Source organism: Haemaphysalis longicornis, unplaced genomic scaffold, assembly GCF_048455015.1.
Source record: "Haemaphysalis longicornis isolate Haplotype H1 unplaced genomic scaffold, Haemaphysalis longicornis Haplotype H1 scaffold_14, whole genome shotgun sequence".
NCBI lineage: Eukaryota > Metazoa > Arthropoda > Arachnida > Ixodida > Ixodidae > Haemaphysalis > Haemaphysalis longicornis.
In genome coordinates, this window is record NW_027526245.1 from 47788987 (window position 1) to 47861075 (window position 72089).

General features: G+C 45.4%; 1 protein-coding gene across 1 annotated transcript; it reads left to right on the forward strand.

The window, feature by feature from the left end:
* The first annotated feature begins 11617 nt into the window (after positions 1-11617).
* Positions 11618-43370, forward strand: LOC144164887 (pyrimidine-specific ribonucleoside hydrolase RihA-like). Its single transcript, XM_077695129.1, has 3 exons — positions 11618-11979; positions 12374-12674; positions 43315-43370. The coding sequence occupies exons 1-3, from the start codon at positions 11713-11715 to the stop codon at positions 43368-43370; spliced, it is 624 nt and encodes a 207-aa protein (XP_077551255.1). The 5' UTR covers positions 11618-11712.
* Positions 43371-72089: the final 28719 nt, after the last annotated feature.

Here is a 72089-nt window from a genome sequence, read left to right on the forward strand (position 1 = left end):
AAATAGTAACCTAAGCTGCTTGCAATGCTAAAATAAATAAAAACGTAAACTGGTTATATATTATATAGCACATATTTCCAACGCCGGCAGCGCTGGCCCGTGATGTTTCTGAGAAAGCAGAGATATGGCTTTCTACATACTGTGGTGCAAGTGCGACTACGTCATGTTGACCCGCCGCGGTGTCTCAGTGGCTAAGGCGTTACGCTGCTGAGCACGAGGTCGCGGGTGCGAACACCTGCCGCGGCGGCCGCTTTTTTGATGGAGGTGAAAAGGAAAAACGCCCGCGTGTTCGAGATTTCGGCGCACGTTAAAGATCCCCAGGTGTTCAAAATTAATCCGGAGCCCTCCACTACGGCGCGCCTCATCGCCTGCATTGCGTCGGTGCGTTAAACACCATATTCAATCAATCGATCAACCGACTATGTCATGGTATACCCGATCATGTAGTTTCAACTTGTGAAATCCGGTTTGTACGCGTGCGTGGGTTCTTGCGTGGAGTCGTGGATGCTTTGAAGATTTTGACGGTTAGGTTTTCCTGGGTATATTCGAGTAGTGTACCACGGAAGTGTTTGCACCAAGATATGATTGATATGTGTCTACCTGTTCCCGTTTATCGTCAGTTGTATGCAGCAGGTTCAGGAAAAGATGTTCTAAAAAGATTGAAACGAATGGCAGTACGTTCATCCGTTAAATCTTTCTTCTTCAAACTTCATAGCAGCACGTTACCGGTAAAAGCCTGGCTGCAGGAAAAAAGATATGTGCACCCATGGACACTTAACGGTCGATTATGCAAAAAACGTGAAACAATTGATCATGTTGTTAGTAATTTTTGCTAAGAAAACGCTGATGACAGTGTACTCTAGCTTCGCCTGTCATCTGTTATTCATTTTGTTGTTACTGTGCGGCGATGTTGAGACACACCCTGGCCCAATGAACGAAGCGGAAAACGAAGCGTTTGATTGCGCTTTGGCAGGCATTCGCAAGCTCGAAACAGGACTTGTTTCAGCTTGGGCCGACGTAAAGACGCCTAAGCACACCCAGGAAACGATTAGAAACAATATCAAGAGCATTTCTTGAAGAGTTTTGTACCTGGAATCAAGCCCCGTCCCTTTCGGCACTTCTATGATATATCAAAATAGAACAACGATCGATATTGCCGATGAACTACAAAAAATTACGTCAAGTTGTGAGGACTCCGAAAATAGTCTACGGCGTTCTCACTTACTGTTTTAGAGACTTGAAAATTATAAAAATTATGATTCGACTGCTCCCGAAAAGAAAGTAATCGAGTTTCGTGCAGACAAACTTAAGGTTGCCGTCACTGGAGAGCAGTTTCAGCGTGTGCGCAGAATTGGTCGGCTCCACGCGGATACGAATAGGCACATCATTGCTAAAATAACTTTTTTCAAAGACAAACAAACCATTCTTTCCTCAGTACGTAAATTCAAGGGGAGAACCTTCTCTATCAGTGAAGACTTTTCCCTGCCAACTAGACAAGCAAGGAAAAAATTGCTTGAATTCAGCAAGTCGCTAACAAAATCGTGGAAACTGTCCGTCGACAAGCTGCGTGTAGATAACGAAACATACATTTATGATAGCGCACAGATTCTGTTGTCACCTTAGCTGTTACTTCCGTTACACCACCTGCCAGTACACTGTTTCAACCCCTCCCTCCAATCGTCACGCCACCTGTCACTTTACCTCCGGCATAGCTAAATCGAGACTCGTCACACCATACGTGGCAGACAGATACACCTTGTCTGACCGCACCGTTGATTGTTGATTACGCTTGCAAACACTAACATCCGTAGCCTACTGCCAAAACGCCACCATGTCAGATCGTTCTTACAAGACCGTTGCACCGACATTCTCGTGCACACGAAAACTTGGCTCTGCCCGGACGTCCTTGACTCAGAAATTCTGATTGATTAAACTACATACAACATATATCGCAAAGACAGCGCTAACCGAAAAGGAGGCGGTGTTTTGCTGGCTATAAGGAACAGTCTTGCATCTAATGCCGTCCATTTTGATTAGCGGCTAGAGATAGTTCGGGCCACATGCTACACACGTTGAGGCAAGATACTGATAGGAGTTTGCTATCACCCACCCGACTGTAACCATTCCTTCGTAGATAACCTTAGGATACCCAAGCAAATCAGCTGTGTTCCTGAGATTTCATTTACCTTCTCGATGATTTTAATTTTCCGGACAATAACTGGACTACACTATCATCCTGCTCCCAAACTTCTATCAAATTCCACAACCTTTCTCTAGATTTCAACTTTTCCCAAATTGTCCAAAAACCTACCCGCAGACCAAACCTATTAGATCGAACATGTTTAGGAGAAGACAGCGCGGTTTACACACGGACACCGGGAAGAGTACTTGACATACACGAGCGCTCGTGTGTGTCAAGTACTCTTCCCTGTGTCCGTGTGTAAACCGCGCTGTCTTCTCCTAATCATGTTAAACCAACACGCCCAGATAGCCACGCTAGTGCATTTCATTTATGGCGCCATGGGCTCTTTTTCGTGTTTTCCTATGGATCTTTATGCCACTGTTTCCATCATCGCCTTGACGGCATGCCGCTCCCGAGTGTTCTCCTTCTGCTTGAGGGCAAAGCACCGGCCAGTGGAAGTCACTGCGGTCTTCGGTGGTGTTTCCCCATCAGCGGGCAACGGAAGCAAAATCTTTTTAATTCTCAGGGCCGAGTGGAGACGTCGAGCACGCATGTACAGGGACCTCTTGACTGCCCAAGTGTTGTAACTCAGCGCTCGTGCGTGTCAAGTACTCTTCTCTGTGTCCGTGTGTAAACCGCGCTGTCTTCTCCTAATCATGTTAAACCAACACGATCAGATCGCCCAGTTAGTGCATTTTATCTATTAGATCGAGTTTTTACGTCGGTCCCTGCAACCATTCACTAGATGTCTAACCTTGATGGTCTCTCTGAACATAACCTACTCCAAGTTACCATTAAAGTGACTTTACCTATGACATGCCATTGCACTAAACAAATTCAAGAATATATTGGAGAAACGTTTGACCTCATCAATGCTGAGCCACAAATATTTTTTACCATACTTTTCTACCCTCCTTTGGTCTCCACAATATTGAAGAAAACTGCCTAAGTTTCAAAAATAAAATAACAGAAGTAGTAAGCAAACATCTACGGGTAATTACTATCAAAAGCGATAAATCAAACCCATGGTTCACAAAGTCTCTTAGACAACATCGAAATAAAAAAAAACCATCTGTACAAACGGGCAAAGTGCGCCGGCACGCAGGAAACATGGCAAAAATAGAAAATTTATCTATTAACGTACTGTGACGCAATAGCTCCAGCCAAAAGTAAACACTTTTTACATGTTATTCCATCTTTGCTCAAATCCAATCCCAAAACAAATTTGGCAAGAAAAATTCCCTGCCTCCGATACTAAAAAAATCTTGTTAAAAATTAATCACCTTGCTATGGTTCCAGATGCAGAGTACCCCACCGTGCTTCACAGGTTTTTAGTTCTGTATTTACCACAGAAAGTCTCTCTAATGTCGATATTGCTTCTGAATATGATTGGGCCTATGTGCAATCTAAAGATATAACAGTCGCTGGCATTGAACGTCTTATACAAAACCATAAAGTGTCAACTTCCGCAGGCATCGACAACATGAACTCGAAAGTACTTCAAGGAACGACTGCAATAACAAGCAAATACCTATACCACATTTTCCGCAAGTCGTTATCGTCAGGGCAGTTACCATCAGACTAGAAAATATGTAAAATAGTACCCATTCACAAATCTGGCGACACTGACTCCCCCAACAACTATACCCCATTTCTTTAACTTATGTTTGTAGCAAAATGCTTGAACATATCATTGCATCCCGCGCCTTCAGCGGTCTCGAGTGTAATAATTGTTTTTTTACTAAACAGCATGGCTTGAGGAAAGGGTTGTCGTGCGACATGCAGTTTGAGTTCACCACTGATCTGCATTCTAACATGAACAACAGCTTACAAACTGATTGAGTGTTTCTGAACTTCTCGAAAGTATTTGACCGGGTCGCCCATTCACCTAGATTCGCTAACGCTATCATGACTTCGCAACTTTATCACCCTTCGTCAGCAGTTTACATTTGTTAACTACTTTTCTTCTCCCTTTTCTGACGTGACTTCTGGCGTGCCGCAAGGCAGTGTCCCAGGCCCTTTACTTTTTTTAATATTCATCAAAGACCTGGGAAAAAAAATTACACCTAGTGTGCAGCTGTTTGCTGACGACTGCATTATCTTTGGCGAACTAACTTCCAGTGATGACCATCTCGCCCTCCAAAACGATCTCAATCTCCTGTCCAGCTGGTGTGAAACATGGCTAATGACACTAAACACAAATAAATGTAAAGTATTGGCGTTTAGTCGTAAACGTAATAAATCCGACTACCCCTACACGTTAAAAGGTGATTCACTAATTTGAACGACGAAACACAGATATCTAGGTATCATTCTAATTCCCGATTTGTCTTGGTCTGTCACATGTAGCATTTGTGCAAAAGCATCTTGATCACTTGGCTACTTACGACGCAATTTATGGCATGCCCCATCAAAAGTTCGAAAACTAGCATGTCAAACTTTCGTTCTCTCAAAACTGGAATTTGCTCCGTCCATTTGGTCACCATATCAACAATATTTATATGACATGAATGAATCCATCCAAAACTTAGCTGCTCGCTTCATAACTCAAAATTATAACCGACACCCTAGCTTCACACAAATTAAACGTCAATGCTGTCCCTACCCATTGCACACACGTCGCTCTGTCGCAGTCATATGCATTTCCATAGGTATATTCATGCTTCGACAACACTACCGTTTTATGTTCAACGCCCATCTATAACGTCACGTCGTCTGTTTAAACACTACAGCTTTTCACGCATTTACTGTGCCACACATGCTTTTAACACGAACACTGCTTCATACTTCGGGATTTCTTCGTCGGGAACGCGGTGATACCGCAAAGAAAACGGAAAACATTCTTGGCTTTGCTTCGTCGCTAGAGCGAGTGGTCCTCGTCGAACTCAGAATAACATGAGACACCTCTAGTGCAGAACCGAATTATAAACGGAGATAGAGCTCGACCTACACGACCGTTACTGTACCGCGTGTCTTCACACGAGCGGGAAGCCATCGGGACACAAGTAGAAGATTACCCACCCATTGGAAGACACCCAGTCGAAGACATTATCCACCCATCAAAAAGCCCCTGTGCTGTGCCGGTCTAACTCGTGAAGCAAAAATATACCGTACTGGTGTTCTGCTTTGACTACTGCCGAATGAACAAAATCATCACAATGTACTTGTATTCCCTGCCACAAACAGACGGTGCTCCCTATCACCGCTGCCATGCGAAGTACTTCTGCTCGAAGGATCTGAAGACACGCTACTCGCACATTGAAGTGGTCAAAAGAGAAAGACAGAAGGCTGCATTCAATAACCACGCATGGCCTATACGAGTTCAAGGTGATGCAGCTTGTCTTCTGCACAGCAGCAGCAATCTTACAAAGAGTCACGCACACTGTGCTAGCTGGCTTGAAGTAGCACACCTGCCTCGTATACCACTACGAGATTGTGCTTTTCGCCCGGACGTTCGACGAACACCCCGCGAGGTTGGAGTCTGTACTGTAGACCATTCGTACTTCTGGGTTACAGCTGAATCCTGAGAAGTGCTTCTTCGCGTGCGAGAAACTAACATTTTTTGGGCTCGTCGTCAACATCGCGGGAATCCTGCTGGACCCGGCAAAAACTGTAGCCATAGCGAACTTCACAGGACCGAACAAGGAGAAGGCCATGCGAAGATTCTTCGTAATAGGCGCTAGTACAGGTACTTCTCAAATTTCGCAGGCATGGCAAATCCACTCATGCCCCTGACGAAAGATAGTACCCCTTTCAGCTCAAAAAACGCCCAACATCAAGCATTCTGCGAGCTGCAACAACGCCTGCAAACCCTGCCTGTGATCGCTAACTCCAACGAAAACGCCGAAACCGATATGCACACTGACGCCAGTGATATAAGCTTTGATGCCGTTCTTGTCCAAAACCAAACCGGTTGCGAAAAACTAATCGCCTATGCGAAGCGTGGTCTGTCGAAGAAAGCGAAAAACAACTCAGCCTCTGAAACACCGTTCTATGATAATATATGAGCCATTTCGAAATTTTGCCTTTATGTCTATGGTAGACCGCTCAATGTTATCACAGACCACCATACGCTGTGTTGGCTCGCCATTTTGAAGGACCCGTCTGGCCGTCACGGTAGGTCGAGCTGGCGCCTGCGAGAGTTCGACGTTACAACACTCTATAAATCTGACAGGAAACACTCCGACGCCGACTGCCTGTCATGTGCCGCGCCAACCAACCACAACAAGATTCCGATGAAGATGTCCCAGTCTTCGATTCGTAACGGATACGAACCTGGCCGCCATCAGCATACTGATCCCAAGTTACGCGTCATGATCGACCACCTTGCAGGACGCAACGTCAGCGTGACAATTGCCCTCAAAGGCTCCTTATCTGCATTCAGCCTAATAAACTGTGCCGTCGTGAAGAAAACGTTTAGGCCCTAAGCGAGACATATGATGTTCTTGTCCTCCCCGCTGATCTTCGGGAAGAAATTGCCAAAGCATGGCATGGCGACCGAACTTCTGGACATGTCGGAACAGCACGCAGTATTGAAAAAATCAAGCCGAAGCCCTAATGGCCGCGTCTTAATCCAATGTCTTCCGCTACGTCCGGAGCTTGCGTGACTGGTAGCGACAACAACCGCCGCCGGCGAGACCCGCCAGAATTCTACAGCCGATGGCGGTCCAATTGAGGCCCTTCCAATCCCCTATGTCATGATCTCAGAACAAGGGGATTTTTGTACCGACGGACTACATGACGCGATTCGCATTGACCCCCTCGCTTCCGAAGAGGACTGCACAGGAAGTCGCAAAGTTTTTTATGTATCTAGTTTTGCAGCTCCATGAAGCCTGTACCGTACTTGTCATGAACAGAGGGAACGGCATTCATTGCGGAGCTCGTCCAATTCATCCAACGTTACAGCAACATAGATCAATGGAATGCCATGGTCTATCTCCCTCAGACGACCGGTCTAACCGAACGCCTAAACAACAAAATGGCCGATATGCTGTCTATGTATGTCGACGTTGAGCATAAACAATACAGCGAAATACTCCTGTATGTCAAGTTCGCGTAAAATACCGCTGCCAAGCAAATTACGCGGATGACTTTATTCGAGTTTCATACGGTCGGCAGCCTACGAGGATGGTCGACACCATGCTGCCACACGTAAACGAAGACGATTTCCACCCGGACGTCCATTAGTACATGTGTACACGAGAGCCGCCAGCTTGCTCGCGTACGTTGGACCGACCAGGAGCTGGCATATGCTGGACACTACAACCACCGACGGAGGGAGGTCGAGTATCACCCAGGGATCCTTGTGAACTTTTGGACACCCTATCGATGACGCAGACTGGGCAACAAGCGCCTGCTCCGGTATTTGGGGCCTCGTAGAATCCAAAGACGTGTTGGGTGAATTATGTAGGAGGTTGTCTTTAACAGTGATTGATGCACATCACGACGCTACACACAGCCCGAAGTCGTCCACAGGGTTCTTTTCAATCCCGACTACGCAAGATAACGGACATTTTGTTAGTTTCGGCTGTCTTTTTATTTTAGCATCGGTTTGATGCACTCATAGAATGGAGTAATGCTGCGAATCATGCATTTTGTGTTCACTTCTGCTTTGTTTCACCATCAGACGGTGACCGGAAGTGTTATCTCTGTTTGAAACCAAGTGTCTGTATCCACTCATTTCTTTTGAATACCGCACGGGCCATTTTATTTTGATTGGAGACCATCTGGCCTTCAAGTCACTATCCTAGAATATTCTTCTTTGATCTTTAGTGCTGGCGTCGCAATTCGATGTTTCGAGAAACAATCGCGCAGATAGATAAAAAAATTAAAGCGGTTCTACTCAATCTGAAAGCTGTCGAAAGTGCAGAACAGTGGTTCACCATAATGGGCCGTACCACCGTTATCCGCTTACTGCTACAACCCCAGGCAAATCAAATTTCCCGCCTTCGCAGTGGTCGCGAACCCCCTGCCTGAAACTGCTCCAACGCGAGTTCTGTTCTCTTTGTGCTTTTCTCTTCGCACGTGCCGGCGTTACGCTGCCACATTTTGGGTTTACTATCGTAGAACCAACCAAGCGGGCGTCCTTAACTAAAGGAATGCGGGCGCTGGCGTATAATTACATCTATTTTTCCTGAAGTGTACCAATAGTGCTCTTTGTGCTAAACAAAGGGAAGATATATGACAAGCGCCAGCGTTTTACGAGTTTCGAACGCTTACGACTATATAAACCGCTTGGCTTTCAAAGCCTCTGGGGTATAGTACGAACAACAGCGTTACCCTGGGATGCCGCATTGGTGCTGTATATAATTGCGTCGAGCGGGCGAGTTAGGACCGACAAGGTGAGCGCTTAAAGTGCTCTGCACTTAATACTTTCAGGGTGGCTGATGCAATATTAGATATCCGATACTCGCCTGCGCGCACCATTTTGTTGACACCTGCTTCGCCGCCAAGTCATTGTTTCAGTAATTAGGGGAGCACAAGTTTGCAACAATATATTTCATGTTACTTCATAGCAGCTTCGTCGTCCTTGGCTATGGGACAAAACACACTAGGCTAAGATGTTAGAACTAACATGATGCTGATTTGATCTTATATTTCGTCATATACAATATTTACTTCTGATTTTAATTGTGCTTTCAGGAGAAAGCTGACAGTCAATATAACGTTACTGGAGTATGAAGCAAAATAAATATTTATATTTTGACCTCACTTATTTAATAGTAAAGGTAAAGGCTCCGCCGTATCTTAATGTACATTTCAGTGAGCTAAACCCTGAAAACCAGAGATACCAAAATGTAATTAGGTCATTAATTTCCCCTCCCACTATGTGTTCGCGAAATACTTTTCTTGTAAATAAAATAAGGTAAATATTTTTATAATATTGTTACGTCGCGGCAGGACAATGATGAGGCGAACCATGGCGACGATGAAGTGATGTATTTACAAGATGTTGCCGCAGAGCGATGCAATCTATTTACAAGCGGCCATGATCGCTCGGGCGAGCCGCATCCTCTTCGTCGTCTTCGGTGACGGGTTATGGCGCTATGGGGCGTTGTCCACGTAGGTGTTCCGTAACATCACCCCCCCCCCCCCCCCCGGCGGAGAACGACAGTCCCGGTCGAGGCCAGGGTAAAGACAGGGTGGCGAAGCGGATGAGCAAAGCGATGAGAACATGTACAATGATGTCCTTGCCGCCACTGATGATGGTGATGGTCGCGATGAGCACCGCCCCGGAACAGCTGTGACCACCGCCGACCCCACGAGGCAGCGTCCAAAGCTTTCGGAGAAGCGCCGGAGATCTGGGTGGGGGAACGTCGTCGGCTATGCGTCTGGTCGTGGCTGGTCATTTCGTCTGGTATCGGCGGGGCATGGGCAGGGGACACGGGGCTGGGGAATGTCGCGTCCGTGGCTCACCGGGGCTGGGTAGGGCTGACACTTTCCAGGAGCCAGGATGAGACTGCTTCATGAGCCGAGACGGGGTGAAGCTAGGGGCCGGGATGGGACTGAAACCCGCACCATCCACCAAAATGTTACGTGGCGGCAGGACAATGATGAGGCGAACCATGGGCGACGATGAATTACAAGATGTTGCCGCAGAGCGATGCAATCTATTTACAATCGGCCATGATCGCTCGGGCGAGCCGCATCCTCTTCGTCGTCTTCGGTGACGGGTTATGGCGCTATGGGGCGTTGTCCACGTAGGTGTTCCGTGACAATATCTTTGTGTGCTCGTAGTTCTAAATTGTGCGTCATAATTTATTGTGCGCCCAAGATAACTTTCGGTTTCTTCCCGGGAAAGTCCTTTGTAGGGCGAGGAAATTAAGCGTGCACGTTACCAAGGGGCCGGGCGTTTTTCACTGTACAAACTATATCTTCGTGGGATTTTGGTGCGCGATGCTCAGGGCCTGGGTAGTAATTGCTTACCTCTTGTAATTACGGCCGGCCTGTGGTGGCTCAGCGACGGCTGAGTCCGAACGTGTTCATGTCATGGCTCACGCAAGACACATTTCGTCGTCTGCTTTAGCTCTCGTCACCGGGATTGTTCCTCGCGTATGCGTTGTTTTCGCGTGTTAGCGATAGCTATCATCGCTCTCTTACTGGGGTAGTGGGCGCCTTTCATGTTTATTGTACCTTTGAGTACTCATCACCGCGGGTGTAGCGCCCGTTCTCCGTTTTTTTATTGGTATATTTCTAGAGATTCACACTGCGTTGTGCTAGTAGATCGTTAACTTAGTTGCGCTGTTTGACTGTATTCATGTGCTTGACGGCAGAAGCAATCTGCAGAGGATATTCGTAGAAGAAGCGAAAAAACAGGCGCTCATTCAGGTAGAACGCTAGGTGATGGTTTGACAGATGCCCTATCGTAAGTTTAAACTATTGTCGATTACCAGTTAAAGCACACTTGAGGAGGATGTTCTTATCTATGCCAAACGGACTTTTTGGTAAACATTATGAGCACGCAACTTTGTTTAGTATTTGTTTCATTGTGTGGGGTATGAAGGGGCCTAATCTATGGGAGAGATTAGGAAGGCCTAAAACACACTTAGTGTGCCAGCTTCTTTGGTTTGTGCTTTGTTAGCCAGTTGTAGCGAGCTACAGCGGACTCTGTTGTTTGACTCTGTCGATTGGGAGGGTGTTCAATTCATCAGCGTAGAAAGGCATGCCTAGTATTTTTGTTTGTCGCACTCAATTTATTATGTACCATTCAAACTCTGCTTGTACGCTGCTGACCTCGGTGAAAGCGCATTTTCCTCAAGAGACCAGAAGGAGTTCGAAGAATTGTGGCACAGTAGAGAGGCTTTGCCCTGCTAAATATGAGGACGTGTTGGCACCTAGGCCCACGATCACGCGGTTCTGTGCTAACCGTGCCATGTCCCCTGCCACAAATTTGTAGCTTCTTGTTACTTAGTTCAGAATAATTCGCGGTACGTTAAAAACTGAAGGAGACGACAGGTGTAAAAAGAAGTCGCGTAGACGTGATGTTAGAGGTGAGAGGCATTTTAGCAGTTTTCTTCGATAGGAAGTGCCATGGCATGTTCTTTTAATATCGTAGGACAGCTTAAGGGTCGCACGAATGCTTTGGATAGCATCCCAGTCATTGGTCTTAAAGTTCACAAATGGTCTTAAAGTTCACCAGTTCACTTTTGCTTCATACATTCCTTTTAAATAACAACCCATGGCTGGTGTTCGAAAATGTCGGGGCAGACTCTAAATTGGCATCTGCGCGTCAGGAGTGTCAAAACTGTCTAGGAAGTTTCTTGTTTTTGCACCTTACTCATCGCCCCGAAAATTTGGTATTCATATCTTCGCGTTGTCGAAAATAAAATAATCCACACCTTTTGTTGCTGACGTGAGTGCCGAAATAAAAAAAATATTAAACAAAAATGCGCGAGGACTATGCTGGCGATGTTGTAGTTGCCTGATGATCTTAAATTTATACGCGCTAGTGGAAGGACAGCAGAGTGGCAGCGCGGTTATTGCCCCATGAACGGTAGTTATTGGCGTATTGTACTAGAAATTATTGAAATATGTCTTGTGTATCTTTCATATATTTAGGTATATTCTGCAACTTTGTTGCTGGTAATAGTGACAATTACGTGTCTTCTGAACGCAACGATTCCTTAATCTTATTAGTTGATGTTGATACTGGCGTCGACGATGCTATGGCACTTGCTTTGGCTGTGACTTCACCCAATGTGTCGATAGAGGTTATCACTGTCGTAGCAGGCAACACCAACCTGTCAAATGCCTATAATAACACCCTAAGAGCCCTTCATGTACTTAACCAAACCAAGGTGAGTGGAGTTCTTTTCCTTCCTCGTGTTTTCTCAAATTTTACCTAAAACTGGCAAATGTCCCTTACACTCGATTTTCATTGCTTCCGCGGTTCTCTTGCGGCAGTTATTTGCTCTTTGGGCTTAGTTGAAAGCTTTGCGTCATTTTCTTCTATAACAAAACACCTTTCGGTGATCAGTTTATACGTTTGGTGGTCTGCAGTCGTTCATGCACTCCTAAAAGTTATGCAAGTCACTGTGAAGACTATTGCGGTTTAGGCAAGCAGTGTAACTGAAGACGCCAGGGTGTTTCAAAAAAGAAACACGAAACACGAAATCCGTTCAAAACCGTTCGAAATCCGTTAAAAAAAACACGAAATCCGTTCAAAAGTACTTTATTGTTTTTTTTTTACAGATTCCTGTGTACAAAGGTGCTGACCGTCCTATTGACGGCCACTGGGACTACGAAGAAGTGTACTTTGGTGCAGACAATTTCGGAAATGTCAGCTCAAAGTACCCCATGGGAAACAATAGCGCCGAAGATCCAAATACTTACGGTTACCTTAAAATGATGGAACTGATCAAAAACCGCTCCGATTGCTCTTTGACACTGATGATGCTAGCACCGTTGACAAACCTTGCTATCGCCCTTCTCGTGGAACCAACTCTGACTCAGAAGCTGAAAGCAATATATATTCTCGGCGGGAATAAGTGCGGTAAGTTGTATATCTGTCTTACTGCACAGGCACGAAGATGCAGCCCAAAGCTTCAAACCGTGCTCCTCCTCTAGACACAGAAGGCATTGCGAATGAACGTCATATTAGTTAGGATAAAACAACCTGAAACACTTTCTGAATAACTCACACAAGCGGCTCATAGATCAAACAATAACAACACGACTATACGATCTTAAAACTTTACCCGCATCCGCTGCGGGTGACGCGATATTCACGATGAATTTTATTGCGCTTGGCGGCACGTGGAGCATAGAGGTAGAGCATCCGCCTCGTGTGCAGAAGGACCGTGGTTCGAATCCCGGTGCCGGACAATTCACACCGGAGTAAAACAAATCCGCGATATAGAATTGCTGAATGGGGTTTGTGGTGCAGCCTGAACACAGCGACCATTGCCGGCAACGCACTCCCTCACCAGAGCAGGATTGGCCACCCTGGTGTAGTAACGACCACAACCTCCCAAGAATACGCCATGTAACCCACGGCCCCCAGTCTTCATTGACTGCGTAGCAATTGACCACGGCTGCGGTCAGACGTGTGACGCATCAGACGGTGCTAAGAATACCTAGACCCGTACAGGCCGCCATTGAAATCTGAACGTGGCAACATTTAACACGAGAACCTTATCTAGTGAAGCGAAACGAGGAAATAAAGGGCATTAAATTGGATGTCATGGGGCCCAGTGAGGTTAGGAGGACCGGTGAAGCCCTTACAGTGCTACAAAATAGATACGTCCTTTGTTACCGTGGTCTAGTAGAGAGAAGAGAACTTGGAGTGGGATATCTAGTCAATAAAAGCATAGCTGGCAACATTGAAGAATTCTTTAGCATTTACGAAAGGGCAGCAGGCCTTGTAATTAGGTTCAATAAGAGGTACAAACTCGAGGTGGTACAGGGATACGCGCCCTTATCCAGCCACGACAACCATGTAGTGGAAAGCTTCTATGAAGTTGTGAATTCGGCTATGGCTAAAGTAAAAACACAGTATACCGTATTTATGGAGAACTTCAATGCTAAAGTAGGCAAGAAACAGGTAGGAGACTAGGCAGTTGGGAACTATGGTCTTGGCTGTAGAAATAGCAGGCGAGACCTACTAATCGAGCTCGCAGAACGGAATAAACTATGCATAATGAATACCTTCTTCTGCAAACGGGAAAGCCGGAAGTATCCGTTTGCGGGAGGAGCCCGAATGGGGAGCATAAAAATGAAATAGACTCCATATTATGCGATAACAGTGGCGTCGTGAAGGATGTGGAAGTGCTCGGAAGGGTAAGGTGCAGTGACCACCTTATAGTAAGATCTCTAATGAGGCTAGATTTGAGGAGGGACCGTAACAAGCTAGTACAAAAAAAGTCGATAATTAGATAACAGTAAGACGTAAAGTAGAAGAATTCAGGACCGTGCTCCAGAACCGATATTGAGCTGTTAACGCGGAAACAGAGTTTACGACACAGGAAGCCAGCGACAACCTCACATGCATTCTCACGGAGTGTGCAGAAGAAGTCGGGGGCACGATGGCTAGACAGGGTAGCGGTAATAAACTTACCCAGGAGACGGAAGATCTAATTAAGAAATGGCAAACCATGACAATCTCCACCCCAGCTGACCGAATACACCTAGCGGAGCTTTCGAAGGTATTCAATAAGCGTAAGACAGGTGACATTCGGAAGTATAGTATGGAGAGAATCGAATACGCTGTAAAGAACAGAGGTGGCCTTAAAGCAGTGAAGATGCGTCTTGGGGCGGGGAAAAATTAGATGCATGCACTTAAAGACAAGCAAGGCAGTGTCATCACAAATAGGAATAAATTTTCACAGTAGCCGAGGAGTTCCATAGGGATTTGTACCATAGCCGGGACATCCAGGATAATGTCGGACGAGAAAGTAGTTCAAAGGAGATGGACATCCAACCACTAACGACCGAAGAAGTAAGAAAGGCTTTGAAAGAAATGACAGGGGCGAACCACCTGGTTAGGATCAGATAACAGCAGACCTCTTGAAGGATGGCGGAGAAATTGTGTTTAAAACACTGGCAAACTCGCATACGCAATTCCTAATGACCGCAGGTGTACCGGAATCTTGGAATAACGCGAACATCATCCTAATCCATAAGAAAGGTGACATGAAGGACAGGCCGATAAGCTTACTGTCAGTCGTGTACAAAGTACTTACCAAGGTAATCGCTAACAGAATTTGTGCCACATTGTATTTCAGTCAACCTAAGGAGCAAGCGGGGTTTATATATTATAGTCAGCAATCAACTTATTCACACAATCAATCAGGTGATAGAGAAGTCCACAACGTATAATGAGCCCCTGTATATGTAGCCTTCATAGATTATCAGAAAGCATTTGACTCTCGAAACTTCAGCAGTCATTCAGACATTACGGAACCAGGGTGAAGACGAGCATTATGTAATAATACTAGAGGATATCAACAATGGGTATACACCTACCATCATTCTCCATAAGGAGAGCAGTAAAACACCTATAAGGAAGGGCGTCAGACAAGGAGACACAATCTCTCCAATTTTATTCACAGCATGTTTAGAAGAAGTATAAAGAACCTTGGATTAAGAGCAGGTAGGAGTAATGGGTATTAGAGAATTCTTAATTAACCTCAGATTTGCTCATGACGTTGCCTTGCCAAGTAACTCGGGGGACGAATCGAAAAGCATGCTTTCCACACTGGACAAACAGAGTAGAACCGTGAGCGTGAAAATAAAATGCAGAAAACTATAGTAGTGATCGGTAACCTAGGGACAGCAAAGCCGTTTGAGAGAGGTGGCAAGGCAGTGGAAGCGGTAAGCGACTATGTGTACTTAGGAATAATCTTGGAATAACGCGAACATCATCCTAATCTATAAGAAACGTGACATGAAGACTTGAAAAATTACAGGCCGATAAGCTTACTGTCAGTCGTGTACTAGGTACTTACCAAGGTAATCGCTAACAGAATTTGTGCCACATTATATTTCAGTCAACCTCAGGAGCAAGCGTGGTTTATATATTATATTCAGCAATCAACCATATTCACACAATCAATCAGGTGATTGAGAAGTCCACAACGTATAATGAGCCCCTATTAATGTAGCCTTCATAGATTATGAGAAAGCATTTGACTCTGTCGAAACTTGTGACCCCAAATCCCTATCATGAGACAGAGAAAATTAATAGGATAACAATGGGGTGGAGTGCATACGGCAGACATTCTCTGATATTGAATGGCTGCCTACTATTTTCCCTGAAGAAGAAAGTGTATGACAGCTGCATCTTACCGGTACGCACCTACTGGGCAGAAACTTGGAGGCTCACTAAGAGGGTTCAACTTAAATTGAGAAAAACTCAGCGGGCAATGCAGCGGAAGATGATAGGTGTAACAATAAAGGACAAGAAGACAGCGGGGTGGGTCAGGGAACAAACGCGTGTTACGGACATGTTAGTAGAAATTAAGATGAAGAAATGTACGTGGGGGGGGCATGTAATGCCAAGGGAAGATAACCGATGGTGATTAAGGGTAACAGATTCGATCCCTCGAGAAGGCAAGTGTTGCAGGGGGTGGCAAAAAGGTTAGATGTGCAGATGTGACCAAGAAATTTTCGGGGATAAATTGGTCGCAGTTAGCTCAGGACCAGGGTAATTGGAGAATAATGGGCGAGGCGTTTCACCTTCAGCGGGCGTAGATAGGCTGGTGGTGGTGATGATGATGATGATTATCGCGCTTGCCTTGCACTTCCCTTGCACACTGGCCAACATACCAATGCACGTCAACAATATGCTCTCTGCAGCTCGCTACAGGCTGTCAGCCAACTGCAATCAAACTGCAACAATAAATAGCGTAAAATAAACCAACATCAACAACGACAGCTTTTATTTATCTGCAGTTATTGAAGGGCTGCATAAATTGTCAAAAATTGAGCTCTGCACTCGCCGCGTTCATACGTTTGCTATTACAGGTAGCCGCAGGTAGTTGATAGTTGCGACTTTCTTGCGTCGTCAGTCCAATTTTAATTAAATTTCTGGCAACCTTTGCGACGCCATATGCACAGTTCAGTATGAACTTTCTCGCGGGAGAACAACAAATAAAGTGCACGACACGATACGAATGCATCGACGGTGTTAGTGTCAAGAAGCGCTATTTGTGGAAGAGACGCTTTTATTTTGCCGCGGGAACCTCTCCTCTTTAAGAAAATATAAATCAGCAAGTTTGAGCTGTGCAAGTCTTACTGTTCTCGGCAATCAGCTGACAAAGAAGGATCAGAAAGCACTGCGCTCGAGAATATTTCAGTTGCACTCGCTGGTGCAAACGAAACCTAAAACGTTTTTGACAATGCGAGTTATACCAAATACACTTATATTTTGGAATGAAGGGTCCTTCACCGTTCCTAACAAAACTTACTTCCATGTAGTCCCGCGTCGTAAATGCGGCTGACGTTAGTGGGGTGTCATTGCCTAATGTTGAGAGGTACAATACGGATTACTGTAAGCACGGATGACACAAACACACAGACAGTTATTTGTAAAATATTTTTGTGCTACAAGAGTGTAGGCTGGAAGAAACTAAGTAAGCCTGGGGTGTGTATTATTTGTCGTTTTTTTATATTTATGTTTTCATTTTCTTGCTACCCTCAAACATTCAAACGGAAAGTCGGGCGCGCTAAGAATTATCCCTTCAAAAAGCCCTTCATATACACAATCTCAAGCGGCGGGTGATGGGTCATGCTCTAAAATTACCGAAGACATTTCAACTCCAAGAATGCTGAAATTGCTTTGCTGGACAGATTTGAAGAAAATCTCACGTTCGAAGGGAAGCTCGACTAAGCAAGCTTTAGAGCAAAATAACTATTTCTGGAAATAAACAAAGTCATGACATAATCAGTATTAAGATATTCCTAGATAGGGTATTCAGAGTTTTGAGGAGAATTCTCACTTCGCAGAAGAAGAAGGTAACAGAAAAGATTGTATTTGTACCTGTAAACTCCAGCAGCAGCTGAGTACTTTCAATATATGTCGTTAGAGTTGGCCATTGAGTTCCATACTGTGCAAATCATCTGGACACCAGCGTTAGAGACCAAGTTCGAAATCTATGTGCTCAAGATAGCGAGCATTTCAAATGCTCCTTCTTCCTGTTATTGCCGCGTACAGTTGCGTTCTCTATTAATTAGGCTCTTGTGGTTTCAAATTCAACATTGAACCGAAGATGAATAAGTTAAAAACCATTCCGGTGCATTGTATTGCGGCGCACAGGATCTCCAAGGCGGACGGCCAGCTGAGAATTTAGGATTCGTTTTATACGGTTCACCGCATCCTCTTTGTAAAATGACAATTACCATGACTGTTATTTTTTGTGAAAAACGTTTGTTTCCCTCATTCTCCAAGCAGTAACTTTCGACAATGTAAAATAAATTGAATTCATTGCGACTGCTGTGATATGAAAGTAGGTTCTTTTGTTTTGAAACCGCAATTTACAAATTTTTGAACTGAATTTTCGCCAAATGTTTGTCACCCTACATTTAGAACGTCCTTGTGGAATATTATCGGATTTTATAAAACAAAGGCGCCTGGTTCGCTAGTGGCAGCCATGGAGACTGATCCGGACTAGAAAGTTTGACTATAGTCGCTTTTATAAAACAGTCATACAACATAAGTGTTAGTATACAAAATCTATGTATGGCGGAATCTCGTCTTGTTGCGTGAACACGTGACAATAAATTACAAACTGAATGTGGCCACATACGTGGTCAATACAAAGACATTTTGGTTCTTGAATAGGAGTCTTCTTGACAGTGAAGATGACGGCACAAGTGATTTATCATGGATTTATTTTCAAATTCGTTGTAAGTGGCGTGCATTCACGAGTGGGAAGTGGTCATTGCAATGAAATGTGCGCTGCGAAGTCTGTGTTTTGAGAATAAAGCAAATATAGCTAAGGAGAGGCCCAGGCGCCCTTTCAGTTAAGTCGCCCCTCCATTTTCGGGGGGTGATCTTTTTCCTTGTATTTCCCGCGCGCGCCACGTCTTCGGCCTTTGAGCACTCCACTTTCGTCTGCTTTGTCTCCGCCTGGTGATTGCGGGCTGCCGACAGCGCCGCGCGGTGACATTTGGCCCCCGTGGCCCTCCGTGTTCGCCATTGCTAGGTCTCCGGTTGCCAGGGGCATTGGATCTTGTGTGAAAAGGACCACATAAATTCCTCTACACTGCTCCCAATTCACTTGTGTCTACCGGGACCCTGGGTTTTTAAACGAATCAGACAGGTCCAGTTTTTAATGGCGATATTTTTTATAGGGGTATTTAAACCCACAAAGTTTGGTCTGTCTGTCTGCCTGTCAGTCTGTCTGCGACTCGATTCAGCCACCCGGCCAAAGTGAGACAGATGCTGAGCAATAGTCTTTTATACCCACAGCCAAATATAAACGTTCAAATGAGGTGTCAATGTTTATACTTGTCAAGATTGTTCAACAAGAACAAGACATTACGCATTTATAAAGCCGGAAATGAATACTTAAGGGATATATGCAGTGTTTCTTTATCAAAAGTTACGGGGGCTTGAATTTTGGGATGCACATGAAATACTTCATCAACTGTAGAAAACTGTCTCTTGCTGTTCGCGCTACTATAGCTCCCGGGGGCAATAAAGAAACTAAACGACAACATAGGATTTCCGAGGTCCAAGTGGAACGCTCTTGGAGTTGTCCAACATAGATCTATTAACGTTAGAGGGGGGTGCCTTGATTCACGAGCGTGACCGCCGTATGGCAGCGCTGGCATCGAGGCACCCAACCTAAAGCAGTGGAATGCCCTAAATTTAAATTGACTTAAGCAAACCACTAACGTGTTATCTTCGGAGGAGCGAGACGGGGGAGGAACAGCATTAGAGTTGAGCGGGAGACAGGAGGCAGGAATTTACTTAAAAGGGGCGCCAGTAGGCTATTGTGTTTCTTCGATATTTAGAAAAAAAGAGAAGATACGCGGCCGTTTTTTACCTTTACATTAAAATTGATCCAGTTTGTTTCAATGCGAGGTGCTTCGTCTCGTTCGGCAAGAGCACTAGATACGCGTTTTTTTTTTCTTTTTATGCGTTGGTTGAGTTTTGGTGAATATTACACATAGATTGATGCACTCCCTGGTGAAACTACACGACAACTGCCTAAAGAAAAATTTCAAGGCTTCAGGTATAGAATTCAGTGCGCAGGTTGCAATCGAAGCTACTTCGGTGAGACATGCATATTTCAGCAGATTTGAAAATAAACGCTGCTATTTGACCCGGAGAACGCTTATTATTCGAAGTGAGCCGTGCAAGGATACCTGAGATACTTGCTACAGGCCCCAAGCCAAGTCTCATGGAATTAGTCATAGTTAAAGAATAGAGGGCTTGGGACGTTTTAAAGCAGAATACATTTGGCAGCTGAAATATTCATTAGGCAATATGTTTTGCTTAAAAGTCTTGACCTACAAGCAGAATCACTCAAGATAAAGGAGTAGTTGTAATCAAATAAAAAAGGGGTTGCAAGTTGCAGGACTACCACTTAACTCAGCAATGTCTACCCACCTATATGAAGATGCCATTATTTGTTTCTACGGGCAATCCGAATTCTCACATAAACCTGCACTTCCGAACACGATACGACGAGAAATTCTTATATCAAAACAAGAAATACTAAAACGTCAAAGCGGAACAGGAAAATCTCAAATAGATATCCGACATCGAAGCCTGCTTTGTGCAAAGATTAAGAGTGCCTTCACACAGAACTGTTTAAGGGTCAAGCTAAAATGTAACTGATTTCAACATGCGTCCCCATCGAAGCCTTTAACTAGAGTGTTAAGCAAGAAAGGACTATCACAAGACGCGATAAGCGGAAATTGAGGGACAATACAAGGTTAATTTGAGATTGCAAATGGCGACGCTATAAATGAAGTGGCACAAGCTCTTTATTAAAAAGCCGGATGCAGCGTGAGGAGTGTAAGTTCTCCGAGGACGCCGGTTGTTCAAGGTTTTACCACAACGAAGCGTTCTAAGGCCAATTTTATTTTTCAGCTACATAAATGACGTTGCACAATGCACAGACAACGCCGCATTTGTTTCATATGCTGATGACAGCACAGTTTTTACTAAAGAAAATTCCGAAACAGAGATAGAAGTGAAGGCCAACCAAACAGTGTCTGACCGCGATGCTTGGGTCTCGGTAAATTCTTTAAAAATTGACCCTTTGAAAAAACGAGTTATCTTGTACGCGACTAAAGGAATAACCATGAAAAGAAGCTGAATTTATTTCTGGCCTATCAGCAGTTAAAAATGGTGGATTCTGTTAGAAGTCTTGGAGTATATTTCTCAGAGCACCTTGCATGAAACGAACATGTTAATAACTTGCATTCAAAGTTGTCATCCGCAATTAGTGTCCTTGCACGTATGAGACGCAATCTCCCTACGAAGGTAAACATTACGATTTAAAATGCATTGATATCATCTCTCTTGCAGTACTGCAGCGTAGTGTGATGTACTAGTGGTATCGCAACTTTGCGGAAGCGTTATTTACTGCAGAAAAGTGTCATACGTCATTGTGCTAACGTGCATTATACTGCTACAAAACATCTGTTTCCACCGTACGAAATTCTCCCCGTGTTTTGTTTGTATAATTATCGGTCGATGTTGTAGTACAAAACTTTTGTTAGGTATGGTACCGATACCATACAAGAAAACTTAAGTGTTCGTCTAACCAGGCACAGTGACATTTTTGCAGTACCCACACCTAGGAAAACTTATGAACAATCTCTCTTACAAACTACCTTGCTTGCTAACTTTATTAAACTAAGAAGATTTTGGTCCGTCGTATATTTGTAACTATCTCATAAAACCCTTCACCCAGCTGATTTTATCTCTCGATGCCTGGAATTTATTCCCTTTTTTTAAATTGCTGCTTTTATGTTCACGTCACTTCATGACTATACCTATGAACTTTTCTGTACTGTTTAGCGTTGTTACAAATTTTTTGTATTACTCGATGCTATGTAACACTTGTCAATTTATCTGCACTCATTGCTCATGGCTGACCATCATGCTTCTGTTTGCTAACTTGTAACGGGGTCGGGGTTTCTTATCTTTTCCGTACTCATTATTTTCAAAGGAAATAAAAATGTTTGATTGATTTGTTGAATTGATTGATTGATAGTGCTTCGGAAGGACGTTGCAGTATGAACAAATGAAAGTCAAGATAGCGCAGGCATGCGCAATGGTAGGTAGCCTAAGCACTTCACCATAGCCAGCAGTCGAAGGTGAAAAATACTAATCCAGAAAATAATTAGAAAAGCATAATACGAAACAAAGGAACTATTGGTGAGACAATAGATTTAAGAAATTCTGGAACACATAGGTGTCAAAAGAGACGTGTAAACAAAATTTGGTGAAGTGGTCAAAATATATTAGCAGAGCGACGTTTGCCGCAGCGCCACCTACAAAACGGAAAACAGTGAGGATCATTACAAAGTACGTGTTGTATAACACTAGTGATGAATATTGAAGTAATATAATGTAAACATTTCGAGAAGCAATTATCACTGCAACCTACGTGATTGAGAATATAAAAGCAGCCACAATACTACATGTACATTGCAATTACAGAACGTAAGAAAAGAATACGTTAATGGAAGCTGTGCTGTTCCGCGCGGGAAATTTTCTCTTTTCTGGGAATTTCCTTTTTTCGGGTATTTTGGGCTATAATTTTTACCACAAGACAAAAGGGGGATCTTTATGAATGCAAGGAATTTTAGAAGTCAAGGATTAAAAACAAAAACAATGTCAGTAATCCAGACCCCGCATCAAACGGTGACTCAGAGCGGATTTTTTGTGGGTGGGCGACGTTAAGACACGTAATCGCAACAGGCTGGCCCGCGAGACTTTGCATGCCACCATGGTGCTGAGTTTCATATTCAAATCCAAAGGTAGTTGCGGCCCCAGTTCGAGGCTACGCCGAAGCACAGCGCTGTTCACACACAGGAGAACGCGCCAGTAGGCGAAATGCACAGTTTATGTATTACGGTAAAACTTTGGCTTAGTACTTAATCAAACTCAATCAAAAGCGTCAAATACCCAACAATGCCTTGATCTTTTTCGTATAAAAAATTCTAGCTTACAGCATTGGCATGCAAAGTTAGCCTGCTGTTTGGTACAAACCATTAGATAAAAAGTCAAACGCTGCTGAACGGTGGATGTAGAGGAATTCGTTTCATGCTGAAACTGTTATTCTCTAGGGTCCATAGGGTTGACATAGGTGGCGCTGGGTAACACCCAAAACCGTTTAAGAATCCAAGTAAAAATCAGTGATCCGCAATAATAGAATGCATGGCAATTTGGAGAAAATTCTTGCGAAACATGCACGGATAAGTGTGAGAAATAGTGAGTTTGGAAAACTAGAATTAGACTTTTTTCCGCTGTACGAAGCACGTCTTGAATTTTTTGCAGTCCAAAAAGCACAGTCATTTGTTCCAACTTGAACGTCTCGATTTTTTTTACCAATTTTCGCTTGTAACTGCAGTGACTTTCTTCACTCGAATCCGTAAACCTCAAACTTACCGTTTTGTGTAGCAGGTGCGTTAGTCCGCCTTACTTCCGACTTCTTGCCAATCCGCCACGTAGACATTTTGTTTTTTGCCAGCTCTTCACGTGGCAAAAGCCCTCCTGCAAGCCTGGATACGTACCTGAGCCCAGGGGCCTGCCCTGTTAGCTTTACTTGTAGCGCAAGCTACACTACGCTACTTCGGGATCGTCGGGAGGTGACAAGTTTTGCCTTTGAGCGCTACACGTGAAACCACACCCCCTTCAGCAAGCGGCTGGCACGGAGCAGCGGCCCGATAACTCAGAGAGATAGGAGGCAGGGGAGAAATAAACGAGGAAAGAAAGGAGACGTGCGCGGGTGGTGATGCAGAGAGGCAAGGAAACCGCCGCCGCAGCGAAAAGCGCGCGCCACGAAGGAAGGCAACGTACGGCCCAGAACCGTGTGCGATACAGGAGGACGAACAGCCGGCTGTTGTCCCTCGTACAGGGGTGACTCTTAAACAACGCGTTGAGGCGAACAAGGGGGAAAACGCTAGTGTTGCGTACAGCTTCGCTACTTTCAAGTCTTTTGGAATGGTTTGAGCTTCCTTAATTTTCTTTTCCTGTTCGGACACTTCATACTTTTGTTCAAACATCTACTTTCCAAAGTTTTCACCAATCATAGCGTCTTATTCTGTGCTCTTCATTGAAATATTCAAATTTCTTATTTGCAGTTTTGTGTAGCGGTAGCTTTAGTGCTCCTTACGCCCGATTCTTTGCTAATCCCCCAGGTGTGGACGGGCACTCGGCAATTTATTGGCATTTTTTCTATGAACGGATAGCGCAACCAAGACCTCAAACGAAGAGCTGAGAAATATATCTTGATATAGCCAACCCAGATTTATTGATTGAAATCATTCACTTTTTATATGCATTGCAGTTATTCCTAAACTTTTTTGTTTTGTGTGTTCTCCGATTTAAAGCTCACCGATTTATTACTTTGCACAGGTCGAGGAAACATCCTTCCAGGTTCTGAATTCAATTTCCTCACGGATCCAGAGGCTGCACTTGTAGTTGTGCAGAGGGCGACGTGTCCAGTATTCATTATTCCGTGGGAGACGGTCCTTCAAACAACCGTTTCCTGGGTGTGTATATGCATTTGTTTCTTTTAATACTGGTAATAATTAGCACTTCTTCAACACAATGTAGTGTATGCGCTTTGCAAGTCAACATAGCGGTACACAAAAAAAAACCAGTTTTGAGTGTTTGCTTGTGTGAATGTGAAAGCATTGCAGTGTATTTCAAGCTGTGCTGTCCTGCATATGTAATGCCGTGTGTGTCGTTCTTTTGATGTATTTTCATGTATTCTGCCCGTGTATGTCGTCGGTTTACCAGCCACAACTCTGATGGTGATGGTGATTTCACATGGACCATGTGATTGCCCCTTTTTTGTTCATGCATATCGGTACTTCCATTAGCGACAACGGTTTAGAGCTGCCGATAAAATATTCGCTAGCGTGGTTTTCGCGCAGAAAAAACCAGCTGCAGAAGAATGTGGCCCCTTTTAAAAGTGGTCGCCTGTAGTACCAACCTTTGTTATCTTTTTTACAAGTCCTTCTTTCCCCTTCTTTATCGGATACTTCGAGTGATAGGTTTTCCAGACACGCTTGTATGTTTTACAATATACACGATAGCGTGAGCGCGCTTAGCGTCTTATTCTAAGGTTCTATAGTACTAAAAGATTCTAGAGATTTAAAAGATTCTACTATTACTGCTGCAGGCCTTCAGCAGTGCAATTCTGTTGTGCTCCAATTGCCTTTCTGGTGATTCCTTTTTTTCTGCTCAATTTTTTTCTTCTGTGTTTCTAGTTTTCTGTCTATTTTGTAGAATTACGGTAGGGGATAATCTGCGCCTTTCTATTTCTCTTCGCAGTAAGCTCACATTACTCCTGCGAGGCTCAGCACGTTTGACTAGAACTTTTTTCAATACGAACGCTTCTGCAGATTCTTCACGTTCACCCTACCTAGAAAGACCGTAAGATTGCACAATGTTGCCCTAGTTTTGTTTCTTTCGCTAACCTAAACTTTGGAACATTGCTTTAATCCATACAAAGAGGTAGCATTTTCCCGGTAGCTCTCCAACGGGCATTGCCATAAATATGGACATTTCCCTTCACACAATTATATTCCTTCTGGTATAAAACAGACGACCTTTACTGTTTTTGTTTTCTTGCGGGGTGCTCAGTTTGTAGAAGAATCATTATATTTAACATCATGTGGGCCCTCCTTGTTCAACGATAATAGCTATTCTGAACAATGCAAAACCGGATCTCCTAGTTTATTGTGCCTTATTAATAATTCAAAGTGGTTTTCACACGCCTAGAGTGTAGGTGTGTCTTCCAGATATTTAGTGCGGTGTTTTGATGAGTGAACATGTAGGTGTGTTTTCTGTTTACATTGCATGTACTGTGCGGTTTCGAAGTAAAGGCGTGAATGATGTACGTTTTCTCTGTAATAAATACAAAAACACCGGAATTTGCACAAGGTATGCACCTGGTATGCCACCATAAAACCAGGAGTCTCATTAGGAGCCTGCCTTATGCAAACGCTCACAAGGCTTGGGTTTCATGAATTGATGATGTTCTATAGCATTATGTAGCGTGAGTTCATAACGAACGTATCAACGTGTGTCTTACAACCAGGCGTTGTTCGCCTTCAAAATATAATTCTGTCAAGCATGGCTGCCGCTTAGTACCATGGCGGAAAAATTCATATGTTACCTTCTTTGTTCGTTTGACCAAATTGGGTTCGTAGATGTAGGAGTTTTAAGGGCGAAGATCCTCTTGCTTGGGCCCTGTCCCGGCCGTACACCGCACATTGTACATGGCACATTGATGATGATTGTGGCGGGAAACCCCTAGGTGTTTCCCAACCAAAGATTGCCCGAAGGGTTATAACGTTCAACACGTTCGTTGCTACCAAACAAAGAGGAGAGGAAGAAAAAGAGGTTGTCGTTCGTCGCCTGCGAGCTCAAGACTCTTGTTCGGGCCCTGTCCTATCCCTCGTTGCTGCCATACACGGCGGAATGATGATGATTGTGGCAGAATCCCCCTAGGGATTGGCCAACCAAACATTGGCTGAAGACGTCAAAACGTTCAACGCGTTCGTTGCTACCCAAGAAGGAGGAGAGAAAGAAGAAGAGATTGTCGTTCGTCGCCTGTGAGCTGAAGACACGTACCAGAGGTACGTGACACAAGACGCTCTGCAGAAGGTGACGGCCAAGGTGGCTAACATTTCACACACGAATTCGCCAACTTACTCATGGAGATTATCCTCGTCCCAAACAAGCCCTACATAATCACCACAAACATCGACGTCGTCGACGGGCTTGTCAACGGAGCGGTGCAAAGCTTGACGTGTCGAGTCTTTATATGATGTGTGGGCGAATGTTTCACGGTTTTACCTATAAGCATTTCAGCTTCGCCCCTCTCATTATCATTCACTTCGTGGAGATGGCGGGATTTTTTTCTTAAAAATAAGCAGCATAGACTGTCTAGAGAAGTAAGATTGGCTGATTTTTTGGTTTTATATTTGTTTCTTCAATGTCATGCACCGAGAAGCTCTGCGGGTCACCCACCTCTATAGGGCAATTGATGTAACTTGTTTTGGAATGTGAGTCTTAACAATTTAACTTCACCGCACTTGTTAACACCTAGGCGAGAAATAAGTACCCCCGTGTTGCTCCTTCGCCATGGCTGATTTGATTGGGGTTAGGTTTCTAGTAGACATCCCTCATTCTCCTTTATGAGTACCGCTGCTCAACGTCATACGGTAAGTTCAGAAATTACATAGCCATTATATAGGAGTATTAGGAATATGGCGGCAGGACTTCCACGGCGTTTTTATGGCAAGTTAAACATTACAAACTACTCAGGGTTTGAACGGCGAAGGCTGGCAAGCGTTTATAAAAATAAACATGTTTTTGTGTTGTGGTTTTTTTCTGGACACCATGGCATCGGCGACTGCGTGGCGCGGGCGATGATAATTGCAGACTACCTACGTGCCACCACACAAGGTGTGTGCGGGTGCTTCAAGAAAGTATACCTGAACTTCATTGTGTGGATGCCTACAACGGAAGTTTTTTGATACATGCCTACAAGAACCACCACGGCAAATTCAGGCTCTTTACACATTTCACCGGTTTCAACTGTGTATTTGAGCCAATCAGTTCTGCTTAGCCCTTTCAGTTCTCTTCCAAGTACCAGAAACAATTAATGTTTGGGGCTATCCAATTACTATGAACCAGACTGCCATTTTAGCGTAGAGGACAAACTAATCAGCACAATAGAGGGGGAATGACATGTTGAAGTTCTTATAGGTTTTAAGCTTTGGACATTTCTTATATATCATTATGCTGGCGGTACACCAGTTCAATATTATCGCCATTGAATTAAGCAATTTTCGTCTTCTCCTGCGTCATCAGTTTATGTTAAAACCAGCGATATAAAGTGTTATCTCGTAGACCACAGCACTAACTAGCAAGCTGAAAAATAGTATGTCTTTGTTCGCACTTTTTTCCCTATAAAACGCATATCCAAATTAACATGAAATATTCGGTGTTTCAGGACCTTTACAATAACATCACTAAGTTGAACTTCCCCCTTTCGGACTTCCTCCGTGACACCACCAACCACACCGTCGAGACGGTGCTAAAACCGACGGGCAGCGCTGGCTTCAACTTGGGCGATTTCCTGGCCATGTTGGCCGCCATTGCGCCTGAAAGCATTTCCAAAACTTTGGAGAATCGGGTTAGCATTGAACTGACGGGAACTCACACGCGAGGTCAGCTCGTGCACGCGTGGATGCCGTACATGCTTCCCGAAGTAAGTAGAAACGTCACTGTTGTACAAGCATTCAACAAGACAGTCGTGGAGTTCTACTTCAACAAGACGTTCAATCGTGAAGATCCTATCGAACCTTTGCCGCCATCAGGAACTTTTGAATAAAAATCGCCTCTGAACAACATGTACTACGTCGAGCAATCGCGGCAACATATTACGCTGTAAGATTTTCTTAATGTGTGAATGTTTTCTTTTCTTTCAATAAATACGCCCCTCACACCTCAACGGACATTTCCTTCAAGAAAATTAAAACTTTCAGGTGTTGAAACAAACATCCTAAGTGACTAATAGTGGTGCCATTGTATGTTCCAAACCGCAAAAGGTCGTGTAGGTATTGAAGCGACGAGCATTGGCCGATGAACTCTTCCCGCCGCTCAATGTTCATCGCCACAAACGTTTTTCTTAAGTTACATATAGAAAAAGCTGTTTCACAGGAATTATTTAATCTGGGTGTGGTGCGGGTTTCTGTTCCGGCAGTACTGGGGTGCTGTGTCGATGGGGTACTTTAGAGACCTGGCGCTTCTGAGTGCGTTAGAGCTCCGAATTCGTTTGCTTTAGGAGGACAGTCACCTTGCCGTGCAATGCAGGACTCAAGCCCCTGGGTGTTGCTCACGAGTGCAGAGTCATGCCATGCAGTACCGAGCTCGTATGGTGAAGCCTGTTTTCTTCTTCGTCAACATCTATCCGATCGCGGATTAAACCAGCGGACAAAGCTGAGCACGTCGCAGTAACCGTGAGCAACACCACATGCAACGGACGCTGGTGACTTCCTTGCCTGCCTAGTCCCCGCCCGTAGCACGGACATTTGAAAGAACCAAACGGTATTAGCGTATCACCGTGTAATTTGCAAACTCTTGCATTTTCCCAATAGAAACACGTTCGGCGACGCAAATACACAACGCCATAGATCACAGCGCCCATGTTGCCGAAGGGCAATGGACGGAGCCAACTCGTGTTCGATAGCCGTGTCGGATGACTCTCCCGAGATAATTCGCTTCTCGCGAACATTCGTTCTGGTTTTTCTACAAAGCATGTTTTTTTGGAGTTCGCATTCTCGCTCGAGAGGCCTGTCTAAAGATGTTGGATGAAGAAAAAAACAGGCTTTACTCGGACGTTTCCCTCTTTGCAAACTAATATTCATTTACTGAAAGACGTGTTTTACTTCCCCTTTTGGTGCTATTCTATTATTTTTCCGTTCTCTCTTTAGCAGAACTACTGCGAATATTTTCTCTCCTCTTTTTTGTCGCATCATCATCATCATCATCAACAACAACAAAAAGTGCCTATATAGGCCTTCTCGGAAGAAAGGCCTTTCCCATTTCTCTCCACCCGCTGACGGCCGGCGCTGCTCGAGTCAATTCTTTGCCTCCGAACTTCGTTATTTCTTCCTCCATCAAATTAGAGTCCTTCCTCTTCTTAAAAAAATCGTCTCTATCATATCCTCTTTTAGCATCGTGGGCTTCCATTTGTCATGTTGTCTAGCTACATCACCAGGGCACGTCAATGTCTTTTTTTAATTTGAAATATGTTGTCTCAACTCTCGTATGCACATTATTCGCCTATCATTCTTCGTACTAATTTTATACCAATCCTTCGTAATATATCCAATATCATCCTTAACACTAGTCCTCTATCATCCTTCGTAGTAATTTCCCTTCAAGTTGTTTAATAAGGCGAGAATTTTCTGCTCTACGTGTCCTCACTGATCGCTTTCATTGGTTATAAACAAATGATTGATTGATTGATTGATTGATTGATTAGTTGATTTATTAATCGATTGATTGGTTTTCGGGTTTAACGCGCTGACGCAACGTAGGCGAAGAGGCGCGCCGTAGTAGAGAGCTCCGGAATTATTTTGACCACCTGGGTACCTTTAACGTGCGCCAAAATCTCGCAAAAAGGAGCGTTTTTGCTTTTCGCTTCCATCAGAAAAGCGGCCACCGCGGCCGGGAATCCAACCCGCGACCCCGTGCTCAGCAGCGCAACGCTTTAGCCACAGCGCCACCACGGCGGGTTATACAATTCTTGCAGTGACCTAGGTAGCTTACATGTTATTACTTGGGAGTGCTTGCGAAGTGCTCCCCTGCAACAGCTATTCTTCTGGAGATTTGTTCTTGCGGTTTCGGGTCAGCCTTCACATTGGTTCGACGAAGTTATGCCTTTCTACAAGTTCTAGTGCCGCGTTACCTAAGCTGAAAAGGCCGCTTTCGACATCTTTACTTATCATTACTGCTGAAATTTTGATATTTTTTGTTACCGTAAGGACAATCTTCCTGCATGTAATCCATTCGGCACTTTTCCAGGTGTTCTGCCGACTCACTGACCACAGATATGTTTTTTGCATACTCAAATAGCTCCCGTTCTCCCTGTGTATCCTTAATGGTTCATTCTATAACGCAAGCTTGGTCAATACTTTCTTAAGACAAGCAATGAACATTTTTGGCAAGATGGTGTTTCCCTGTTTTGATCTGTTTCTAATAGGAAAGTTTTCGCTTTTATGTGGACGATTGATTACCCGACACTACATGCCTGAAATGTGTCACCAGGAGTCGCATGCAGCTCTCTTCTATTTACTTGGGCTTTCAATGTGTCCAGAACTGCTGTGGTGTTTACTGAATCAAGCACTTTTTATAATATAAATATGTGTCATTTAATAGGGCTCATTTTGTTCCGCAGATTTTTCTATTCCTCTATTTTTGACATCGATGAGATCTATTGGGATCTTTCTTATATGATCCACTGGGAACTTTTCTGAACCCACCGTTTCCCCTGGGTTTTTGGAAATCGAATGTGTAGCTTATGGAGTTAACTATTCCCTTGGAACAACAGTTTGGATACGACTTTGGATATATTGTGATGCAACAGTTTGGGATATTGTGGAATTCCTAAACTCATTTAAATTACTCCTTCTCTTTACCAGAAATTAGTATTGGCCTTTCCAGGCTAAGGGCACTTTTAAAGTCCGTAAGCATTACTAAAATATGTCAGCCAGCTTTTGCAGCACACTGTCTTCTCCTTCCTTTAAAATATTCGCTGTTATGCTTTTGTCATCTGCAGGTTATCCGTTTTTCACGTCCTTGGAGCCTTTTCTACTTTCCCTTCGGCTAATAGTGGGACATCCCGAGCTAAGATAACAGGCTCAGTAATTCCGTCAAGTCTAACGCCCTGGCACAAAGTCTGGTGTACAGTTCTTTCACTGCTTTTATTTCCCCGTCCACGTTGGTCATAATGTTACCATGTTCGCCTGCGTGTGCACGACCGGTGTTTCGCAATAAATAGTGTCTTCATAGTTTATTTTATGCTCCTTTTGCGCTGCATAGATTCCACTATCTCTGGCATGTTGTACGTACAATGTCGTTTGTTTTATTTGGGCCATGGTATCGCACTCTTCCACCAAAGGCTGCTTGTTTGTGCTTTTGGGTATAGGTGTCGAGCCGGGCACGAGTGCTTCATTGTGATGGCAGTTTTGTTATTTCGCGAAGTTTTTCTTATAGCCATGGAATACTTCTCGTAAGATCACCCCGAATGCTTTTTAACGGGCGGTCACATCGGAGGAGGCGAGATCGCACATGTAAAATAGAGCGCGTGTATACTTGCTTATGAAGACGAATGTGCATTTTTGTGTAATGAATTCTCTAGGTACTCAGCTGACAACCATGTCATCCTATCTTAAGACATTCCTAATTTCACTAATAACGTGCTAGGCTAGCTTTATATTCGTAAGCTCTGCTGTATTTTCTCACTTCGTAGTGCTGACGTTTTGTTTACACTTGTCGACAACGGTCCTAAAGAGCGCTCGCGACAATCATTTTCGGAACGCAGTGCAATATGTTTGTTCTCAGGTCCAATATTCCCGCTAACGGTAGGCGACTCTTCTGTATCTTTTGCCGCACGCGATATGGATCTCGGTGCCCAACCGACATGCCGTGAATGTACTGCGTGCCAATGGGTTACGTAGTGCGAGCTAATGCTACTAACCCAGGTGGCCCAAGGTCACATGTCATGGGCAGAGGAACGGAATTAGAGAATATGAGACGAGGCAATACGGATTAGCAGACAAAACTGAACTCTATAGTTGTGACCAGGGAGGTGTCACTAACGTTTCAGTCATAAGGTAAATTTCGTTTTATTAAGTTAAATTTTATTTGGCCGAAGTTTGTAGCCAGACGTGGAAAACCCAAGAAAGAAGTGTTATATTTTAATAGAAAGTGAGATAATAATTATTACAGGGACACAAAAGCTGTGGTGAGGACAAAACAATCAGCATTAGTGTTATAATAAGTAGTACACGTAACTACACCTTAGGAATACTAGCATTGTTTAATGATCTTGTGGGAGCTTTTACGGGGTGGTGATTTTGATAATTGCATGCTCATACATACCGATGAGTGAATGCGATGGCGTAGAGGTAGAACACCCACCTCGCGTGCAGAAGGACCGTGGTTCGAATCCCGGTGCCGGGCAATTCTCACCGGATTAAAAAAATTCCGCGTATTGATGGAATTGCACAAAGGGGCTTGGGGTGCGGGCTGACCAGGGCGACCATTGCCGGCAATGCACTCCCTCACCAGAGCAGGATTGGCCACACTGATGTAGTAACGGCCACAACCTTCCATGAATACGCCAATTAACCCACGGCCCTCAGTCCGCAGCGGCTACGAAGCAACTGACCACGGCGGCGGTCAGACCTGTAACGCAGCAGAGGGTGCTAAGAATCCCTGGATCCGGACAGGCCGCCAATGGAATCTGAACCTGGCAACGTTTAACGCGCGAACCTTATCTAGCGAAGCAAGGCTCGAGGTGTTCTTCGAGGAATTAGAGGGCATTAAACGGGATGTATTAGGGCTTAGCGAAGTTAGGAGGGCAGGCGAAACATTTACGGTGCTGAAAAATGGACACGTCCTATGTTACCGTGGTCTAGAGTTCATGCTGAATTTTTGCGCAGCGTAAGACAAGGACAGATACAACAGGGGACACGAAGACCAGCGCAGACTAACAACTGAAATTTATTTCTTAAACAACACATATATATACACTATCTAACAAATAGTGTATACATATATATATATATCTAACATATATATACACTATCTAACATTTGGCAAAGCACGGTGAGCAATGTACTGTAGACAAGTGCGAACCTCTGTTGAACTAAACTACTATTGTGTTCTGTCACCCTAATCAGACTACCAGGGAAATTGTAGAAGCGTGGCACATGGCTGCGATCAAGGGAGCATGCGTGAGCCACCCATCAGTCGCTCTGTCAGAAAAAGAAAAACAGTTTCTGACCAATACAAGATAGTATAATATTGTTGCGAGGCGGCAGTTCGCCTTATCAAGTCAGTTTGGTTGTACAGTTATCATGCTTTGCATTTTGATGAAAAGTGTACTAACCTGCTCATGCGCGGTGATCCAGGGTTGTTAGATAGTGTATATATATATGTGTTGTTTAAGAAATAAATTTCAGTTCTTAGTCTGCGCTGGTCTTCGTGTCCCCTGTTGTATCTGTCCTTGTCTTACGCTGCGCAAAAATTCAGCATGAATTCTGAGTACCAACTAGCCCGCCTAACGGTGTTATTACAGTGGTCTAGAGGACAGAAGAGAACTGGGAGTGCATTTCTAGTCAATAAAGGTGGTGCAGGGCTACGCGCCCACATCCAGACACGACGACCAAGTAGTGGAACGCTTCTATGAAGATGTGGAATCGGCAATGGCTAAAGTAACAACAGAGTATGCCGTTGTTAGGGGGGACTCAAAGCTAAAGTAAGCAAGAATCAGGCTGGAGACAAGGCAGTTGGGAACTATTGTCTGGGCTGTAGAAATAGCAGGGGGGGACCTACTAGTTGAGTTTGGAGAATAGAATAACCTACGCGTAATGAATACCTTCTGTAAACGGGAGAGTCGGAAGTGGACCTGGAGGAGCCCGAATGGGGAGCACAAATATGAAATATACCTCATATTATGCGATAATCCTGGCGTCGTGCAGGATGTGGAAGTGCTCGGAAGGGTAAGGTGTAGTGACCACCGTAAGGCAAGATCTCGAACTACGCTAGATTTGAGGAGGGACCGCAACAAGATAGTACGAAAGAAGCCGATAAATGAGCTAACAGTAAGACGTAAAGTAGAAGAAGTCAGGATCGCGCTGCAGAACCAATATTCCGCTCTTAACGAGGAAGCCGAGCTTACGACACAGGAAGTCAGGCAAAACCTTTCACGCATTCTCACGGAGTGTGCAGTAGAAGTCGGGGGCACTATGGCTAGACAGGATACTGGTAAACGTTCGCAGGAGACGAAAGATCTAATCTGGAAACGGCAAACCATGACAATCTCTACCGCAGCTGACAGAATAGAACTAGCAGAGCTCTCGAAGTTAACGAATAAGTGTAAGACAGCTGACATACGGAAGTATAATATGGAAAGGATTGAATACGCTGTAAAGAACGGAGGTAGCCTGAAAGCAGTGAAGAGATGTCTTGGCGTGGGGAAAAATCTGATGTATGCACTTAAGGATAAGCAACGCAAATGTCGTCACAAATAGGGATAAAATAGTCAAAGTGGCCGAGGGGTTCTATAGGGATCTGTACAGTAGCCGTGACGTCGAGGATAATACCGAACGACACAGTAGTTCAGAGGAGATAGACATCCCACCAGTAACGACCGAAGAAGTGAGGAAGGCTTTGGAAGAAATGAAAGTAGGCAAAGTACCTGGTGAGGATCAGATAACAGCAGACCTCTTGAAGGATGGTGGAGAAATCGTACTTGAAAAACTCGCAAACCTGTATACGCAATGCCTAATGACCGCAATGGTACCTGAATCTTGGAAGAACACGAACATCATCCTAATCCATAACAAATTCGACATGAAGGACTTGAAAAATTACAGGCCAATCAGCTTACTGTCAGTCGTCTACAAGGTATTTACCAAGGTAATCGCTAACCAAATTTTCGCAATCTTAGATTTCAGTCAACCTAAAGAACAAGCAGGGTTCCGTAAAGGTTATTCAACAATGGACCATATTCACACGATCAATCAGGTGATAGAGAAATGCGCTGAGTACACTGAACCCCTATATATAGCCTTCATAGATTATGAGAAAGGATTTGACTCTGTCGAAACCCTAGCAGTCATTCAGGCTTTACGGAACCAAGGGGTAGATGAGCAGTATGTAAGAATACTAGAGGATATCTAAAATGGGTCTACAGCTACTATCATCCTCCATAGGTAGAGCAGTAAAATACCTATAAGGAAGGGTGTCAGACAAGGCGACACAATCTCTCCAATGTTATTCACAGCATGGTTACAGTAAGTATTCAGAACATTGGATTGGGAACAGGTGGGAGTAAGGGTTAATGGAGAATACCTCAGTAACCTTAGATTTGCTGATGGCGTTGCCTTGCTAAGTAACTCGGGGGACGAATTACAAAGCATGCTTTCAGGGTAACAGAGTAGAATCGTGGGCCAGAAAATTAATATGCAGAAAACTGAAGTAATGATCAATAGCCTCGGGACAGCACAGCGGTTTGAGATAGGTGGCGAGGCAGTGGAAGTGTTAAGCGAATATATCTACTTAGGCCATGTTGTGACGCCAGATCCCAACCGTGAGGCAGAGATAATTAGAAGGGTCAGAATGGGGTGGGGTGCATATGGCAGACATTTTCAGATAATGAATAGCAGACTACCATTGTCGCTGAAGAAGAAAGTGTATGACAGCTGCATCTTACCGGTACTCACCTACGGGGCAGAAACTTGGAGGCGCACTAAGAGGGCTCAACTTAAATTGATAACGACTCAGCGGGCAATGGAGCGGAAAATGATAGGTGTAACATTAAGGGACAAGAAGAGAGCGGAGTGGGTGAGGGAACAAACTGGTGTTAAAGACATACTAGTAGAAATTAAGAAGAAGAATCGGACATGGGCAAGGCATGTAAATCGAAGGCAAGATAGCTGCTGGTCTTCAAGGGTAACAGAGTGTATCCCTAGAGAAGGCAAGCGTTGCAGGGGGCGGCAGAAAGTTAGATTGGCAGATGAGATCAAGAAGTTTGCGGGGATAAATTGGTCACAGTTGGCACAGGACCGACGTAATTGGAAAATAATGGGAGAGGCCTCTGCCCTGCAGTTGGCGTAGATAGGCTGGTGATGATGATGATGATGATGATGATATACCGACGACTCAGTATGCCACGCGACCACTTGAGATATTCTATAAATTCTTAGATTCGAGAATGGTTTACAAAACACACACGGATTTTTTTTATTCCTGGAGTAGCCCAAAAATTACCCGGCGAAGAGGTCATCGAAATTTAGAGCTGAGTTACTTTGAGAGGAAACCCTAACAATTAGCGATATGACTGCTTGCTTGATGTTTTCAAATGGTGATTGCGCATAAGCTACAATGGCCTTCAAATTCTTCTTATTCAAGGCGACTCCTTCGCATTGCATGCTCCACAGCCTTTTGTTTTGCAGCACAACTGGAATTTTGTTTGCTTTGTTCATGCCTATTTTTTACAAGAGTATTTCATTTGCTGGTGTGTACACGGGCGACAATTTGATGAGTAAGTAACTTAGTCAATTCTTCAATGAAAATACATGCTGGTCCATAACTATGTATCGACGTCTATAATCTATAATTAAGGGGAAGTCCGGGAGGGTGTGCCCCGATAAACAATTTCAAGTTGGATGTTCCTAGGGTATTTTGTGCCTGTGACAAAGCTTCCAGAATTAACAACGCAGGCTTTGGAAAAAACAGAGTTCATATTCTGTGAGACACAGCAGTCCTGGGGGAAAATAAGGCAATCTGCCGGTACTTACCTGTCAATTCCTAACTGTACATTGTATTCCCATTTCTTTTTTTTTCGCCTCTTCCTTTACTCATGTTAAGTAGTGAGGCTCAAAAACGTCTAGTGCTCATCCTCCTATTTTGCAGTTTGCAGCAACATTGGGATCCTTTTCGTTTCTCACGCTCTGGTTTCTTCGTATCTTGGCGCGAATTAAAAATGACTTGGACCGGCGCGCCGACAGTTTCTCTAAAATTATAGTCCTCTGTGGCTGGGCTGCACATTTATTTCTCAACTACAATCACGTTCACGTGTCCCGCGGCAAGTCCTGTCTATAGCTTTTCAGTTTCAAATTATATTTTTGTGAAGTGAGCACATTAGCCCACCAACCTCCAGATTCCTGGACCATCCCTGGATTGCGTATGCGACACGCAGAAACACAAAACTGCAACTAGATTTGTTCTCCCGCTTCCAACGTATGGCAATAAAGCAATGGTACCGCACTCAGCTCGTATTCTCGAGTCAGACATTCAAGTTCCATGGAAATTCCATTGTTGTGTATATACCTTTGTAGTGGCAGGAATTTGTGTTGAACGGACAACAAACAACATTTTTCGAAGTAAATGGCACTAAACAATTTGGCTTTGAAACCGAAACCTCGGGCCGGTAGATGCATTGCACGAAAGCACTTTCAATTCAAGCTGCAGCATTGATGGTGCCACCTGCGGCGGAGTGCTGGCGAAAAAGTCCAGGACGTACACCGCACACGTTGTCACGCTAGCCGCACTACGAAAGCAAGAACGAAAGTTCTCTCACTTTCTTTACCCGCGCAACAAGAAGAAAGTGGTAACCGCAGCGTCCTTATTAGGCTGCGCTTCTTTATGGCCACGGTCGCCATGCCCTACACATGTTCGACAGAGATTCAACGCAGATAAGCACCGTTTTAGCTGATTTTTGATATTTTGTGCTCACTACTAATAAAATATTTGCTGCTTCCTCTTCTTTTTGTTGCCAGACTTCTTCGGTCCTTGGAAAATTTGCCATTTTTACATGGCACTCTCGAAGCATCAGTGTCATGCCCTGTTTTATTCATTAAAGCGGCGACGTAGAAAGTGGGACGACGGCGCTTCAACTAAGTAAATAAGTGGGCTTTCATTAAAGCAACTTCCATTGCAACAACCCAAACTGCGCAAGAACTCCCGTACTCCTCAGTCGTTCGTGACTCTCCTTTTATTAAGAATTAGGAACAGCGAGAGGGGTAATTGGTAATTTTCTTTTTGAAACAGGTAAAATCAGATTTTTTATTTAGCAAGGTTGTCTTAAACTTTAGGTCTCAGTACACATTTGCAACCCGCCCGCTCAGACCTCAATTCTGACAGATATATGGATGCACTTACTGCAGCTTTTTGCTCTTTGAGAATATTTATTTGTGTTGTCTGTTTCTCCTATAGGCTGCAACAACTCCCTTAACTCTATTACACAGTACCTACGTTTTTCTTCTAGAAGTGCATGAAGATGACTAGATAATTCGTACACGACACTGACTTCGTTGTGTCAACTGCTCATGGTCGCAAGGGCAATACCCGTAGGCTGTTTTAACGAGAGATGCGGCAGGCGTGTCCAGTGAACATTTTTAATAAAGACGAAAAATGTAAATACCGGTTGTGTTCCCTGGCGTAGCGCACATCCCAGAAACCACGTAAGTCCGGTTAGCAACAGGAGCGTGCTGCAACCATCATGGCGGCACACGTGTCAGACTGTCTCACCGAGATCAAAAGCATTACCTTCCGGAGCAACACGTGTTATTCCTTTAACTCTAGGCGACGCGCCGCAAGTGTTTCTCTCCGCGGTTGAAAGCGCAGTCAGGTCTCACGCGGTTCCGCAGCGCGTATTAGATACTGGAGCCAGCGGGATCGCGTAGCGTTGTTTTCGTCACCGGCGCTATGCGGGGGACTTTGGTTCGGCTCCCCTCTGTCTTCGAGGGCCGCCGCCTTGGATTTTGATGCCGCCCAGATTTCGCCCTGCTCGTGTGGGCTGTCGAGCGCCAGCTACCGCTCCCCAGTACCCGTCTGTCGGCGGCACTCCATTCCAGCAAACTCCGAAGTGGTTGAAAACGCCGAAGTAAGCTCTCTGGCCTCTAGGCTTCACGTTTCCTTCGACGTTTCTCCACCAGCCAGCATTGGTCGATGTGTGCTGCATGCGACTGGATCAACCACAGTTGACTGATTCACATCTACTCTTCCCACTTTTTTCTAATCGCTACGCCTCTTTTTTTATCCTAGCATCAGTTAAAAACATTGCTGCTAATATTCTTATTTTTTCACGCCACTGGCGAGACGACGGATGCGATGTGTTCGAGGGCAAGTAGAGTGCCACCTTATAATGTGGTTGCAATTATTAATACACACAACCGCCAAGAAATGTATACGCAGCAGACGATGCACGCTGGTGTTTTTCCTGCGAGATGCTGGTGGGGCAAAGCGCATGCGCAGTATCCACGGACATGGTGGTTTTCAGTCTTGCTAAGCAAAAAAATCACCCGATAAATGTTTCAGTGAATTCACCTGTAGCTCTTGGTGCACAGTTTAACACACATGTGAAGTTAGTTTGCCAAAAAAAATTGGCAACATAAAAAACATTCCCACAACCAGCTCCGATTGCGGTGCGTTGGACAAGTGGCGAAAAATTAGAAACTTTCACGGCTGTAAAACGCAAGCTATTAAAGCTATTGCCGCATGCCACTTTCTGGGAAGCCTTTGAAAATGTTCAAATGAGTGACCAGGAGTATTATGCTTTTTCGAGTAGCAATATTTTTATAAAATGGTGCAAACATGACACTTTTTTTAAAACCTGCCCAATTATGGAACCCTGTTTCTCTGCATGCAAAGAAGCGTGGCAATTCAATGGTTTAGGTATTATTCCTGTATATTTTGGCAGTTCTTGTGACAAATTTAGTTTAAGAAGCAAAGATAGTTCATCATCAAAAATTGCGCTGCACTGCCGGCCAGTTGCGCATTTTGGTCTACTTAGAAATCTGATATGCGATGGTCATCTTCAGTTTTTTAAACTTTCACATATTGCAGCCACAGTTGCTCTGTATTTTCACGTTTTATTTAGTTTACCCGCAGGGCATACAAGCATTGTAGAGGGGAGGGGTTCACATAAAAGAGCAAAAATGATGTCAGAAGCACGCGACAAGTGTTTAACCATTGTACACGACAAAAATACAGTAAACAAAGTAAAGCAAACGCACTAAACGCAGCCATAAACGCAATCACTGTTTTAGCAAAGGAAAAGCTAATGGTAAACGCACATTATTCTCCGTAAAAGAACAGAGAAACAGCCGATGGACACAAGCACTAATAAACAACAATACATAACGAAAAAAGCACTCCTTACTAGGAAGTAGAAGACAAAAAAACAAGAATAAAACTTACAAGAAATTTGCATTTAAAATTGCTTCCCGGAAATGGTCAGGGTTAGTAATGCAAGCTAATGAAGCAGGCTGGTTGTTCCACTCACGTCACGGTTTTGGTAAAAAACAATGGGAGTAGGTGACAGTGTTTTGGTGCGGGATATGAACTTTGTGACGACGGTCACGACGTTCAGATATGAAACGTGGGGGTTGTATCCAGCGTGATTTGAGTACATGGTTACTATGATACACTTTCTGAAATATGCACAGACGGGACAGTTTTCTATGTGTAGCGAGAGGAGGCACATTCAGGCTGGTTTTTATATAAAGTTACACTGACCGTACGATGACAGTTAGAAAGTATGAGTCTCGCACAACGGTTTTGTACAGCTTCAAGTTGGTTACTGAGATTATTATATCCAGGATCCCAGGTTGATGAAGCATACTTATGTATTGAGCGCACGTAAGTAACATATAACTGTTTTTTTAGAGAGGAAGGTGCTAAGGAATAATTTCGCTTTAAGTATCCAAGCAAGCGGTTAGCCTTAGACGTTATGAAATCAACATGGCGACACCAGGAGAGCTATCGGTTACGTGTACACCAAGGTATTTATATTCCACTACGGACTGTAGTGGGGTACTGTTAAGAAAATAACCAGGACAATAAATTGATTAAAGGATATCCTCATCAGTTTACATTTAGCTATATTGAGCTTCATATGCCAGAGTTTGCACCAAGTAGAAATATTATTAAGATCAGATTATAGGCATTGAATGTCAGAAGAAATAGTAATGTTACGATAAAGCACAGAATCATCAGCAAAGAGGCAAAGAGCAGAAGAAACATTACTAGGCAAGTGATTATGTATATTAAAAAAACTAAGGGTCCTAGAACAGAGCCCTGAGGGACACCTGAGCGCACAGGTACCTCAGGGGAGTTAATTTGATTGGCAGACCCAAACGGCGTTCGGTTAGAAAGAAATACTTCTATTCATTGTAAGACTTTGCGATCAATTTTGAAATTACGTAATTTCAGTAGGAGAAGCTGATGATTAACTTTATTGAACACTTGGGAAAAATCCAGAAAGACACATTCGGTTACAATAGTTGTGCCAAGAAATGCATGGAAGTCATTGGTAAACGTTATAATTTGAGTCTCACAAGAGAAGTTTTTTTCTGTAACCATGTTGGGATTTATGAAAGAACTGATTAGACTCGAAAAAGTTAACCAAAAGACTGAATATTATGTGGTCGAGGATTTTACAATTGATTGAAGTTTGAGGGGTTATGCGCGTCACTTGACTTGTAGAGTGGAACCACCCTGCCTGTCTTCTATTCCTTGGGCAAGTAACTCTCGTCAATAGATTTGGTGTAAATGAAGTACAATACAATTGAGCTGTCCTCGTTAGTATTCTGAAGACATAGTATTCAGTTAGTATTCTGAAGACGTTAGTATTCTGAAGACAGAGTTAATGTCATCTTGACCACAGGATGACGACCTTTTTATTAAGACCCTATGGCTGCAATACCAGCAGTATCAAGAGATAATGGGTTCATAACGTGTCCATAATGGGTCCATGGGTCCATCACAGGCTTGAAAAACATGTTGCACTAATTTGGTGATTCTGTAGCGATAGAGCAATATTGACGTTGTAGCAATATTGCGCTGATATACTAGAGTGGTTTGTTGGACACTTCTCGTTGGAACGTAACCTGAAAATTAGCAGGTGAACCTAAAAAAATGTCTAGAAACTGGAGGTGACCATTTGTTCTTGAAATTAACAATGAATAAAGCACAGATCCTTTTAACACGAATTAAATGCCTTCTAAGTTTCTCGCTGAAGCTGGTGCTTCCACATTTTCGGGATACATCTCCTAATTAACATCTGATTATTTTTGTCTGGGCCCGTGTAGGCCAACTCAGAATAAAAGCACTCTTCAAATGAAGTCCCTACCTCTGGAAAGAGATTATTGAGTTTTCGATATTGCCGACGCAGTCCACCTTCACGAGGTCAATTTTAGGATGGATGATTACTTATAATAGTTGTTTGAAAGTAGGGACAGCGGGTCATAGCCATCGCAATGGCGATATCTTCTCCCGCTGTAGGGTATGTCGTAATTAAGGAGGCGGAAGCGAGCGGGGTTTGTGTCGAGTCAACCACCGCGGCTACAGCAGCCGCTCTGGTAGGATGAATCCTGACTGTGTATAGCGTGGGGGAGCCAGGAGGGTACGCCTTTTTAAGGACTTTCGAGCGAGCCAGTCTGCGATCCTCATTGTGCACAGGAGGCATATTTTGGAGCGTGTGGCGGATGGAAGGGGGAATGTGTACAAAATGCTGATATTTGGAGGTGGAGGGTGAAAGGCCTATGGAAGTAAGCAAGTGCCGACCGGTGTGACTCTGAGTCTTTATAATGGGGCGGTGTGTTGCGGCTATACTATCTCGTCAAGGCACGTGTGGACACCCAATGCAAGGAGGCGGTCATTTTGTGTTTTTGGAGGGAGTCCAAGAGCTACCCTGAACCATTTACGTATGATTCCGTCAATATTGATTCGTTCGCTTAATCTTATGTTTTGGAAGGAGTTCGAGTATGCTATTCGGGATAGGACAAATCTTGTATGAGTCGAATGAGGCAGGCCTCATTGACAACCTTATGCTTCAAAGCTATTTGAGATATTAGTCGGGTAGTTTGGTATACCTCACATTTTTTTTGCTATAGAATGCCCGTTGGCATAAATATAACTTATTTACAAATATACATGGGCCCCCGTCTCTCAAAGAAAGTCAAGAAGGGAGCGGTGGTGGGGTCCCAGAGCCACCGCTCAAGGTCGGGGGTTCTTCCAGGATGGAGGCATGTGCCTCTCAGGTGTCGCTTTCTGGCTGAGGCCAGTGAAGGACACGCCCATATGAGATGGTCCGCGTCGGCTTGTGCGCCCGGAGCTGTGCAGAAGGGGCAGGTGTCCTCACGTTTTTACTTCTCGTATAGTGTCAAGGTTGTGTCTCTTGCAGTGAAGGCGCAGATCAAGGACCCTGAGGGTGTGGACGGTCGGTATGATGTTGCCTGATTGGTTGGTAATTGAGGTGTTGGGGGGGGGTGGCAAGTGGCGAGAGGGTCATGTCTGTTGGGCCGAAAAAAGGAAAAGGTCGGACTTCGGTGGAGAGCAGGAGAAGCTGCGGCTAGATGTGCATGCTTCTTAAATTTTGGCAGCTGTTTGAAGGGTGTCCTGAATGTGTCCATCCGCTACCTTATATATCCAAAGAGTGACGCCATCTGCGTAAAGTGAATGGTGGAGGTCCCGTAGGATCAATTGTAAAGGAGGAAGGTCTTGGCGATATTGAAAAGAAAGGGTGATAGCACCGAGCCCTGGGGAGTGCTAGTGCATCCCAAACTGAGTGAAGAAAAAACTCTCCGACAATAGCTGCAATTGTTTCTGTTTCGCCGCTGCACCAGTTTCAAATCTTGCTCGATTTTTCAAACGCACTTGCCAGCCGAGCTGGATTTTGGAAGTTTTTTTAGGTGGGGCAATTTTTTGGCAGTAATTGTATGTGTGTGTTTATGAAGCAAAAGCAGTCAAGGCAAAGAGCACCAGCAACGTTTTTTAAATGCAGAGCATTTCTTAAACTCACGATGTCACCCGCTCTAGTTGTCTATCGTAGTCCGCACCCCTCCCCTACAATATAAAAAAATAATACTTACCGGCGCCTGGTTTCGATCCCACGACCCTGTGGGCGGAACGCAAGGTACAGGGTGGTCTACTCACTGCGCCACAAAGCCGACACAGAATCGAGGGCTACGAACGCGCCTTATATCCTTGACTCATTCAAACTACGTCAAGAAGCTGCTGATACAACGCATTCACTACCTGTGGGCGGAACGCGAGGTACATGGTGCTCTTCCCACTGCGCCACAATAATCATACCCACCTGCTTATAAATGATGGCATACCCACCTGCTAATAAATGATGTCACGTGACCGCGTAAATATGTCTCCTCATTTATTTGCAATACAACAACCAACAGCAACAAGTGCAACAACATTAACGCAACGCAAACTACTTAACGTCGTGCGCCCCCGGAAATGCTCTGCATTTGATCGTGCCCCTCGCGAGGGGGATGTTTAGTTTCCTGCCGCAGCAAGAACCAGGCGGCCTCCTGCGCAGTTTGTGGCGCATACCCACTTGGGAGATTGGCCAGCATCGTTTCACTTACTACATGCCGGTTACGGCAGGGTTTGACTCGAACTTTTTTCTTCTTTCTAAAAAATGTTTGTCACCAACCGGGTTCTGCCAGACAAGCCGGTTGTGCCTTATGTAGGCCCGATTATGTACATGACTTCTCTATGTCTAGTTAATATTATTATTATTTTCGTAAAACTAACCTCAGATATGTTTTTTCTCCACAAACACCCATGCATAAAATTTATATGAAAATAAAAATGTACACCAGGCACGCGTGTCCCACCTCTTTTTAAAGCACCCCGTCCCCAAAAACATTAAAATAACTATGCTTGAACCACAGATTTTTTTATGTCAGACGATATGCCAGAACTGACAGATTACAAGGACTATTGTTCCCTCCCCTAAAGCTGAAAGGAATTCTCTAACAGGACATATATGTCGGCCACAACATGCCTGGTGCTGTTTAAATGTGTTTGTGAAATTGATACTCACCCCGTCGCCACGTTCACTGGTCTGCAGTATCTAGCAATTCAAAAAATACAATGTCTACACCAAGCCATTATCCCAGCAATATTTTCGCTTATTTCCCCCTGTGAAGCAATACAAAACTAAACGGGCGGCCTCGAAGCATCAGGATGAACTCTCGTATTGGATTCGGAACGTTGGCCTAAGTAGTGGAAAGTGATCCATGATTGAGCCACAAGTGACCACCTACGTCACATCAAGATACGACGTCAGCTGCTCCGTAACAGCAGCTATCATCATATATCGCGACTAGCGGTGCATGCAAGGACGCGCAGGGGTAGGGGGGGAAAGGGGGGTCGCGAGCACGGCACGCCGTGATGCATGGGGGATATTTGCAGATGTGGTCCCGCGCATGGTGTATGCCGGGAGCGGGCGGGAAGTCTGAAACCAAGCCGCGGGAAATCATCATTATCATCACTTTCGCGTAGCGCCATCTATCAACGAGAGGGAGAGGCTCAGCGACCGAAGTACCTTCTTTTGGCGGAAGTGGCGCCGCCTGCCCATGTGTGGCCTAGGTGCAGTTTTAAACCAAATCTTTCTACCTCTACCAGCCAACGGTTCCTCCATGGCGTGCGCGACAAGAAACTCTCAGGGCAGCTGGGCAGGGATAGGGTGGTTTTCCCTCACCTAGCACAGTGTAAATGGCGCGGAGAACGGTTACACAGCGTTTCCCTCACTCGCCCCAGCGGGAGTGTCGGCGGGACGTCTTTGTCGTCTGCTTTAGCGACTGTGGTTATGGACCATTTTTGAGCAGCTTCACGTTCATTTCGCGCTTCCTTCACACTGCTTGATTAACGTGTTTAACTGCTCTTCCTGCAAATTCTGGCCCCGAAGGAATTAAGTGGTCGTACGGCAAAAATACGTTAAGTATCGGCTTGCAGGGCGGGAAAACAAAATGTAGAGACCACATAGAGACATCTAACCTCTAGAGAAACGCTACTGTTATGCAGGTTGTTTTTCTGGATGAGGAGGATAAAGTTTACCCAGCGGAGAAGAAGCGAGGCCGTTCGCTGCGGACAAGGACAACGTGTATTTACGGGACAAATAACAGAGAAAAACGTCAAATCAACACTAACCTAATCAAGGCAAGACAGTGAATGTCCTACGCAACAAAGTTCGCGCCCCAAAATAGTTCGCGCGCACGTGTTGGTGTCTGTCGGTGAACTGGCTCGGTGCGCAGGGCTCGGTGCGTTGCTACGGTGTTCTTGTTGAGGTCGGTGCTCCGGACGATAGAAGACACGTCGGCTTCGGTTGAAAGTTGTCAGGTCGTCAACGGGGAAGGTGCGGCTCGAAGCGGAGTTACCCGAACGTTAGCACTCGGCAGGTCGCTCCCCGAACCTCGTTCTTCCTGCTCGTTCGTGCCACCACCGTCTTCTTCTTCACTCTCAAATGATGATACGGCGCTGTTGCCCGTACGCTCGCAGTTACTGGAAGAAGGCTGGTGTGAGGCCACCACAGAAACAGCGTTGCAAGTCCGCAAGGCCATGAGGGAATTGTGGCTCGGCTCTGACTCTCCTCGGCGTTCGCGTCCAGCAGAGAACTCACCGAGAGCCGCGTTCCTCCTGCGTTCAACTTGCTACCTCCGTTCCGCCTCTTCTTCCTCCTCCTTCTCCTCCTTCCCGGCGTGCTCTTTTTTTCTTTTCGCCCCAAGCACGAGCGCTTCGGTGTCTTCACTTCCTACTCCGGCCCTTGGCTCTTAAACACGCCTCCTCACAGCTACCTTAAGCGCACTGGTTGCCACGAATGGGACTTCATTTTCTAAATTGGTCAATAACAATTCAGTTGTATTTTAGCAAGTTTTAGAGAAGGGGAGAGGAGCAAGTGGATCTGATAAATAGCGGTTATTTAGTTGCCTCAGCTTTATCGCAATTCTGAAACTTACTAAAGTAACTAGTTTTAATCTGTTTAAATGGGATTCACTAAGCTCACATTCCGAATTGTTTCGGTGTATGCATTTGTGTCGAGCGGTTGTGTAGCCCCGAGATAGCACATCAGGATGGGTAGGTTCCTGTGTCTCACCCTTCGAAAGACGCTCCTCTACGTCTTCTGCCGACTCACGGCCGGGCTACAGCGGTGGCGTCCGCCGCTCTATTCTTGCCGTGGCCTACGCTCCTGCGTTCGGGACGGCGCCCCCGCGAAGTTCAGGTAACGGATGACAGAATCTCTGGTTTCGTTCTTTGTAGAGCCGCGTGTGTGAATTCGAGTGAAGTCGCATGAGCAACATGTGTGGGTTTCGTTTAAAGCTTTGCTTTCCAACCGCCTTCCCAGCGTAGATCGGAGCCAATTTGTTTCACGCCTTTCGCCCGATTATAGATGGTTTGAAAATATAATTTTGGATTGTGCGCTAGGAATCTGAGAATTGTATCGTTAGCTATATCGTTTCTCAATGCTCCAAGACGCATCCGGTTGCGTGTCGAGAAGACCGGCTGGTCACTGAGGTAAGAGAAGGTGCTTAGGCCAGAAGAAAGGCAGGCAAGCTTCGAGTCCATATCGGGCCTTTGAGGTGTAGGGAGTCAGTGTCCGTGTACACAACGGTTGCCGCAGCCAGTGTGGGACAGAATGTGTTATAGAACCTACGCTAAATATTCATTTTGAAAAGTTCTATCCTGATAATGTCGAGGCAGAGAGGTTGCAAAGAGGTAGGTGGGACTGACAAAGCGCAAAATTTTCGCTGAGAATTCTAAGGTGACTGGGCTTCTCCTGCTTGCTTGTGCAACCGCAGAGCTTGGTAATACGCCGAGAGTTTTGCAGCGTGGACCGTACACTCAGTTCTTTACAATATTGTGGGGTTCTTTTGAAAGCTATAGGTCGCCTGCTGCTGAATGGTATGTTGTTGGCGCCGGAGAAAATAAGCTACTTTGTTCATTTTCTTCACCCACATTCACAGATCTATTTTCAGTTTTAAATATATTTGGTGGCAAATGTACATTTCGTTCTGAAGCAGCGTAAGCATAAGGTTATTCTCCGAAGCGTTGCGTGGAAGCTCAAAAAGCTGCACCAGTTGTTTCTGATAGGGCGACAAAACCTCGTAGGGGACCGACAAATTTCTTGGGAGCGAGGGCAGACCAGGGCCTCTTGTACGAAAAAAACTTGCTTATTCGCAGTCTTATACGCAGTGCAGTCTTATTCACGGAGTACAATGAGTCCGCGAATAGAATTCAGACTAGTCACTTGATCGAAAGCACTCCGTCCAGGCTACAGAGTGGTCTTACTCAAGAGTATAGGGACGGGGCAGCAGAACTAGTGGCGCTACCACTCAGTGCTCTCCTTGTTAGTAGAATGATCCTGTGCATTGCACTACGCAGCCTCCCGTTGTTTTTGCCGTGTTTACTTTGGTGGTTCGAATGATTTTCTGGTGTTGTGGTAGATATGTGCGGTTCAACGAAGTCTAGACAGATGTGTTGGGCTCTTAGATACAATAACGACTACGTTAACCTGTCAGACGCTTCCAATGTTGGGCAGGGGGTACAATGACATGAGCACTTTTTCCAGCTATCTGCGCTTTTCTCCATCGGACCTGAGTTCGAATAGAACTACCATTATCATCATTCATTTCTTTTTAAATGCTCAACGGCTACGAAAACTGGTTGGACTCTTCTAACTTGGGCAATAGGCAACATTGACATAACCGCTTTTTGCAGCGCTCTGCGCCTTGCTCTGCGCGATCCTCGTAAAATAAAACTATTAATATTAGTATTCATTTCTATCACTTTATTAGTCTTCACTGGTTTGAGGGGCTACGGTGACGACGCCAGCCTCAAGATACCTAGATAAGTTGGCTTTGAAGAGAAAGGTACTTGCGTACAAGGTCGATTACCATGTGGCCGTGGAATCATCGTGGCAGTTCACACTTGCATGATGTAACCATGAGCTTTGTGCTTCCGGTTTTGGTGAGCGACACTGTTACAGCGTGGGAGCCTGACATCCGAAGTCAAACTCTCACATTTGTAATAGTCACTTCATGAAGAGCCAAGGTTATTCAGCCATTCAACAGCCCAAGTTTAAACCATCCCCCCTATCCTCCCAGTTCACCACCTGCGTGGAATAAGTGCTGGCACCGATAGTTTAAAAAATGTGGAAGTGGTAATGTCAGCCTGTGTTTTTTAATCATTAGGTTTTGTTTACCGAGTAGCTAAGAAAATTGCGTAGTGCCCTGCAAAGAAACCAAAAACGTGTGACTAGTTGCCTCAAATAGGGCTGCTACAGCTCGCGCCCTTCAGCCCAGACGTGTTTCCGACACACTGGAAGCAGTTAGGATTTGGAAACGGGCGCAAGGAAGTGAAAATAAACAGCGAAATCATCCAGCTCTCCGTTTAACGACGATGGTGGTTGAACGCCAAGCTTTTCTCCTGCAAAATCGAATGGAAAATGGTCAAACTCAAAGCTTGTATACGATCAAAGACTACACTGCGTCCTGGTCAAATTAAAGCTCAGCCAGTCAAATTTAAATCGAGAAGGAAACCAAGAAAACCCACGCGAGAAAGCTTGGCGATAAACCATCATCGTCGTTAGATGGATGAGTGCATGATTTTTTAGGCGTGGGTGACATCTCATAAAACGACCCCAGCATTCACTTCTTACACTGAGTACAGTTTATCAGCACCCTCGTGTCTCTCGTCTTTAAGTCACGTAGGTATGGTTTTTTGAAAGACCATTAACCGACTAGCCAACAACCATGGCAATTCTTGTAAAGCAATGCTGTTTCCTGACATGCAGTAACGTTCTACTATCATGCGGTAGTTATTCTCACAGCGAAACTCGATAACTGTGGTTGGCTGCAGCCGTCGCTGCCCCGTCTCAGTACGTAGCCCTTGCGACTTCCGGCACCGGCAATATTTGGTCCTTCCATTGCCCCCCCCCCTTTCCCGACGGCATTTCAAACGAAGTCGATCTCCGCGAAAAGGCATTTATTTGTTCGAAGGAGACAGTCAAGCAGCCGCCGCTCGGCATCGTTCGCCAATTCTACGGCTTCAGCATGCATTTTTTACGGTATGAAGGACGATCTTTATGATGAAGTGGCCGACCACGTCAGCATAACACTGTGAATACGATTACTCAGAGCAGGCTCATTAATAGCCTAATCCCAAATCATACTTATAGTATCATTCACTGTCTTATAATTTTCCGGAAAGTGTCCTAAAGCCTAGGGAGCATAAGGCTACGAATAATACTGCCAATAACATTCGACTGTGAAAAGGACTCTCTTATCGGGCTTCGAGCAAGCGGGGCCTGGAATCACCCGCATGCGGCTTTCGAGGATATTCAAGATCTACTTCTAACACACAGCCCTGCAACGTGTCCAGGACCGCCCGCTCCAAATCAAAGTTCGACACTGACTCCTGCAAAAGAAAGGGGAAGTCGGCAAGGGGGAGGTGTTGCTGCATGAAAAAAACGTACATTCCGTTATGTAAATTGAGATAACGCGTGAGGTGTTTTTGCTGGGGGTTGAAGTTGTCATTCTCATTATTATTGGTCACCATGTAGCTAGTTAACGGCTGGAATACGCCTCCGCACAGCCTTTTATCAAAAAACAAGAATTGGTTTGTTTAGGGGAGAGGGTCCAAATTATTGCTACACATTTTTAGCCCGCAGGCCGGCACAGTGGTGGCAAGCTAAGAAAATGAAGCAGATTAGGGTCATGTGCATTGCCGAAATTCACAATTCAAGTTTATTCAAGACAATATTGCAAAACATTGCCTTGGGGGACATGGCTAGAGACAAACCAGTTCCCTGACGAAGGCCACGCCACCCTCAGCCACAAACGGTATGACAAAGCAAATAAAAATTACAAGAAAAAATTTACAAGGAAAATTTGTAAAAAAAAGATGACACTAGCCCACATGATACAACTAGACACAACTGGATGGGGATTCAATTTTTGTACCAATCTGCTTATAATTGTGGGGTACAGAAGAAACAAAGTAAAATGCAAGAACAGAAACAAATTCGAATTATCGTGAGCAGCGCGTGGTGTTACAAAACAGTTTCGATTATAGTTACAATGATACCTTCATATTTATGCAATAGAAAAGAGTAACTTTTTATTACTTTTCTTGTATTGTGACGGCGTTGTTCCTGAAATAAGACTTCCAATATCACCGGATGTTCGTTCAACACATCGGGTATTTGGTGAGACAGTTTTTGGTCACCATAGTTTGTTCTGGATATTGGCTTCGTTAATAAAGTTTTTCGCAACTCATTCGGCCATTCTTTTATCTTATATTTGAGTAGAAACAGGCTGTCTGATCTATATTGTCGCAATATTTCAATGAACAATTTATACGTCAGTGTTTTGCGGACGTCAAGATTTTTATATTAGGTGTAGTACGGAGTAAAGTCTTCATTGAGTTCAATATTTCCTATTGCACGCAAAGCTCGATTTTAAAGTGCCTGTACGAGATCTAAACTTGTTTTGGTTGCGGATGACCACACTAATGAACAGTAATTCCATCGGGAGTGTATAAGAGCATGATATATAACGCGTTTTAAACTTGGCTGGAAATAATACCTCAGCATATTTATTATCCCTACGGCTCGGGAAATATCTACTCTAAGTGCATCAATATGTGGTGACCAGGATAGATTTTCGTGAAATACAACCCCCCGAAACCTAATTGTTGATATGTGTTGTATTTGGGCACCCCGAAATTGCAGATGTAATACAATCGGTGTTTGTGTTTCTTTTGATTTGAAAAGCATGTATTTTGTTTTACTCACATTCAGTTATAGTTTATTTGCAGTTAGCCATGAGCATAAACGGTCTAACCAGGTGTTGGCCTGCCCAAACAAATCGTGCACATTTACGCCTGAAAAAAACAAGTTGGTGTCGTCTGCATATAATACCATATTTGTGTAACCTTTGATGTGTACAATGTCATTTATATATAGCAGGAATAAGATAGGCCCAAGGATGGATCCCTGTGGAACTCCGTATTTTATGTACTGTGTTTCAGCAATGACCTGATTTATTGACGTAAATTGAGTTCTGTTCGTAAGATAGCTTTTTAATAATTGTAATACGACACCACGTATCCCATAGAAAGGAACAGTTTGAAAAAGAACGTATCACTTTAACAATGATATCACTTTAAAGGAGGCAGATGACATTTATGCACTAGTCACCGTAATCACCCAGCGCCTTGCACTTGCAGGTCCACAATACCCGTTGCGCATGTATGTAGTCATACTCGGAGCAATTTGCGTCCGTTAACCCATTGTAAAATCAATCCCTCGGCGGCAGTTCGGGTTCATCGTACCGCGAAAAGTCGTGCAGGTAATCGTAGTACATCGGCTTCTCCCCGTAAAGTAGGGGATAGTATTCCGGATAAAGTGATCTCAGGCAGCTAAATATATGGGTCCCCTTTGGCTGAAAATATTTTGTCAATGTGTCAAGACTTGCGTTTAGAAAGGCCGCTTAGTCGTTCATCTGCAATGAACTAAACCGTACAGTGCTGAATTTTCGACACGAGCTTGCAGAAATGTCTATGTTCCCGCAGCGCAAAGAGATCCGCGTGGGGATGAATTAGATGGCGTACGGTAGCTTCTGGCATTTGTTAAGAAGGGAGAATATTTGACTGCGCAAGATGTCACATCTCTGACAGAAGCTCGCTCTGAAGGCCCCTAAGACTTGGTCTCTAATCCTTAAACTTACTTTTTTTTGCAAACCATTCCTTGCACACCACGCAATTGGTAGACGATGCATGCTGCTCGGCATCGAAAGACGTCATCTGCATGGGGTGATTGAGCGCCCTGACTTCTTCGGGAATAGGTTTGGCTACGCTGCTGAGTTTCTGAATGAATTGTTGAACGCATTCTTGGCCTCGGTAAAGGAACTCGTCAACAATTTTACCATCAGTGGTTCGCACAATTAGAAGGCAGCACGATGAAGGCACGTGTCTTCACTCCTCTCCGGACTCAAAGCAGCCTCAAAGTCGAATACACCAAAGTATGAAAAATGTTCAGTGTGGTAAGGCGTGTCAAATTGGAGAATTTCGCCAGCTGTTCAATAATTAATTTTGGCCGGCTTCTGGTCCCTACAGTAATTAACATGCGTTTTGTACGTGTTGTCTCATCGGAAGCTCTGCACACAGTGCTTGCAGAGTTTTCGCTCTCAGCTCTTGTCGGCAAACTGGACCGAGCAGTCAGTAATAAGGATAAAGTGATCGTTAATGAAGAGTAGGTAACGCGCTTTTCTTCGTCCTCCCTAAAAATTTTCAGTTGGTAGACAAACTGCTCGTCCAGGTCATAGCCGAATGCGTTGAGAGAAAGGTCGTTTCTTTTGTTTTCAAAAAGGGTGCACGCCGCGGGGAAAGGCGACGAGAAACGAAACTTTTCCCCTATTGTACAGAGGAATAAAGTCTCTGCTGGAGGAAGCCCGATGGCGTTTGTATACGGGGACCGGGTGCATACCGGCGAGAACCGACAACATCAAGTACTTGTTCCGCTATCATAATTAGCCAATAGTATACGCTTAAAAAGCGGCACTTTGGGCGAATCTCTTGAATCATATCCACGCCTGCGCAACCAACCTGCGAAAGATGCAGCCTGCCAACGTGAATCTCGCTGGCGTGGTTGCCTGCCAGCGCTAACCCCGATAAACTGTCCATATACAGTAAAGCTCGCCTATATCTAACAGCGCGAGAATTGTAAAATAGCTCGATATAGCAAAAATTCGATATAGAAAGTGAAGCAAAAAAAGTGTATCTGAGAGCAATCTTGCCGACGAAGTCCAGAGCTAACGCTGAGCTCTTACCACCCTGCAGTTCACTATTGATACGACACAATCTCGGAAAGAAAACAATTATTTATTGGTTCGTAAGAACTGCGTGAGTGCAGCCTGCTTCTTGAAGTGCACCACGCTGCTAGTGGCTGCTTGCTCCATGGTATCAAAACAGTCGACAAGCACAAGACCGCTGCCCTCAATGTCACTGCAGTATCGCCGTAGCAAGGCCACGGCGGCGATGGCTTCGCTCGTTCTCGGAAGCGGCACGGAGTATTTGGCGTCTATGACAGAGCGGAGACCAGCGTGAATGCAAGCAAACAACGGTGAACCCAGCGAACCGAGCAAGTGAGGGAAGCGATTGGCGCGGACTTGAAGTTCGGTGACACAGCAGCCCGCAGCGCCGAATGTGGCGCTTTCCGCTCCAACGGCATGCATGCGTGGAGCAGGTCCACTCTACAACGGCCGGTTTTGACGCAAACGACAAGTCGCAAACGACACCCGCGCCACCGCTGCGCTCCAAAGTATTGCGGGAAAGCCTGCAGCATTCCTATGGAGAGCGAAAAACCCCGCGTGGGAGAGTTCGATATATCTATTGTGAGCAAAATCGCGTTCGATATAAAAAGTTTTAAATGCATTTATTTTTTACCAAAATTATTCAAGGGTTCGATATAGGCAATAATTTCATGTATGCGTGATCAATGTAAGCGCGCTTTACTGTAGCTTTTAAAGTCTACTGGATACCTCTTCGCACGCTCTAGACAAAGCAAATCGTGTGTCGCCAATAGTCCACACTGATCAGATGTGAGAATTTGGAAAGTGAAAAAGACGGCGATTTCGTCGTCATCTTGAATTTTCATCAGGTCTAGGCGCAGAGGGATAAAAAAAATGCAGTGGTAGACCATAGCGCTTGAATGTAGCTTCCATTGCAGCCGCATGAGTCTCAGTGTGGAGACGTCGAATGCTTCGGCATAGTTGTTGGCGAGAGCTAGCATGTAGCGTGCGGCATAGTTTTGAAAAGTGGTTCCGAATAGGTAGACGGGGCTACAGCTTAAGGCTTGGGAATCTTGCTCAGGCTCAACGTAGTTCTCCAACGTGACAAATCGGGAAAGTGCGTCCCCACCTGCACCTCTTCTCAAAAATGCACGCAAAAGTTTTTTTCTGTCCGGAATTCATGTATTAAAAAAATCAACAATGCCTATACATGCGTAAAAAACACGAGCGAGTGTGCAGGTAAAAAAATTACAATATACAACAGGCAAAAAAAGAACTTGCGTTTCAGGCAAAAACATCGCTTACGCAAAGGTAAAGAAAACTGATTACGAATGCAGTATAAAATCTACACAATAAAACAGAAAAAGGGAGGGAGATCGCATATTATACAACAAAAAGGGGAGAATTGCAATAAAAAGGAACCACCTAAAAGTTTAAAGAATCACCGGCATTACGTCAGCGAACATTTTGATGGTTAGGCCAGCCGTGTTGTTCAGCTCCTCGATCTGCTGCTCTGGAAGGGCGTTGAAATGACGACGCGGGCACCAGTTGGCAGTGGTGCCGTCTGATAGCAAGATGGTAGCTACCGTGCACTCGCCGTATCGCGTCGGCTGTCTGGAGACTGAGAGCACAGGCAGCTTGACCTCGGAGAGAATCTCGTCCAGCCGAAGTATGGGGGGTGTTTGGGCCAGCCCTTGCAGGTTCTGCGGCGAGCTCATTTGATTGCGAAGCTGGGTAAGATAAGGTAAGACATGGAGCGAGTATTCACAATTCGGTAACTAACTCACTACATTGGAGTGGGCCCAGCGTATTTGTCCTGGATAGCAGACGCCTGGCTGGACGTACGACTCTGCTGGGACGCCTGCAGTGTCCGCGGGGCATAGTACTTGTATTGGGCACCGAAAGAAAAAAAGGATCGATACCATCCGCTAAGCAGGGGGCGCGGTTGGATGCTAATGGCGCCGCCAGTTCTTCCGTTTTAAGTGCAGAGCACTTAGGGGCTCGCCTTATCGCCTTAGCTAGCTCGATGGAACCAAGTAGAGCCACACGGGGTTCTGTCGTAGCGGCTGTCGTCGGGGCGTAACCCAGAGGCTTTCACAGTCACGCGATTTATATAGTCATACGCGTTCGAAAGTCGTAAACAGCTGGCCCTTGCGATACATCTCCCCGTTGTTTAGAGCAAATAAAACTGCAGGTACATTTGAGGAAAAATATAGCTATCTAATCATCAGCGCCCACGTTCATTTCATTCGCAACGATGGCTGGGTAGGTTTTTTACGATAGTAATCGAAAAAAAAGTGGCAGTGCAACGTCGGCACGTGCGAAAGTATACACAAAAATAACAGAACACCCGCTGGCGCAGTATTAGGCAGGGGGCTCCGGAGCACTGCGAAGGCGGGAAATCTGAAATGCGTTGGGTGGTACCAGTGAGCAGGTAACGGCGCTACAGCCCATTATGGCGAATCACTTTTCTGCACTCCCGACAGCTTTTAAATTGAGTGATACGACTTTATTTTTCATACCCAGCGTCGGTTTACAGTTCCCCTAACAACACAAAAGGCGTATACGTCACTGCGCGAGCAGATGGGTATCTAGACGGATCTTATCGACAGTGCTCCAATAAATGACGGGTCACATTTGAGTTGTGTAATTTTAGGTGGACATGAGTACCACCCATTGCAGAAACTTGTATTTCAAACATCCGCCGCGATTTCCATTGCTGGCGCCAATCTAAGTGGAAAACCTACTTTTGTGCACATATTACTCAAGCATCGGGGCATAATCATTCAGCGAGCCACTCCAAAGTGTTTATTTCCTGTTGTCCTACGCGCACCCATTCTTTCGTTAGCATACAAGTATGATCTTCAGCCGAAGCATGCAGACACCTGCCGCGAATTTTTTAACAATCGTAGACGATGTTATGTTTACTCACGACAAAAATTATGAAACGCTAGAGCTGTTTATCTGCCGATCGCATCACAATGAGACTAGGGTCGTTTTTATTTCCCAAAACGAGTTTTATTGGGATACCGCCTATGGCCTAATACCGCTAAAATCGACCACCTTGATTTTGTTTCCTACTGCGAGAATTTCTCAGCGAGTTCAGACACTTTAGCAAACATTTTCGGCTGGTCGGAAAAGTTGAGCCAAATCATGTTCAGGCTTCCCAAAAGCCACACTCGTACATTCTTTTCGATCTGTCTCAGATATGTCCGGACTCCGATCGCGTTCGTTCGCCCATTTTATCCGACAAAGGATTCGACCTTGTGAATCAAGCTTGATTTGATTTGCGTCGCCCTTCACTCCCATTTCATTCAGCTCCTCTCGAGCGCAAGGACACGGACGTAGAGGAAAAAAACTCAAGACTTCACCAAAGCCCTGTGGCATTTTTGTGGTAAGTTTAAAAGAAAGTTTGCAGAGGGTCGCAGAAACTTTCGCGTTTGAACCGCTACGCCCCTGCCATTTCCCGACTCGGTGATAAACGCATAAAAAATGGCAGACTAAGGGAACAGCTGGCATAGAGTGGTGGCTTTCTTTCCCAGCCAGCACCGGCAATCCTCGTACTGCTCTCGGCAGTTGGTGGCCACGCCATGACCAAAGCAATGGTTGTGTGAAAATGAGTGGCAAAGTTTACCTCATCTACTGTTGTGGACGATATCATTGACATTTTTGGCAACGTATCATTACCAGACGATGCAACGGCGCAGAGAATTGTCGAGACTCTATTTTCGGTGCTTTATCCAAACGGATGTATCTGTTACGTGTCGACGCATGCAGCGTTACCCTAGCGGACCAATCGAACAAGCAATCTGACACAGAGCATCTTCAAGATCTGATCACTTTCATTACTCAATATTTTCCGCAGAAAGCGAGAAAACTAATCAAATACTGAACCCAGCCATACCATGGGATCAAAATTACCACAAAAGTGAGCTCAACCAACACATTCTGGCGCAAACAAACGTGGGAGACGTGATACCCTATTTGCTGAGTAAATTAATCATTCTAAAACCACGGGCTGGGTTTGGTAAAATTTTTCCTGACGTGATTTTGCCTGGCCGGGAAAGAAAGCCACCGCTCTATGCCAGCTGTTCCCTTAGTCTGCCAATTTTTATGCGTTGAATTTACCGTCATCGGTGGTAAACACAAGTAGCTCGGCGAGCTGGAGGCGAAGCGTCAGTCTGATCGTGCGCAGCGAGAACCTAAGAAATGGACGCGTAGTAGATTACTTTGATGACCATTACATCCTGAGCCACTTTTCTTGCGCACATCAAAAGAAGACACCATCTATGCTAGTGCTCCTGCGTGGCGTTATCGTGTACCAGTCAGACGGAACCCTAATTCTGTGCTGAAAGATACAGACTGGTCCAACATTATGCAGCCAATTCAATACGAACTTTGGAACGAGGCCCCGTCACGGTATCGAGGCAACCTGTTCGCAGTCATCAACGCCCCCGTATATTTCGAAGGCCGCCGGCAAAGAAGACGGCGAACGGTCAAGTCTACACCAGACCCGAGCATACGGTGAGTCTAGGTTGAATACGACAATTCGTGACCGGCATCCATGTAACGCAAAAGGTAGCCAAAAAGATTCTTCCAAAAGGAGACAGGTAAGGTAAGGAACGTCGGAGACCAGTGAAGGTTCAAAAAACAAAAGTGTTCGCAGTGTATGCGCAGGGTGAGGCCGATTGTCACCCTGTAGGAACTTTGGAGCGTTGCGCCTGGTGTCTGATTGATGATAAATACTTGTTTACGTAATGGAAATAAACCGCCCCTGTTTGTTTCTGTACATATTGTTTGTGTCTTACTGCTACGACCGGTTCTCGTAAGCGTCATTATTGTCAATGTTTGTGCTGCCTCTATGTCGCATTGACTTGTAAAGCACATTGTGACTAGCTTTTGTCGCTGCACGGGTTCGGCGGTCGAGAGCATGGGAAAATTCAAGGTCTTTGCTTCAACTAGAGGTTAGTGAAAAAATTACTCCGATGTACTGACTTATCAACCCTGCAAGATACTGCACCATACTTCCAGGTGAAGTGGCATTCAATTCTTCGAAAATTCCGAGGATAATACTTCTTTTTGGAGAACATGTAAAATACAATGATTACACATATCCCGTCCCATGACAACAAAGAGTAAACAAGACAGTTTTGCCAAAACCCAAGTTCCGCAACTTTGATTAAGCCGCTAATACCCCAGCACGCAGCGAAACGGCGCCAGTGCCCCTAGCAACGGCGCAGCATGTCTACATGCCACCTAGAAACTTTCGAATAAGCGCCTTATATCCCAGCATGCAGCGCCCACTAGCTACGGCAGCGTCTCTGCAAACGGCGCATCGGTAACAGTAACCATTTACTGCAGCGGTGACAAAACCAGAGTTTCGCGATTAAAATTAGCCGCTTATTTCCCGGCATGCAGCGAGGCCTAACAACGCCAGGGTAACTGAAAACAACGCAACAAAAACACCCCCCCCAACTCTTTGCACCCCATCAATCACCTGCTTCTGTGGAGCAACGGCTCGGACGCCCAACTCGCAAACCAAGCGTACCTGGTTCGATCACTGGTCGGCGAAAGAGCGGCTCTTTTTTTCACAGCCTCTGCTAGCCCTGAGCAGACCACTTACTTCATTGCTCACGTGCCCAGGCAAGTAATCAACTAGGACGGTGTTAATCAAAAACGGCCCGTCGGTGATACTTGTACCGATGGCGCCACTTCCGCCCAAGGGAGGCACTCCGCTTGGTGAGCATCTCCCAGTCGTTCATAGATGGCGACACCCGAAACGGATGACGACATATGGATGCCCTCTCCCTGGCTTTAAACTTCCCGCGCTCGTCTCGGCATTCCCTGCCCATGATCGGTGATTATGACTGTTCTGACTTACGAGATGACGTACCCTGTTGCTGTGACCTCGGAGGTCACGTTTTTCTCCAGCAGATATCTTAAAACATTACTGGCACATTCAGGATTTCGTTTTGATCTGCTTACCTGTACTGCCATACTTCTTTCTTAAACATAGCTGCGTAAGGTAACGTCAAGGGCACCTGGAACACAGAAATTGCAAAGGCGAAAATAGTTTTAGGTGCCCATGCTTCAGATCCTGCTTAGAAAGTGGAAGAAACCGGGCCAATGATCTTGTGTAGTGCTCTGGCTTCAGGTGATTCTCCTTCGGCAGACGACTTTCCAAATGTACACGAAGAGTTGTGGCTCTTTTTGGAAAAATCCCAACCCCGATTGGCGATTTGCGTGCGTTTTTGCACAGGTATCATGCATATGTTGTGTACCTGCTTGTCTGGTACATATCTCCATCTGTTATAATAAAATATCGTATTTCCTAAGTCTTACACTAACGCCTCAAAAGTGTCTACAAGATTCTCTTTTATTCCGTAAGATCTGCCTCACTGACTGGTTGTACATCTTGTCTGAGAAGTAGGAAGGTCGAGACTGCAAAGGTTAGAATTGGCAAAGACATTTGTTCATTTCATATCTTTCCTCGCGAGTGCGTCCTCAGTAGGCACATGAGAATGGGCACTCAGCAGTGCATTGTTGGCCCTACGTGCACGGTGGCATGCCTAAGCCGCAAACCAGTGTATGGTCCTAAACTACCCATAAACTGGCGCTGTAACGCAAAAACCCCGCCACCGCAAAATAATCGGAGGAGGAGGAGAAGAAAAAACTTTATTAATGTATAAAACAGAGTTAAAGAGAGGGAGAGGCGGTTAGGCCTCTCTTGCGTGGGTGGTATTCCTCAGTCCGGGATCCCATTGGTCGAGGCCGCCGCCCGTGCCCGCTGGACGAGAACCCGCTAAGACCCTAGGTCCGAGCCGCCGGACAGGGCCGCCCTCCAGCCCTCCCTCGTTGGCTTCACTTTGACTTCTAACCCTGGATTATACTGGTAGGCCCATACCATATGATACGTGTCTGCCCACTGACCGCAGAATTTAAACGAACGCGAGAAGGACGGGTTGATGTGTTTGAGCATTGCGGAGCTCTAGAATGAGCCCGTCTGCAGCCGGCGAAGATGGCGCTCCTCAGTTCTATCCAGGCCCTTGGCGGGCAACGGGAACGCCCGCCTACCGAGGCATAGGTATGTACTGACCTCAGAGAATGTGGCTAGAAAAAATATACCGTGGTCATGGGCGGCCGCCATTTGATGCAGCTTTGCCCAGTATCAAGATCACGGAAAGCAACCGTGGCACCCAAAAAGTGCATCGGTACAACTAAGCAATAAATCTGTTCAACCTGTGGGACACTATTTCTGTGAATACCTCTTGAATGAAAACTCTACCGAAAGGTATTTATGCCGACACGCAGAAAAGATTTTTATGGCTGTCCAATGGAAGCCAAACAGGGGTTTGGCTTCGTCGCAGCCTGAATATTACACTTCTGTAATTATTTGAATTGCGCCTTCTGTCGATAATGTCGCGTTTTATTTCGTGTCGATACTGTTTTTCTACTCTATTCGGATTCTTGACCGACTTCTTTCTGTGAACCTACCGCTTTTTAGAAAACTTCTACTCTACATCTGCGAACACATTTGCAAAAACAAGCGCTTGTGCGTCAGCAAACGTTGTTTTAAATACTATTCAAAAGCAAGAAAAATGCAGACATATTTTAGTTGTGCTGTTTTTTTAGAAGGGCTAAACTAGCTTTTGTGCCACCCATAAAGGTTCACCATGCTGTGATCCCATGCATGGATGACGCTTTTGCCCAACATGTCTGCTTTCCTTGGTTATCCTGTGTGACATGCATTCCTCTACTCCGGATGTGGACGTTTCTTGGTGTTTTTTAAATAAAAACAGAAAATCCATTATTCCAAAAACATTCTTACATTTTCACTGTCTCTACTGCTACCGTTTACCCATATACTACAAGTATTATGGCAAACTTGTGCTCGTGCTCATATAAAAATGGTCAGCCTAATATCTTTTTTGTTGTGTAACGCATTCGTAAAACACATATATCGATTTACAGAAAAACAAACTGAATACTCTGCCCAGTAGGGCATTGTCGAAAATACACAAATGGCGTCAAATTCCAGCTGTATGGTTTCCAGTATAGTTGCATGATGCAAAACTCTTGAAATCTCTGATAAAATGTCTCCGCTTGTGAAGGTGGTTTCTATGTACACACTAAACTTTTTGCACAATTATTGGCAAGAAAGGGTGTATTATAAGTAGAAACACGGTGTTGGGTTGCGTTACACCCTTTTTCTTGAACTTCAACACCCTTTTTGTGCTGGTAAAAGGGTGTTCACTAACTTCAACACTTGGTTTTTTTCTACGATCTTCAAACGGTGTGGAAAAGGTGTCAGCTTTGATGAATTGACGCAATGCATGCATGTATAATTGCTCTGTGAAGTACGCGGCATCCCCTAATACCGATCTTCCACCTCGTAAAAAATGTTCAAATGATGATGATGATGAATAAACTTTACTGGAGACCAGGTGCTGATGTTAGGGCACCCGCCCCGTGGGAGGCTTCCTTACTCTGGGATGCCTTGGGCTATGCTGGCCATCCGTGCCCTCTCTACCAATCGTCGCTGGTGTGGAAGTTCGGAGCTGGTCAGCAGCTCCACCCACTGCTCATAGGTAGGGTTGGAATTAGGGGTCAGGGAAGGGGATTGCTGGCACTCCGATACAACGTGGTACAGGGTGCCTGGGTGGGGGCACGATTTGCATGTTGCAGGGTATTGGGTGGGATACACGGAAAGTAGCAGGGTGTTATGTGGTAGGAGTTTGTCTGTAGTCGCCGGAAAGTAGTAGCTTCATCGCGAGAGAGGTTCGGGTGGGGGAATGGGTATTTTCGACGCTCCTTCCTGTATTGGGCGAGTATTTCGGCGTATGTTTCCAGCGGTGTGGGCTTAACTGTTGCTTCCGATGGGGGTTCGTGGCCCTCGTGTGAAATGGCCCAGTGTGAAATAGTGCGGGCAGCGGCGTGTGCCGCTTCGTTACCCCCGAGGGATTCGTGACCTGGAGTCCAAATTATTTCCAGTTCTGGGAGTAGTTTCGCTTGTTGCAGAATTTTCAAGGCGGGTTGTGATATGCGTCCTTTTAGGTAGTTCCTGCAAGCGGCTTGGCAGTCAGTAACAATTGTTAAAAAGTCTTGGCCTGTTGTGGCGGCAAGGGCAATGACAACCTCTTCAGCTGTTTCGCTAGAGTTGGTGAAAACAGACACTGCAGCGAGCTCAGTTCCTCTGGCATTAACCACGCTGGCGGCTTGTGCAGATTTTTGGAAGTATGGCGATGCATCCGTATATCTGGTGCAGGGGAGGTGGTGGTATTGATTATAAATTGTGCGGGATCATGCTGCTCGGCGTGCTTTGTTGTAGGTGGGGTGCATATTTGTTGGGGTTGGAGCAACGCGAATGGTTTGTCGTATAGCCAGAGGGATGGGAATTTTCTCGTCGTGGTTGGGCGGTGTAGAGTATTGAAGATTCAAGAGCGTTGCCCTACCCGTTGGAGTTGGTTTAGGCCGCTGTATTTGAGAAGTGGGGTGTGCCTCTTCTATTTCTTCCCATGTGTTGTGGATGCCAAGCTGCAGGAGTTTAGTAGTCGCTGTCTTGGGAGGCAGACCCAGGGCTGTCTTGTATGCTTGACGGATCGCTGAGTTACGTTTAAGGATCTCGGCTTGTTTAAGGGTTAGATATGGAACACCGTATGCTATCCGGCTGATGAGGATGGCTTGTATTAGGCGAAGCGTCTCGGTTTTTTTTGAGGCCGAAGCGACGATGGGAGACACGATGTATGAGGTGCATGAGATGTGTGCGGGTCCACTGTAGGGGGATATCGTTTGGGAACCTGAGCCATCCTTTGGAATGGTTAGTCCCAATATACGGAGGTATGGGACGTTGGGGACTGGCTGGTTGTTGATCTTGAGTTCCGGGTCGGGTATACCTTGCGCGTTTCTTTTGGTTGTTGTTTTGCTGAGTGTTAAAAGGGTCGATTTTTCTGGAGCACATTCAAGACCGTGGGCTTGGAGGTAATGCTGTGTCACATGTATTGCAGTTTGGAGGGCCTCTGTTTGGGCACCGATAGATCCTGTAGGGGTCCATAGTGTGAAATGATCTGCATACATTCCATGTCGGAGGTTGGGAATCGCTTCCAGAAGTGGTGGGAGGTCCTTCATTGAGATATTAAAAAGTAGTGGTGAAATTACGGAGCCTTGCGTGGTCCTCTGCGGTATGGTTGGGAAGGTGTCCGAGCGGAGGAGCCCAATGCCCACTTTGGCGGTACGGTTGGTTTAGAATTCGGTGACATAGTTGTAAAGACGTTGTCCACAATTGATTAATGCTGAGTCTTCGCAGGACGGCCTGATGTGTTACGTTGTCAAAAGCACTTTTGATGTCTAATGTAAGAATAAAATATTTGTGCTGATTTGACAGCTTGCTCAGTATATCTTCTTTCAGCTGGAGTAAAATATCCTGAGCGGAGAGGTGCGGCCGAAAACCGAACATTGTGTGAGGAAAGTAATTGTTGTCTTCGAGGTGGGGTGAGAGGCGATTGTGGACCATATGCTTGAAGAGTTTTCCTACGCAAGATGTCAGTGAAATAGGTCGGAGGTTCTTCGAGTTAAGTGGCATTCCGGGTTTGGGGATGAGTGTTATGTCTGCGTGCTTCCATTGCGAAGGCACGGTAGTTGCGACCCAGTGTTCGTTGGTGTAGTTTAGTAGATTGTCGAGGGTTAGATGATGCAGATTACGGAGGAGTTTAATGGAAATTTTGTCCTTGCCGGGGGTAGTGTTCCTGGTGAGGTTGTGCAGTGCAGCTTCCATTTCAGTTATGGTGAAGGGTGCATCGAGTTCCGGATTGGAGTGGCCGATATATGGTGGAAGTATCATTGCAGGCTGTGACGGCGGCGCTTCAAGGGGCCGTGTAAGTTGTTTTCGAAATTAAAAAAAAATCGCCCGCAATGATCGCCCGCTTTCATATAACGTCCGCCTCTTGACCCAAGTTTAGCTTTTGCACATGAAACATCAATTTGAACTTTTAAATTTAAACACACTATATTTCTGCAGAGAAAAGGGTGTTGACCAACTGCAACGCGCTTGCTTTGTGTAGGGCGTCGAAATGGTGTGAAATAGGTGTTCGGTGGAAAATAAAAAAAGAACAGCGGAGCTGGGGGTTCACTTATCTTCTTCTGGTGTTGCTAAGTTTGGCGACGTTTTGCTCGGCTTTGATAATATTTGTTAGTATTGGCAATGTTCTTGCTAGGCTAGGATAAGTGCTAAGGGGTAAGCTCAAGTTTAGCCAGATATTACAACGCTGTTCCAGTGTGTCCCCCACACTGACAGCGGATCCAATGGGGGAAACCATCTAAGTCGAATCACAACTCTCCCATTTCTCCGACCTCCCGCCTCCAGTAAAAGCCCCGCCAATTTTCTTGCGTTTTAATATCCTAAAAATACAACTATTCTTAAAATGGTAGAATAAAAGGGGGGCATACGCATGTGCCCCTTGCGCTCACACAAGCAAATGCTAACGAAAATAGCTGAGCTTAAACAGCTTCACAGGTAATAAACTGTTGCAATTCATATTGCTTTGCACATCGTAAAGTACAAAACATCACCCCGCTTGTAGAAAATGTTCAGTTCAATCGTGTGAACACTAGCAAAATATCTCAAAGTTGGATGTCTCTTACGCTTTTTTGCTCAGTTCGCGGTCTTTTCTTACCCACGTTTTCTTATACCCCATTTCTTTACACCTTTTTTCTTAGTTTGCAACACCAACAACATGTAGCTTTACTCCCTTGTGAAAAAAAGCGTGCTGAACTCATGAACACTCTACTTGAAGGCTGTTGAGATGGGGGGGGGGATATTTGTTTCTTATTTATATAATTCCATCACTTACAGAACATAATAACTACCTCGCCAATAAAAGTTTTTGCACATCTGCTTGCTGATTTGTATGTGCTCACTTAAGAATGCGCAATTCCAAATTTAGCGCTAAAATATGTGTTTTTTTTTTGCGACAACCCCAACCAATCTATCGGACAGCTTTCCTCCGCTGGATATAAAATCACATATCTTTCGAAGTAAGTATGCAATCGCTGTACACGTGCATTCCGTTCCGACGTGTGACCGTCTGGCGAGATTCGGCGTTCTGCGTTCCTCACGGTGCCCGCGCGGCGTGCACATCAAAACATTGGAACATGCCTTGTTTCATTATCGTTTTGGTGTGTTTTAAGCAGTTTGTTTGGTCTTACAGTTAGAATGAGCTCACGTTAAAATGACCTTTTTGTGAACTTCCTCATGTGTGGTGGTGCTTTTGTATTGTGGCGAAATCGTGGTGCCGCGTGTCTTCGCGCCCGATCGCAACGGGCGATATTTCCACTGCTGTGGCGTGTACGGTCGATCCTCCTGAGTCGCCTAGAAAATGATCTGAAGGCTCTAGGCGAAGAAACCTTTGTGTTACGCTGGTCCACGCGCTTTATAGTGGTCAGGAACGATATCCTGAGCATCACTATTGCACGGTATTGATTTTCCAAGATTTTTTATCCTCGTTCTGGGAACACCTGTGAAATTTTTATATATTTATTTTGGAGTAGCTTATTTTACCAACACAAACATTTGTTCTTCAATGTGTTGAGGGCCCGGAGTACTTGAAAACTGATTGGGTTTTTTCTGCTTTTAGGGCAGCGCTGTTACCACTATTTGCTGCGCGCTGATATGTGGTTTATACTATATTGTCTTTTTCCGCCGGTTTTCTACCGGCTTCCGGACTGTGGGACCACGTAGTTAGAGTTATGGACAATTAAGTGGTCTTACCAAAAAAAAACAATTTATTATAAAAAATGTACTCCTTTTAGATTCCAATATATTCAAAATTATTATTGCTGGCTTTCGCAATTTATAAGCCACTGAAAGAAGCTCCACGCGCTAGGGAGCCCTAAAAAGACCTTCTCCAGGCCCAGCTTACATTCTCCTGAGTCCCAGTACGGGGCTGCGCCATCTGCCTGCATACCCAGGGGGCTCATATATAGAGTTCATGGTAGTGTAACATTTCATTTCAGCTGCTAACAATTTGTGATGTACTTGCTTGAGTGCAGGTCGACGCCGATGGTTTTTAGTTGTGCTCAGCTCGCATATCACCTAATGGGAATTTTTACTTCATCTTTCCCCATCAAACCCCGGTCCTAACTTATTGCTCAGAGTAAGAAAGTAGTCCACTATAGAGTAAGCGTTAGCCTTGAGGCCGGCGCTGTGCCTTCGTTACAGACGTATTGCTAGGCGTTTACCCCACCGGAAAGAGCAGCGAGCTTGAAAATCCAGAGAACACGTGTGAGCCTTTTACATCTATGGGTTCCTGTCTGGCACAGTTTGGTGTTAACGCCGTCGTTAAGGAGCTCACCCTTGCTTGAGTGCTGTGTGTGTCAGTCAATTAATCGCTGAGCGATAATCGACATCAATGAATCGGCCCACTTTAAGGGACTGTCATGCGGGAAGAACGTTTTAATATCGCGCGCACAGAAGACTTCTGCACGAAGCGGAATGCAGCCGTACACTTAGTGGTTTCGTCTACGTAGAAAAAAGAGCTCATTTATTGCTCCGGATGCTAAATAAGTGCATTTTGACTCATAGAATACAAAACATTTTGACATACAAGTACGCTAAGTGGTTTAAAAGTTCATAACCCTTCAACTACTTTGACGATAGAAGACTAGGTTAGCTGCATTTCTGGGCACCTACTTCTGCGCCCCAACCCGACGCTTTACGGTCACCGTAGGTTTTGTCGTTTGTCTATGATCTACGCTTTCTGAATTTGGAACCTCCTAATGTTATGGAGTTGTCCTCTGAGTGCGTTGTACTGCCGGGAATGCCGCAGCATAGCAACAGCGTCTGTTTTGACGTGGCCTTTAGATTTTACTTCAGATGCCAATGATGAGGGAAAAGTTCAATAAACTTGGAACTTGCAACTTGAGTGAGGTATGTTCACCTTAGATATTATTAAAATAAACCCACATGCACACAATATCTTTCGAATCAATCAGATTATTTCTTTTAAGGTGTTTGCGGAAGAGTTTAGGTGCAGGTGCATCTTTTGTGCAGGCGCACAAAAGGTGCAGTTAATTTCGGTAACCACACTACCTCTGTAGGCGGCTGTGTATTGACGGAAGGCACTAATTCTGTACCGTTTAGCACTTTCGTGTGAACAAATTATGTGAAGTGGGTGATATTCGGCGTACCCATGCGGTCTTCCTAATGGACTATTTTATTATATAGTTCTCTAAGATACCTACATCAGATTGATAGCTGCAGTTGTTTTGTATGTTTTCAGTTGTTATAACTACACTTTGTACGCAATCAGTGAGTGAAGTATCACTCCTCTAGGGTGTCACCTCACAAGTGAACTGAAGGCTAAAGGGAGCCATGAAGACGAAACACACGTTTGTGTTATTCGAACAATTTCGTGTTTTAGAGCGACCCCAGCACTTGCGCGGCAGCAAATGATGCCGCATTCACTGAGAAATTATTATATTTAGGTTAAACGTTCGATTCTCCCACCAAATCGTGTGTTTTGGTGACGGGTGCAATGAAGTCATAACAGCGCGTATACAGACAAACTTCTACTGCGCTATTCGGCACTGCAGCTTTGTGTCCCGTCAAAACTCCCAGAGGGCACTAGCATACTCAGCACTCCGCCGTTGCTCTGTTTTTGATCGTATATACACCTGGCTTGTTTTCGTTATGGTAGACAGTAATTGCTTCGTGAAACATGGGCTATGCTTGACAAACAGGGTCACGTAAAGGCCTGAATACATGGAACGAACTTTTACGACGAAGTTCGCCCGGCGGTAAACCCGCCGCGCCGCAGCGCCGAGTCACCGAGTGTTCGTCGGGCTGCGCTACACGGACGGGGCGAAGACACGGCGTCCGCCGCTGCCTCGCCGCTGGATTGTTGTCAGTGTAGCTAGATGAGGCAAATGCAGCGAAATGAAGCGCATCACAAGCAAAAAGCTCTCGATACCACTACAACTTTTTGTAAAATTATAGAACACTCCAAAAACGCGTAAAATTATTGTTTGAAAATAGTTTCTAATCTTGTTGTTGTGTTGCCGATATGCATGTGCCCCCGCAGTTGAAAGTAGACGGCGAAATGAATGCAGTCTGGTTACACTGTGCAAAAATCATCTGCACTTCATCGTTTGCTCCAGTTACGCGGGCAGCTTCTGTCACTATCTCCGCTGAATGGCTACGGTCATTACGTAGGCATCCGGCAGTGGGTGTTTATGGGGCCGTGACGTAGCCGTAATTGGCTTATGTACAGTCGCTTACTCCCAGCTGCACAGGTCGCCGCCACTTCATTGTGTGCACGTCGAGTGTGTGCACCGGCGTGAACGGTGATCACGCCCAGCAGAAGACGCAGACAAGCGGAGCAGGCGGAAATGGGGGGGACGGGCGAGACCTCCTGATTGGATAGTTTTGGTACACTGTTTGTTTGCCGCTTCCGGTTCCGTCGACGCCGGGTGAACTTATCTGTCCTCGGCACATTGGTGGCAGACGACGTTTTTTCCGCGGCCCCACGTCGGGCGGACGCCACCGGGCGTTGTTCGTCGACTTTTCGTCGCATATTCGCTCCATATATTCAGGCTTTAAGGTAACGTCACATACGCCAATCAGCCGGCGTCGTATAAAACAACTCCAAAGCGTCGAACTGCTGTGCAGCTACAACTAGTATAGTGCGCCTAGTAGAAACAGCAGTGCGCATCGGCACTTCTATGTTTACGTGTATTTTCGCAACTTTTGTTGTTTACCGCACCATTCTTACTGCTGTAAAATATCCCGTAGAATCGGGTGTAAAAACTGCTGTAAAATACATTTTATTTAGGCGCAAATAGCTCGTTCGGCAAGCTTATAAGATCTGCCTAAATTGCATTTGCTTTTGCCGGCTTCAGCCAATCGCACAGCTGGGCTCTTATGACACCATATGTTCTGTTGCGGGAAATGAGCAAATGGGTCATATGACAATTCCCTTTTTTCTTAATCACATAGCTTATTTCACCGAAGAGTACCTTAAAAGTTGTGTCAGTATGATTCTAACGAGGCAACCTTTCGACTGAACCAAATTGGTGTTTTGTCTTCAAGGCTTCTTTAAGCTTTCCCCGGAGTACATTGATGATTTATATAGAAGTGATCATATCTAATCTTAATTTACGCGAGCAATTGAGTACGCTGGCGCGACTGTTTCCTGACACAATCCGATAGAGGCGCACAATTTTGGACAGAAAGTAGCTCAAGAAATCTTCACCATAGAAGAGGTCAGGGACACCAAAACCCTGCCTACCACAATATAAACGTAAAATCTAATTTTTTACTCCGGTATTGTGTGCGTGCCATATCATATATACTTTCACGATGCCAAAAGACAACACCGTTGTCATAAAAAAAAGAGTTGTTTGGAGCGAACTTGTGGTCCCCTGACAACTCAAAGAATACACACGCGGCGAAGCAGCAGTGAGCGAGGTGACGTACGCAAGCGAGCGTCGGCGATCGGAAGGCCGCGGCGTCTGCTCTGCAGGCTTTTATCTTTCGGCGCGAGTGTTTCTGGAACCTTCGACTTACATCAGGAACCGTGTAGGTGAAAGAAGAGTATTTGGGGCTAGTGACGTTAGGGCGAAACAGTCTGCTTATGTGAATGTGATAGTCCGTGCGGCATAAAAATAAATAGTCGAAGACGCGCTTCGCTTGGGATGCAGATACACAGCCGAGCAGCAAAAACAAACAATAAATAAACAACCCCATACATTGTTCGTGGCATTACCCCCTCTTAGAGCGCATCTACCCTATGTTAAAATAAAAGGCAGTCCAAACAACAAAATTGTCCGTCATTTTGCATTGTAATGTTTCAAGAGAACCACGTGGCCGACTTCGGGCCGCGTGCGTCGTCGTGCTGTTCCGCAATCACCATCGAGGATAAGTTGGCCGACAGGTCGTAGAATCACGTAGGGTCCGAAATACCGTCGCAGAAATACCGTCGTCAGATGGGAGTCCAAACCCACACACGATCCCCTGGGTGGTACTCCGTGTCTCGGCGTCGGAGGTTCTAGCGTGCGGCATCCACCAGCTGCTGGTCCTTTGTACAAACTCGAGCGAGCTGGTGGGCCTTCTCCGCACGCTGAAGGTATCCTTGGACGTCGGCATTGAGGTCGTCGTCTTCTCCGCGCTGAAGCACGGCGTCATGCATCGTACTCGGCCGTCTTTCATAGACGAGGTCGAACGGTGTCATCTGCGTAGTTTCATGGATGGCCGTGTTGTACTCAAACGTGACAAATGGGAGCACTTCGTCCCTGGTCTTATGTTCAACGTCGACGTACATGAACACCATATCCGCAATCGTCTTGTTCAAACATTTCGTTAGTCCGTTCGTTTCGGTGACCCATGTTGATGTAGCGTAAGATTCCTTGAATCACCTCCGCAGTAAAGGCCGTTCCGCGGTCCGTGATTAAAACTTCTGGGGCGCCGTGACGCAGAACAACTTGGTTTATGAAGAACTTCGCGACTTCTTGCACAGTCCCCCCCGGAATAGCGGCGGTCTCTGCGTAGCGCGTCATGTAGTCTGTCACTACGAGAAGCCACTTGTTGACGCATCGCGATGTAAAAAACGGCCGCAGAAGGTCCATTCCAATCTGCTTGAAGGGCCTCGATGGGACGGCGATCGGCTGCAGAAGTCCGGCGGGTCTCCTCGGCGGCGTTTTTGGTCGCTGGCAGTCATGTCAGCTCCAGACGTAGTGAGTGACGTAGGATGTAAGGCGGGCCAGTAGTACTTCGCCTTGGACTTGACTGGAAAGGACTTTATTCACATAGAACCTGCAGTGGGCGGGGGTTTGTTATGACCGCCGTCCCAAGGCGGCCGGTCGTTGCATCTTCTTCGCTACCCTAATAGGCGCAGGCCCCTTTAAGGAGTCCGTGCTTTTCGAGTGCAGTGAAGACCTGCTGGATGGCCCACTCTTGCTTTGTCTTGTCTCTTGATTCGATGGCTTCCTGTAGTCGTGCCGGGTAGTCTTCGGAGCTGGCGCCTTGTGGGTCGGTGGCGCAGTCCCACATAATGGGCCACCGGTTGGGCGGTTCATTTTGCATACCTCGCATAGGCTGCTTGTGCACTCCTCTGGGTACGTGCGGTGTAGTGCCGCCGGCGACGTGACCGACGCCGTCTGTAGTTGTCTGAGAATCGTCTCCTCTTCGCGGCTCATGGACCCGTGGGGCGGGTGGTATTCTCTTCTGGACAGTCGCGCGTTTTAGTGCTTCACCATAACCTCGGGCCCTACCTTTGGTCTCTGTCCACCCTTCCCACTCGGGGCGGCTTTCCACTCTGGGGACGCGGTGTGCTGGTGCGCGCGCCTCCCTGTGGGCCGTGTCGTTGTGGTTCGATGC

Excerpts from the sequence above, each read along its gene's own strand:
- LOC144164887 (XM_077695129.1), top strand. The coding sequence starts at position 11,713 with ATGTCTTGTGTATCTTTCATATATTTAGGTATATTCTGCAACTTTGTT. Across the intron at positions 11,980-12,373 it reads ATGTACTTAACCAAACCAAG|ATTCCTGTGTACAAAGGTGC; the intron begins GTGAGTGGAGTT and ends TTTTTTTTACAG. Across the intron at positions 12,675-43,314 it reads TCTCGGCGGGAATAAGTGCG|TGAAGGCGCAGATCAAGGAC; the intron begins GTAAGTTGTATA and ends TGTCTCTTGCAG.